At 37.1% G+C, this 72,089-nt stretch overlaps 1 pseudogene; it reads left to right on the top strand.

Moving 5' to 3' along the window:
- Positions 1-14,397: 14,397 nt before the first annotated feature.
- On the top strand, positions 14,398-25,594 carry LOC111825789 (annotated as a pseudogene).
- Positions 25,595-72,089: the final 46,495 nt, after the last annotated feature.

Raw genomic sequence — 72,089 nt, forward strand, 5'->3', positions numbered from 1 at the left:
CTAGAACTAATCCAAAGATAACAAAATATTTCCTAGAAAAAAAAAGGATGAGAAGAAAAAATTGAAGGAAAGGAAACAGAATCCCTAGCAGGGGTCTAACCCAGAACTCAAACAGCAAAGAATTCTCAGGAGAACAAGGCGGACAGGGAGCGACTTGGAGAATTTATCTCCAATTGAAGACATTTTTCTTTCATTGCACTCTCCTTAGTTTCCAAGGCAGTGTATCTTTGTTAAACACACACACACACACACACACACACACACACACACAGTGACAACCTAAGAGCAGTTGTGATTATGACTTTTTAGCTAAGAAGTTACTCCCAGCCCATAGCCTGTGCTGAGCTCATTAGGGGGTGACCACCTCTTGGGAATTAGTGGTTAGAGATCTAAAGAAAGAAAGTCAGATATGAGGGTCATCCTCTGCTCCTCCATTAATTCACTCAGTGATCTTGGACACAACTTCCTTTCTGGACTTTAGTTTCCTCATTTTTAAATGATGGGAATTGGACTAGATGATCTCTAAGGACTATTTCAGCTTAAAAATATTATAAAGCTATAAAATAGTTCCTTCAAAGTTGAGATAAACAAGCTTGGTGCATGCGTTGTTTGAGAGAAAACAGAAGAAAAGAGATATTTAGGGTGTGATATTTAATGAACTGGATTAGGACACATGAAATGGTTTTAGAAATTTGGTTTATAGCCACATTTTTTTCCAGTATAAATGAGATAAAGAGCTAATCGACAAAAACTTTAATGAGAAAATACTATGTGAATTATAAATAATTTTTTAGCTATAATTAAGTAGATGGGAAAAAATCACTCATTAACTCTACTAATTTTGCTAGTGCAGGGCAATAGCAAAAATCTCCAAAATAAAGTTCATTTCTGGGAGCACAAACCGAAAATCACATTCTCCATTTATCTAGTTAGTCAACATATTCTGAGTGTTTCTTTTATAAAGACAAATGAATACTCAAGCTATTCACATTCTCTAGAGCATTACTAATGCAGAATGCTGAGTTCAGGAGAGTTTTAGATATTATGAAGAGTAACTACTTGGTATTCTGTTTATGTATTGTGTACAGTATAAAATAAAAGAGTAAAGCATGTATTTAGTTTCAAAATATTATGGACTCTTAAAAATTGGAATCCAAAACAGTACTTAACTTACAAAAACACTTTTATGTTCTATAATCAAATACAAAATTTTTAAGGCTTTCCATTTCAATACATATTCAGCAATTAAAATTTATATTAACATGACATTGTATTATCTACACCTTTAAATAATTTTTTCTCAAATCTAATGTATTTTATACCTTTTTCTATCATGTTGAATATGCCTTTTGTCTCATTTAACTAATTTTCCTGATTAATATTAATGACAATAATATTTAACAAATGTATTCTAGTCTGCCAAGTGTTCTAAATGCAGTAACATTTAAATTTAACAATAAACTTGGAAAGTGGGTACTATTGTATTATTTTACTGATGAGGAAAACAAGTTTAAAGAGGTTTAAGTAACTTGCCCTGGTTAGCACAGTAACTTTCAACTGACCATAACTTACTAGTTCCTATTTTCTGCAATAAGCACCATTACTACTGCAATGAATGTAATTTATTCATTCATTCTACAAACATTCATTGTGGCCTACTAGATGGCAATTATTATTCTAGGCACAGAGGACAGCAGTTAATTTACATTCCAGGAAGGGAGATCAGATAATAAATCTCTATATATAAAAGGCTAAGTGACCCTCCAACTGGTAGCTATGATGTGCACTGACCACCAGGGGCAGACACTCAATGCAGGAGTTGCCGAGTTGCAGTGACTTGGCAGCAGCGGTTCTCGGGTGACACACCCTGGAACCAGAGAGGAGGGAGCCCAATTCCAGGGTGCATCACCTGAGAACTGCCCTCTCGTAATCCGAGACCCCTTGGAGGATGTCAGAAGAGCTGGTTTCAGCCTGATCACCACAGGCCAGGCCAAGGGACACCACCTGCCAGAGGGACCCCACTCACTCCAAAGACGCCCTTCGAGCCCTGGCGCCGCCCCAGGTGCTGCCTGCCAGGGAGGGACCACGGGAGGTTGGCTCCAGGGCGTGTCCGGCCTGTCTCACCCAGTACTTCCCTGCCAGCCACCTTCTAATTAATTTTCTTTCAATGTGCATGAATCTGTGCACTGGGGCACTAGTAAGTAAATAACTAAGCAAGCAAGTCAAATAAATAAATAAATAAATAAATAAATAATTTCAGTCAGAGGGTAAGTGCTCTGAGGGCCACCATGCCTAGCCATGCAAATTGTGACTAACTCTCAGTATTGAGAAGAAAAATAAGAATGATGCAACAGAGAGTAATTGGGGAATGAGTTTAGATTAAGGAGTCAGAGAAGACTTCTCAGAGGAGGTGGCATTTAAACTGAGATTTAAATGACAAAAGCATCCAGCCTTGGGAAGATCTTGGGCAGGGGCACCAGGCAGAGCAAATAACTCCTACAAAATCTTAGAGGCAGAGCCCAGTTTTCTGAAAACAAAAAACAGGAAGAACGCCAATGGGGCTAGAGCTCAGGGAGGAGAGTAGGCAAGATGAGCACAGGGAGGAGGGAACTGGTCTTTGTGTGGCCTTCCTGGCCACGGTAAGGACCATATTAGTAAAATATTAATGTAAACCTACCTGTTAAACTATTGTTATTAGCATCTGTTTTATTAACTTAAAGTAGAAGTTTATGAACTTTCTGACTCTTAGGATATTTGGAGACTTTAAGGAGGAAAAAAAAAGCTATGGATCATCTCCCTGGAAAAATGCACCCATACACAGAAGTGTGCATACTATTTCAGGGGTTAACTGAGTTCATATTTCCGCAGGAGCTTATATATGGGCCCATGGATTTGGGGTTAAGGAAAATCACAAAAACTATTTAATAGTGAGCTAAATGAATTGTGATCCTTAAATCATAATTATAATCTCCACCTAAGTAGACAGCCCCCTACAAAAAAATTAAATAGTCCAGACCATAAGACCTATATACAAGACTAAGTTTGCAGTTTCAACCTCTGAGTTGGTTTGTGTTTTTGTTTTTTTTTTAACAAATCTATAATTCTGGTATGCAAAAGCCAAATTTATTTTATTTTATTCTATTTTATTTTTCAATTACAGTTTGTATTCAATATTATTTTGTATTAGTTTCAGGTATATATAGCATAGCATTTAGACTTTAGACAATCACATACTTTAAAAAGTGTTCCCCCTGATATTTCCTATACCCACCTGGCACCATACATAGTTATCATGATATTATTCCCTAGGCTGTACTTTACATCCCCGTAACTATTTTGTAACTGCCAATTTGTACTTCTTAATCCCTTCACCTTTTTCACCCAGACCCCAACTCCTTTCCCCTCTGGCAACCATCAGTCTGTTCTCTTTATCTATGAGTCTGTTTCTGGCAAAAGGCAAATTTCTAATGCCGATTAAAACTGTTTAATAAATAATTACCAGCAAAATTGGACCAAACTGATGTGAGGTTATGTGTGACTTATGTTTACTTGCGCCAATCAGATGTTTTGTGGCACAGACAGTAATGTATTGGATTATAGAATGATGACTTAGTCTCCACTGGTTATGTTAATAGATAGACGGATGATAGATAGACAGATGATAGACTGATGATAGATGATAGATAGATGATAGATAGATAGATAGATAGAGTCCTATATCCAAAAAAAAATCAAAATTCTAAACACATAAGCCTTGAGATATTGGGGTAAGGAAACAGGGATCTGTATAACTTCTCTTTCTTCTGAAAATTTTCTTGAGTATTACATACGTCTTCACTATATATTCGAAATACCAACCGCAAGTTAGCACACAGGGCTCTACCCTCCTCCATCCAGCTGGCAATCCCACAGGTTTTAGATGGCAGCCTAGTGTTTCCTCAGTGCAAACCACCTCAGGCTATAGGACACTATGAATGTTCTCCCTCAGCACATACAAGCAATACCTGGACCAAACTAACTGATGCTCACCTAGTGGGAAGTACACAGCGTCCCTCGGGCTCGCTTCCTGTGAAGAGGGGTCTATTGACTCAGCTGCTATGTAAAAAAGCCCAGGCAGGACACCCTGGCCTCTGAGGGGCTTTTCCAGGAATTACTCCTAACAGATTCCCAAGCTTGTTTTTCCCTTTGTTTTCTCCATTCTTACTTAACCTTTATTTATATAGCGTAGCCTTGTATCTTCAAGGCATTTTGGCATCATTAAATTGCTAATACATCCCACATTGTCTTAAAGGAGGCCTTACTCTCCTTGTGCTGTGGAGAGCCAGAGATGGGTTAATTAATTTGCTCAAAGAACCTGAATGTGAGTCAGTGATTAGGCTTCAATTAGAACTCTGAGTTTCATACATGCTGTTCTTTTCTCAGGTCTCTGGGGCACCATGTGATTATCTGGGAAATGTTCCCAAAGACCAAACTAATTATCCCTCGCTCTGATGCTTCTGCTTCACATATAAACACTTCTGAGGCAGAAAGAGGAGGCAAGAACTGTAAAAAAAATAAATTTCCTAACTTTCCATAATGTACTAATGTACTGACTATAATGAATGTATGAACTCTTATTCAGGCTTTGTAAAAATAATTTTCTCATTATTTGAATCTATTTTCATATGACCACTTAAAACCTAAAACAATTATACTTTAAGAAATAAAATATTAGATTAAAGTAATTAGAGTTGAACTTTTGCTGCAGTACACTCATTTATTTATTTTACTTTATGTGCTCGATTGCAAAGCTAAGATTCATTTTTGCAGGTAGTGAAAAAACAGAAAAGAATGTATATTTTATAAAAGTTTGAGTGGAGAGCTGCCAAAATTAAATTATTTTTAATCCAATCCATATGAAAATTTGACATACGACTCAATAAGGAAAATTCGGAAGAATTCTTCTTCACTAGCTTTCCCTAATCCTTTCTCCCTCCTACAGCGCCTGTGGACATGACTTAGTTTTCCTCTTTCTCTGCTCTTCTCTGGATCACTGTAACTGACCTCTTCCCATTTACATGAAGTTGCATCCAGGTTTTTTTCAAATATACCTCAGCCCCTTATTGTAGAATCTGCTATTGTGCACATAAATTTCCATCTGTATATACTCCATGGCTCCAGAAGTCTCTTTTGATGACTCAGTTCTGTATTTTATATTTACACTGCCGCACTTCTCCATCAATGGCAGGGATAACTCTCCTGAGTCTTTGGACCACCCCCTTCTTTTTTATATATCTCTTTTACAGAAAAGTAACACATTTGTACTTATAAAATGTTACTTTGCTCACATTTCCCACTCCCTGAGAAGCCCAATAATAGCTCCCTCTCTCTGTGGGATTCCCCACAGCACCACCAACCTAATTGCCCAGTGTTCATCTTTCAGGCCCCATCACTGCCATTCTGGAAAACCTTTCAAACGGCTCTCAGGCTGATGAATTGTGGTCCTTAAATCATAATTATCAGAGCTCTCAAAATAGGCTACATAAACTATCCTGGTCATTCCTCAAACACCACACTTAGGTGTTCCCTGAAACAATTTAGGGTATTTCTGTGTTGTTGTTTTTTCTAATCATGACCCAATTTGTTGGACTCTAAGGGCTTGGTAGAATTCCATCCTGAACATTCCCTAGATTTTCCCTTATATATGTAATAACTTCTGTTCCATTCTACATGTTGTGATTTTCTTCATTTAATCTGAAGCTCTTCTCCTCTCATCAAGAATTCTTTTCTTATTAACAATTCATGCCCCAGATCTCTTCATTTACCAATTGTTTATTACTGCTATCTTCATACTTTGTTGTTTCTTTTAAAATTCCCATTTTGTAAATTCATCTTGTTATTCTCACATCTGTCTCCTTGCCTTTGTCTCACAGGACATAGTCTTTGTAGATTTGATACCTATTCAATATGAAGCAAGCAATGCCAATTCTATGCTATGGCCTTAATTATCTGTTGTCTATTCAGTCTTTTAAAAAAAAAGACTAAAATTAATGTACCTTTTTTCTACCAGAAAAAACAAAACAAAACTCAGTGGAGTTTTTAAATTTATGTTTGCGAATTTGTGTCACTCATTTGTTTTTTTGCGGAGATAATAATATGTTGGATTATAGGGTAATGCCTCATTCTCCACTGTTTATGTTAATATCCATATAGTAGAGGTGAGTATGGTGTAGTATTTCAAAAGGTAGGTGTCAGAACCAGATTGTCTTGGACTGTATTCCAGTTCAAACTTTAATAATTTTGTGCTTCTCTATGCCTCAGTTTCTTCATTGATTACACAGAAATAAGCACAGTACCTAACTCAAGATAGTTGTGAGGTTTTAATAAGAAAAATATACTTAAAGAACTTAATAAAGTCTGGCACATAGTATGTGCTCAATAAAATATAACTATCAATACATTTAAAATTAGATTGAGTTTATTATATAACTTTCAGTATGTTGGCTATTGGGGTGGGGGAGGCTGTGGAAAACAGAGTATAAAAGAACATACTACCAGATTCAAAATAACTTATAAAATATTTAGTGTGGTTAGGCATTAAAGTTATACCTTGTTGGGGTCCAGCCCCAGCAGGTCCAGGGGTTCCCAAAGGTGTGGATGGAGTTGGCGAAGAATGAAGGACACGGAGGCAGCGTTCAGTTGATCAGCAGCCTAGCCAGGTTCTCCAATCGGGTTCTCTAGCCAGGTTCGGTTTTTATTGTCTTGTTACATCTGTATTTATACCAGTTGATTTTAATCCTATCCATTCTATTCCAAAGGTTAGGGCATTTGTTAATCTAGTTCTGTTGAGTTTAATCCTATCAATTCTATTCCAAAGGTTAGGGCTTTTGTTAATCTAGTTCTGTAGAGTTTAATCCTGTCTAGGTTAATCTCTGTGTTCCATTATAAGGGCTATTCCAAGGTCACTGCTCTACTGATAAGCTACAAGGAAGTGACTGAAGGAGATTATCCTACCCAGTAAAGGTTATGTCCTCCCAGCCCCGCTGCTTGCCTTCCCTGGGACTGCCCTGTGTTGGTGGGTCTCCAGGGGTATAGGCTTTGGTGCTTTCCCTGGTGGGCAGACCCCTGGGGATGTGGGCCCAACAAGTCCCAAATTTATTGCCAACAGTCTTAGTCCAAGTTCTTCATAAGTAGTACATGGTATTTCTGTAACACTAGTGGGTTTCACTGATTTAATCTCTTCCTTAGTCTTGTTAATTCCTAACTCCAGGGAAAAAATTCCCACCTGGGGAAACAACCTTTCTCAGAGAGGTGACCTTGGTTAAAACACATAGCACTAAGAAGGGGAGCAGACATATTAAGAACAGTATGCCATATACACCAGGTCCCTTGAAACATATGCTGTGCAGATGTTTCTTCCCTGCAGCGACTGTGTCAAACAGCAAGGATGGACCGGCTTCCGGCAATACCTTCAACTAATAGTGTAAGCTACTGAGAAATTTCATATTTTAAATCATCCAGGTAGGATGGCATGCATTTATCTAAAGAACATACATACACACAGATATAGGAATTTCCCTATATGTTCTCAGTATTGCTAAATGTAAGTATAAATGTTCTCTCTGGTCTAGTTCTCTTTACCAATCCAAATAGAAAGTCTTATAATATAGTGTTTTCACCCTACTTAATTGTTAGCCCCCGAAATTCATTCACGGTAGTATCTGTATCCATTTTTCTAATGGCCATATATATGTCTAAATTTTCCCAACATTTATAATCAGTGGAATGATAAGAAATGACCCCAGTAATATAACTCCCCCATTCTTGCACATAGCAAATCATCAAGTAAAACAGAGGCAAAGCTATGAGTCATGCTGAGGCCTGGGCTAGACACAGGCAATGGTAGCTGGGAGGGGACAGAGTCTAAAATGTGCTTGAAAATTGGGTTTTGGTGTAACTTCCATATTTTTGAATAGATTCATAAATGCACAAAATGCCAAAACTCACACAACAAAGAGTAGAAATAGGCCTATATCTATTAAAAAATTGAATCAATAAATAATAATCTTCCCAAAACACAAAGTATCAGGCTCAGATGGGTTCACTTTTTAATTCTTCAACCATTTATGGAAGAAATTAGATCAATTATCAACAATCTCTTTCAGAGGACAGGAGCAGAGAGAATGCTTCATAACTCATTCTATGAAACCAGCATTACTCTAATACCAAAACCAAAGACTTTAAAAAAAAAAAGGGTATTACAGAATAATATTTCTCATGAACATAAATGCAAAAATCCTCAACAAAATATTAGCAAATCAAACCCAACAAGTGGGATTTATCCCATGTATGCAAAGCTGGTTCAATATTTGAAAATCAACTAATATAATCTCTCACATCAATAGGCTAAAAAAGAAAAATCACGGGATCATATGAATAGGTGCAGGAAAAATATTTGACAAAATCCAGTACCCACTCATGATTTAAAAAAATAAAAATAAAACTCTCAGTGAACTAGTAATAGAGAGGAACTTCTTCAACTTGATAAAGACTATCTATAAAACCTACAGCTAACATCATAGTTAATGGTAAGAAACTCAAAAGCTTTCCCATTAAGATGAGGAACAAGACAAGGATGTCTCCTTCACCACTCCTTTTCAATATTACTGGAAGTCCTAGTTCATACAATAGGACAAGAAAAGAAATCAAAGGTATGCAGTTTGGGAAGTAGGAAATAAAACTGTTTTTGTTCAAAGATGATATGACTGAATCAACAATAACAACAAACTCCTGTTACTAATAAGCATTTATAGCAAGATTGCACAATTCAAGCTTAATATGCAAAGTCAATCACCTTTCTATATTCCAACAATGAACAAGAGGAATTTACAATTAAAATCATAATATCATTTATATTAGCATTTCAAACAATGAAATACCTAGATAGAAACTAACAATATATACAATACCTATATGAGGGGGGAAAAACTACTAAACTGTTAAACAAAATCAAAGACTTAAGTAGAGAGATATTTCATGTTCGTAGATAGAAAGACTCAATATTGGCAAAATGTCAGTTCTTCCCAACTTTATCTATAGTTCAATACAAAATCCCAGCAAGTTATTTTGTGGATATTGACAAATTAATCCTAATGTTTATATGGAGAGTCAAGAGACCCAGAATAGCTAACTCAATACTGAAGGAGAAGAACAAAGGTGGAGAACTGAGACTATCCACCGTTAAGTTGCAGTAATCAAAACAGTGTGGCTCTTGTAAAAGAATAGACAGATCAGTGGAACAAAATATACCTACATAAAGAGAGTCAATTGATCTTTGACAAAGGAGCAAAAGCAATACAATGCAGCAGAGATAGTAATTTTTTTAATGACTGGAACAACTGGACATTCACATGCAAAAAAATGAATTTAGACAAAGACTTTAGACCTTTCACATACAAAACAAACAAAAAACTCATGGATCACAAGCTTAAACGTAAAGCACAAAACTATAAATTAGAAGGTAACATATGAGAAAATCTTGATGACCATGAGTATGGAAATGACTTTTCAGATACAACACTAAAGTTACAACCTATGAAAGAAATAATTGATAAGCTGGACTTCATTAAAGTTAAAAACTTCTACTCTGTGAAAGACAATGCCAGGAGAATGAGAAGACAAATCTCAGACTGTGGGAAAATATTTTCAAAAAACACATCTGACAGGCAACTGTTAACCAAAACAGACAAAGAACTCTTAAAATTCAACAATAAGAAAACAACTCAATTAAAATGGACCAAAGATCTTAATAGATACCTTACCAAAAAAGATGGCAAATAAGCATATAAAAAATTCTCCACATTAAATGTAATCAGGGAAATGCAAACTAAAACAACAGTAAGATACTACTACCTTCCTCTTTGAAATGTCCAAATCTGGAACACTAACAATACCACATACTGGTGAGAATGTAGAGCAACAAGAACTCATTCATTGCTGGTGGAATTCAAATGATTTTGAAGGATAATTGGCTATTGCTTACAAAACTAAACATACTCATCATAAGATTCAAGCAATCCCAAAGTATTTTCCCAAAGGAGCTGAAAAGTTATATTCACAAAGGGACTTCTGTATGGATATTTTATAGCAGCTTTATTCATAACTGCCAAAACTTGAAAGCAACCAAGATGACCTCCAGTAGGTGAATGGATAAACAAACTGGTACACCCAGAAAGTGGATTATTATTCAGCAAAAAATTGAGCTATCCAGCCTTCAAAAGACATGGAGGAGCTTTAAATGCATATTACTAAGTGAAAGAAGCCAATTGAAAAGCCTACATACTGTCTGATTTCAACTATATGACATTCTGGAAAAAGTAAAAGAATGTAGACAGTAAAACATATCAGTGGTTTCCAGGAGTTGTGGGTGGGGTAAGGGTGGGGCAGGGGTGAACAGGTAGAGTACAGAGATTTTTAAGGCAATGAAGACACTTTGTATAGTCCCATAATGATGGATACATGTAATTATATACTTTTCCAAACCCAAGGAATATACAACACTAAGATGAACCCTAAGCTAAACTCTGGACTTTGAGTGATTATGGTATGTCAGTGCAGATTTATCAATTGTAACAAATGTACCATTCTGGTGGGAATGTTGATAATGGGAGGACTGGGAACAGGGACTATACGGGAAATCTCTGTACCTTCTTTTTAAATTTTCTGTGAATCTAAAACTTTTTTAAAAAATAAGGACTTTAAATATTAAATAACATAGGATACAGAGGAAAATTTTGAAGGAATATAAAGAATAGCAGTATTAATCAACCAGATATCAAGTTTTATAAGAAAGCTATTGTTATTAAGATAACATGGAATTTGTACAGGATAGATAGGCAAGTGTTACAGAATAGAGAGCTCATATACAGTATCATGCTATATAAAAAGTGTAATATTACAAATAGTCTGGAAAAGACCAAAGAAGAAACTGTTAGATAATTTCTTGCCTGTATAGTAAAATAAAACTTGGTCTTTACATCATACCTTAAATAATTTCCAGATGGATTAAAGGTCTAACTATGGAAAGCAAAGCAATAATACCTTGAGAATTTCTTAAAATATAGAAAAAGAATCATGAAGAAAAAGTGATGAATTTTAATATACTATAGAAGTTATTTTGATGAACATACAGTAGGAATAAAAATAAAGAATAATATCTTTATGATTTTGCAATAGAGAGTGTGATATTGTCATTTTTTGGTCTTTGTCCCCAGCTCCTGGCAAGAGCTCCTGAAACCCCTTGCAATGTCCTAAATATGATAAGAAATATAGGAGCACCTTTTGTTATAATAATTGTTTTTTGTTGCCAGTTCCTGAAATAGCTCAAGAGTGATAACCAGGAAGACAGGCCTTCTGTAATTCATACCAAGCTCCTTCAATGAACCCTCAGTTTATGTTAATGAAGTGACTTTGGGATGTGATCCAAAGATTGGGGGGGAGGGAAAGGGTGGTTGCTAGAATACCAACAAAATGATTAGAGGGTTAGAACTTTCCATCTCACTCCCACCCTCTGGAAAGAGAGGCTGGAGGGTGAAAATGGCACAGATGCTTTACTTGTGGAGTCAGACCAGACCTTGGTTCAAAACCTTGTTACTTGAGTTCAGGCTAGGAAAGAATTCAGAGCCTAGACTCAAACTGTGAGAGAAAGTTTATTGAGAAAGTCACAGAAGTAGAAGAAATGAGTGGTAGAAGAAACTGGCTCAGAAAACAAGTTATAGAGGCAAAAGAAGGGGGCTCTTGGAGCTTAGGTGAGAGAAGGGTAAAGGTAACTCACCTGAGAGGAAAAGGTGGGGGACAGGAAAGGCAAGGACAGGTTCCCAAGAGAGAGAGAGAGGCACTGGGTCCTTTGTCCATGGGCTTGTAAGGGTGGAGGTCCTAGGAAAGAGTCTCAATAGAATATTCATCAGCTTTCCAAGTGTATCCTTTCGGAGTTGTGGTCTCCACTGATTGGTCAGCACCAGAGCAACGGGTCATTAGTCAATGCACTGGTCCTGAGGTCAGCCATAGAGTCCCTTGCCTGGTTTTGCTGCTTTTCTGGGCCTGGAGCTCAAAAACAACTGAGGCCTAGATGTATTTGATGTGGGTCAGAACCTCACTGTCCTGGGTGCTTAATGCCTAAGAGCTAAAGGCCAGGGGAGTATCCCAACCACATTATCAGTGATATGAAAGGTCAAAGGTCTAAACTGCACGACCAGCGATATGCTAGGGGAGGAAAGGTTACTCTGAAGGTGAGCCCCTTGTTTTCCCAGTTTTGTCCATTGCGAGGCGCCCAGGGTTTTCCCCCTGCTGACCTCCTTGCTCTGCTCAGACCTGTGTAACTGTCTACCACAGATGTAATGACCATGGGCAATGATATAACCCATGATGCCTATGGAAGGAGGCCTCCATAACCCTAACCAAAGGGGTTCAAGAGGCTGTGAACACATAGAAGATCTGAGAGGTGGCATGCCTGGAAAGAGCAAGCTCCATGCCCCTTCCCACATACTATGCACCTCTTCCATTTGGCTGTTCCTGAATTGTATCCTTTATAATAAACTGGTAATAGTAGAGTGCTTTCCTGAATGCTGTGAGCCATTCAAGCAAGTTATCAAACCTGAGGAAGGGGTCATGGAACCCTGATATATAGCCTCCTGATCAGAAGGATGGGAGTCCAGGACTTGGGATTGCTGTCTGAAAGCTCTTAACCCTTGGGGTCTGAGCTAACTCCAGGCAGTCAGAATTGAACTGTATACCTAGTTGGTGTTGGGAGAGTTTGGGAATTGGTTGGTGTGGGGAACCCCCACCTCCCAAAACACGTGTCATGTCAGAAGTACTGTGTGAGTTGAGAAACTATGTTTTGTTTTGTTTTCCCTTTAGGGAAAATTTCTTAACACAACAGATACCCTCATAAACAACCCCCCCCCAAAAAAAGAGAGAAAAAAAATAAAATGGATTATATCTGTCTTCATTGAAAGAACTCTTTTTAACCAGATACCCTATAAATAAATTAAATGAAAAGCCACAATGAAATGCATATGCATAACAAAGAAAGAATTCCTTATTAAAACATTTAATGATTTTCCAAGATAAAAAGACATAGATCCCAGTAGAAAAATACAGAAATGTTATGAACAAACAATACAGGCAGAAGCCCAAAGAGTTAATATTAACACATTAAACCTCTGTAGTAATAAGGGAAATACAAATAACAACTGCAGTGACATATTTCACACCCCATCAAATTTGCAAAAACTTGGAAAGTCTAACCAAAGCAAGTATTGGCCAGAATGTAGAGAAAATGACTCTCATTTGGAAAAATATTTAGTGATATCTAGCAGAATTAAAGGTGGTATATCTTATGACCCAGTAGTTCAATTTCTAGAAATGTATACAACACAGAGAAACATATATATATATATATATATAACAAAACACATCCAAATTGTTTATTGCAGAGCTGTTTCTGATGGCAGCTTTTAGATACTTCCTAAATGTCCATCAATATAGGCAGGTGGATAAATAAATGTTGGTACATTTGCATAAGGAAAAATAATACACTAGATAAAACTCACACTCCAAGTATCAACATGACTAAACCCCAAAATCATAATATTAAGGAGAAAATGATAAATCAATATACCATTCATAAAAATACATAAAACGCTAATTGAGGTCATTTGTAAATATGCACAATAAAATTATAAAATATGGTGGGAATAATATACATCAACCTCTAGGTAGTGTTTAGTGCTGGGTGGCGGAGGAAGAGGGACGGGACTGTCACTGAAATTCAGAGTAGTGAATAGCTCTACATTTTATTTACCTGAAACATTTTTAAAGTAAATTTTGCAAAATGTTATTGTTGGAGAGTAAATTCATTGTATTCGTTATATTATCCTCTATAATTGTCTTCATTTTTGAGGTATTTATTATAAAGATATTTAACCCCTAGAGTGCCGGGGAGCGCGATGGCGCTCCTCCTGTCTTTCGCCAAAAGTGCCGGGAGCGCTATTCAAATTTTTTCTTCTACTAGAATTTTATAATACAATCAGAAAACAATATACGCCAAAGATGAAAACAAATGTAGTAAAGGTTTCCTTAAGTTTTTGAATATGTCACTTCATTGACTTGCGATTCATAATTTTTTTCCTAAACTGTTGTAAAATCAGCAAAAATGCCTTGGCAATTTTAGCATAGTTCCTAGGATACTGGTTGGCACTCAAAGGGTTAAAATGAAATTCTCTTAGAAAACACAGTGAGAGAAGCTATGTGCAATATTGTATAGTGGAAAGAGAATGGACTTTGAGGTCAGAAGCATGAGCTGTGTGTCCCTGAAAAATTCTTTTAACCTCTCTAAACATCGAAGTCTTTTTTTGTAAAATGACAGATAATTTTGCCTGCCGGTATAGCTCTGAAGATAAATTAGTTGACTTAAGAACAGGTACCTGATATCTAATAAGTGCACAATAAATATTAAATATCTTATGCCGGGAGCAGATTTATTACTTCAATATAAACATATTGTAATTGGGTTTTCTATCCATGAAAAGCCACAATAAAATGCATATGCATATGAAAAGATAGAATTAGTATATAAAACACTTAAAGATTTGGTAAAAAAAAAATCACTTGTACGACTCTACCAGTCTGGAATAGGTTTGCCTGCACCAAGAGCTTTAGGGTGTTGACTCTACAGTACCTTCAGGGACCTGAATCTCTTCTGCCTTTCTGTCCAGCCATCTTTAGCATGTGGGTCTATCTCCCACATCCCTCACTCCCAGTCACAACATGACTACTTCGCCGCTCGCATTATATATTTTGTCCAGGTATGAAAATAAGAAAGAGCAAAGTTAGCTGCCTCTTTTAAAATAATTTTCCAAGCCCTGGCCGGTTTGGGTCAGTGGATAGAGCGTCGGCCTGTGGACTGAGGGGTCCCAGGTTCGATTCCGGTCAAGGGCATGTACCTTGGTTGTAGGCACATCCCCAGTGGGAGATGTGCAGGAGGCAGCTGGTCAATGTTTCTCTCTCATCGATGTTTCTAACTCTCTATCCCTCTCCCTTCCTCTCTGTAAAGAAATAAATGGAATATATTTTTAAAAAATAAAATAAAATAATTTTCCAAGAAGCCCAACTTAAAGTTTATATTTACTTCTCATTGGCTAAAACTCTCACATGACATCTGTAACAGTAAAACAGGCCTGGGAAGGGGATCTTGTGGCTGAGCATGTCCCCTAGAACAGAAGTGGAGTCAGTATGAAAATGGGGACAATGAACAGAAGTTGGGAACAGCAAGGGCTGTTACTGAGATTGTTGCTCTATGCATCCCATGAGGATCTCCAGTTGAACCTAGGTTTGCTTTTCTAGTGTGTGATGGCTTCAGAATTCCTACCGAGAAATGATTTTGGCATGTACATTTGGGGTGCAAATGTGGGGTAGGAAAGTGGCTGATGGGGCTGATGAATGAGGAGAATTCTGAAGTCCTCTAGAGTCCTCGGCTGAACCACAGCCTCTAGTACAGTGATGGCGAACCTATGACACGCGTGTCAGAGGTGACACGTGAACTCATTTTCTTGGTTGATTTGTCTTTGTTAAATGGCATTTAAATATATAAAATAAATATCAAAAATACAAGTTTTTGTTTTACTATGGTTGCAAATATCAAAAAATTTCTATATGTGACACGGTACCAGAGTTAAGTTAGGGTTTTTCAAAATGCTGACATGCCGAGCTCAAAAGGTTCGCCATCACTGCAGTCTAGTACTTATGCTATTCACATCTCCAGACACAAACACTTAAAACTCAGGTTTTCTTTGCCTGTGGAGTAAATCAGTCAAGTACAAAGATTACAACTCTTACTAATAATGGTTTTTTTTTTTTTCATGAAAGGGATTAACTGGATTTTGGCAGAATTGTGCTTTTCTCCTTTAAGCTTTTCTCTTCCCATGATCTTATAGGAAGAAACTATTAGAACTAATATTTTTTAAAGAGAAAACAATATTCCTCCCAAGAGGGATCTTGCCTGAAGCAACCTCTTTTATATGGTCCTCCCTAAGGCAGTAAGCCCAGTCTTTTATAGACATGGTGTGGCACAGGTGTGTGGAGCTGCACTAATGAGCAGCATAAGCTCTTAGTTACACTCCCATTTACGGTGTCATCAGGGTCCAAGAAAGCAAGAGTATTTCAAATTTAGGTTAAAAAAAAAGAAGGGAAGACGCTGAGGCTCTTTTCAAAGTTAATTATTCTGGGAACGCTGATTAAAATAAAAACTTTGAACTGGTACAGTGCACCCATTTATGCAAATCATTCACCAGTGAAAATTACCTGGAGAAAGAATATTTTAAAGTCCATGGGAAAGGGGGGGGGGGCGGGGGCGGGATAAAACAAGTTTTTCTATAATGTCAATCTGGGCCAAATTTAACCAACCTCCATTCTAGATCCAAAATTTGGGCCAAAATTTGGATCAATACAGTGATCTTTGTATAAGTTCTGTTAGCTGGCTTTTAAACAGGGTAAAAATGAAACCAGATTAATGACTTAACTGGGAGACTAAGCTGCACTGGACACTGCAAACCAAGCCTTGGGCTCCTTAAAACTCGAATTGGCTCATCTACAAAAGTCAACCTCAAATTTTATCTTGGTTTCATTTGGAAAAATCCTCCTATTATTATCAAAAAAGTTACAAGTGGCTTTCCTTTGGGGAGTGGTTTGAATCTTCAGTCTCTCCCTATAACTACCACAGCATCTAGGTTAATATGAACTATCTTGAATAAGGTTATGTGTTTGAGCTCCTTATTATACTCACATGGGATAAGGAAGACATACAGTTCACAATCACATCCTTTTCTCTTGCACAAAGCTTGAAATCGTCACAGATGCTAATATGTGCAAAAAGTACAAATATGCTGCTACTTTGATTTTTAGTTCCATGCCATCTGGCAGTGAGGATGAAGTGAGTAAAAGTAGAGTGACAAGCAAAAGTATCAGCCTTTCATGTCTAATGTTGTAGTGGTTGAGGTGTGAAAGAAGTGAAAGAGTATATATATGTATATATATATATATACACACATATATATATACTAGAGGCCCGGTGCATGAAAATTCATGCACTCGGGGTGGGGAGTCCCTCAGCCCAGCCTGCGCCCTCTCACAGTCCGGGAACCCTCAGGGGATGTCCTACTGATGGCTTAGGCCCGCTCCCACAGTCTGGCCTCCCTCTGTGGGAGGCGACCAGGCTGCCCATCGCTCCTCCTCCCGCTGGTCGCTGCCACCTCCCCCCCCTCCCCCGCCACCATCCCCTCCCTCTGCCCGCTGGCATGCACCTTGGCTGGCCTGGCGCCACCTGCTTGCCGGCCCCACCCCCCGCCAACTGGTCATTCCACCGGTCAGTCAATTTGCATATTATGCTTTTATTATATACGATATATATATTATCCTAAACTGTTTAGTCCCTTCCAATGGACAGTGATGACTCAGCAATTGCAAAGCCAATCACTAGTGAATGGGATGAGGTTAGACACTGGACCCCAAAGCCTAGTATTTAGAGCAAAAGCACAGTAGGAGACAAGCCAGTTACATACCAGTCAACTGGCAGAAGACACCAAACCCAAGTAGGTCAGGTCCAAGAACCAGGATCCTAGAGCCCGGTTAATGTTAGAGCTGACTAGAGTCAATGAAGAGGAAAGGAAGCTAAGAAACCAACCTCCATTTGTAGGCAGAGTTCTTTGTGGTAGCTTCTTATGAAGGTAATATGTGTCTCCTCTACCCACCCCCTTGTCCCCATACCCAAACATCATGCTGCCTCTGGTATTTAAGGGGTAGCATTTGATACTATTTCATCAGGTTGTCTACCCCCACACACACCTTTCTAGTTTTGACACATTTCACACAGTTGTCATACCCACTGTCCTCAGACAAGTCTGTGGGCTTCAGGCAAACCAAGTTGTACTAATACAAATGTCTATAACTGATAAATAATGAGACATCTGAAAGACTTGTGGCAGCTGAGACCAGAAAAGAACTCGGTCTCTTCTCCTTCTCTCCTTGGAAACTGGTGCTCTGTCATCTTTTCATCTAAACATTTGCTCTTCCAAATTTTTGATTCTTGCTAAAGCAAAGAAAATTCTTCTAGGTGCCAAATCTGTCCTTTTTGACTCAACTTTCCTCTTTATCTTCTATGTGAAACCTCATCATATCTGCCGATTTCTGTTTCTGAATGGACTTTGACTTCATGTTTTCCTTTTCTCCCTCACAATCATCACCTACACCCTGAACTCATAAAACATGCATTATTTTAATTGATGTGTTGGTTCCAGCCTTTCCTCTCCTGGGTCTGTTTCCCACACATCAGTCCCTAGTTCTGGGATCCCTGAGAGGTCTTGTAACTGGATAATCAATGGGTCCATGCTGCCTGTCACTACTTGAGCCGATTAAGCAGAGACAGGGTTGAATCATATATGAGCATTTATTCCAATACTGCTGGTAGTATAGGAGAGCAGTGGGTCATTCACAAAAATCTGCTCTGCACCCCACCATAAGCCAGCTGCTTATATTGGGTAGAAGAACAAAGATTACATGGGGAAGCAGGCAAAAGGGTATGCCAAATGGGCAGTTATTAGGTAATGCAGGCTAGATATTTGCAAAGGCCTGTGGATATGAAAAGGTCTGGGGTCTTCCAAGGGCTGGTGATATGCAAAGGGTTGGGGGTCTTCAAAGGGCTGGCGGCTCTGGTTTCTGCAACAAGATTGTTAATCTTTCCATAATAGGCAGCTCCCTGGTGGGGAGGATGGGCTGCATTTCCAGATGAGCTCCCAGTTCCCACATGCAACTCCCAAACAGGTTAGATTAGAATGTGCCCTCTTGAATCAAAACAAAATAATCATGTTTAACAGAGCATGATTAATATTTCTTACAATTATAAACTGGTCCCCAATATTCTATTTCTGCCCCTATTATTCTCACCACCTATAACACTAAGTTCAAACCCTTCCCCTAACACTCAGTACCTGGCAATCTTCTCTATCCAACCATATTTCCCACCTAACCCTTTGTACCACTCATTTCCTTATTTCCAGTCTTGCCATGCTTTTTCCCCATTTCTAATCAATTTTCTTTGCTTAAAAGTTTCCTCTTTCCTCTCCAGCTATCCAAATGCTACTTATCCTTCCAAGTTCATGTCAAATTATCACCATGAAGTCTTCTCTGAAAAATTTGGTCCCTTTAAATTCCATAGCCCTATTTGTCAATATCACTCATTTAGTTATCTAGAATATCACATTATGGTTTGTGTTATATAATGCTTGTTTTATAAGTTCAAGTTTGCTTCCCTCAACTGCTTTGGAGAGCAATGAGTTGGGATACATTTCTCCTATATTAAACTTTCTCCCCTGAAGGGACATGAAATGGCCCAATAGGCACACCATGAATATTTAATATATATTTATAACATTTTGTCTGAAAACATGGATAAAATAAAAAATTACATTAAGAATGACTCTTGAAGAGTCAATTTGGGATTTGGAGTGGTTTAAGCACTTGATACACAAGAATTCATTTAAACACACTAGAAGTGAAATATTCTACTGCCTCTGACCTCTGGGCCTGCAGCAATACTGGCACATTATACTCTGGTTTTCGGCCCTTCTACCATAGTTTCTGGGCTGCTTAATTGGCCTGCATTCCAACCTCATCATTGGCATGTAAGACATCACCTACACATTTAAAGAAATAGTTAACTCTGACCATTTGCTTTACCAAGTAGAACAGAGATTTCCAAAGAAGGGGAACCCCACAGCTCTGTGACCTGGGAAGGTTCTGCCAGGATGTCCTCACATCTCTTTGTTGAGTTCATGTTCTCCTCCCCTAAAGATGACACGGAAAGAACCCACTAGAAATGGAAGAACAAAGTAAATTTGATCTTGAACTGAGAAACAGTTCTCTTTCTAAAGACCTTATGTACATGGTACCTTCAGATTAAACAGAGTAATTTGATTTTTATTAAGCACCAAAGAAGCAGAGCGCCTGGGTGAAGTGGTCACTAGCGCTGATCTGTCCAGCAGTTAGATCATCTAATTAGTAAACACTACAACAAAAGCAGAAAATATAACGACAATACGGAAAATTAAGTAACAATGGAGTGAAAATTCTCTTCAGTTAGATATTCCATATTCCATCTTAAGAGACTGTAGCAAAATTGTTTAAAGCATGGAGACCATGTAAATTTTGTAAAATCATAAAGGAAAGGAAAATTGTTTTTACAAACAACACCAGAACTGGGATCATGGGAAAATGAATTGAACATGCATTGTCTACATGAACAAATAGAATCTGGGAGGAATCAAACAATTAATTTTGAACAAGAGCATCTCATTTTTAACATTCTTTCTTCGCATACATGCTTCAGAATTTCAGGAATCAAACCACAATGGGTTGAAAAATACCAAGTTAGCTCACCAAATCTATGTGTGAACAAGATTAGCATTCAATAATGTGCTGACTAATCTCACCCTTAAACATATTATTTTCAGATTTGACTTAAATAGCTAAGTTACCCCTTTATCTCTTTCTTTGTTCAAGCCAATCTCTTCCCTCCCTCTCTTATACAGTACCATCTTTTCTTCTTGCTCAATATTATCAAACCAAGCCACAAATCTAATTAAGCTGTCTTGATGCCAAAATCTCTGCTCCTGGAGAAATGCATCATGCAGCTCATCTAGGTAAATGAATTAAAAGAGCATCCAGGCAGGTATCTGGTGAATGTCTCAGTTCATCCTTGCATAATAAACTATCTTCTCCTGCTCATTCATTTGTCAGTCACAGTAACTAAGGATTATTATTTGCTGAATGTACGTGACACCAGCAATTTGCAAAGTCTGTTGGCAAGAAAATCAGGTTAGAATGACAGAGTGAGAAATTAAGCAGAAGCCTGATGTAATTAGCTACAACAATCAGTGCTCTAATTTCTGATTTATTGTTTCCTGTTTTCCTGCTGCACTCCACTCTGTGTATACTGTATGTGCTTCGTATAGGCCAAACAATTGCCTTATCAGTCCTGGCAAAGCGAGAGGTCACAGTTAACAATATTTATTTAAACATGCAGGATGCTTCCCGCTGCAATTAGGAAATAACTATTACTAATAGGTCCTTGGCACTACTTCCTCACTTATACAATTTTTGGGGGGAAAAACAGAAACAAGAAAGGCTTGGATTCATTTCTTACAAATGCATAAGAGTTGATTTAGCTCTCCCTCTAGGAGAATTTTTCTTCTCTCAAAAGGTTTGTGATTCTAAATTAACCAAAAAAATCATTATTGTTACAGCTAAATATCCATAAAAATATGGAAAAAATATTCTTCCTGATAAATAGTGGAGTTTATTTTCAAAGCCACATGGAAAGATACCCCGACACACACCTTGGAAACTCTAGTCTATAGAGAATGTCCTTGCTTTCCATCATTCAATCACAAACATAATGAAGTTAGACAGGGGTGGGGGGGAGGGTTCATATGTGAAGAAAGCATTTTTAAAAATTGCATGTAGGATATATTTCGAAGAGGTTAATTATGAGCATTTTGAAATTCTAAATAGTTTTTTAAGCTCTGAAATAACAAACTCTTCATAAGATAAAAATACCACTATACTTAACCTAAAATAATGTTAATATTTCTGAAAAGCTGAATATAACTCAATTTGCATCACTAGCCATAAAAAGGAATATTTTATAGATCCTTTTGAAAAATAAAGAAAATGGATATGATGAAATAAATATTTTTATTCTTTTAATTTCAAAATATTAGATATGAAACTCTCCCAGAACACATGTCTAACATAAGATAAAGCAGAACATACTAACAAGGTCCTTGGGGAACCCTCAGAAGCTAGTCAGACTGCAGAGTCATATGGGAATTAGAAGACACATTAGATCTAGTGTCAGGAGACCTGGATTATTTTCCAGGACATTTCTCTCATTAACCAGTGGTCTTGAGCAATTCATTTGACCTCACTAGGTCTCATTTTTCTTATAAATAAAATGAGAAGTGTGGACTTGATCTTGAAATTGTTTTTATAGTAAAAATAAATATATATCAAGCACTTTGTTCTCTGTCAGGAGCTATGCTAAATATTTAAATGATCCAGTTTTTGCTATTAATAAAATTAAATTAAAAACAAAATTTAAATTTAAAACATTATAATGAAAAGAGGGACATTATATACAATTCACTGTTGACAGTTCTTTTCTTTCAAGTTGACATATACTTCACGTCTTTTAATTCTCCCAATAGTCTATGAAATAAGAACTTACTGTCTCTATTTTACAGATGAGGAACCTGAAGTTTTGAAATTCTGTAACTTGCTTGAGGTTATTCAGTTGGAAAGAGACCCAGAGATCATTCTAAACAGGCTAATCTGTGCCCATAACACAAGTACTTAATCTTTTTGTTCTACAGCCTTATATCTTAAAATCTTAACATATTAAGATTCTAATAAAAAATACATATAGATTCATGAAGATTAACACAAAAGAATATCTTAAACCAAAATGTAGAAATCCACAAAGTCCTATTGAAATAAGATGGAAGACTTAGTGTGTGAGCACCCAATTATATTTGTGTCTAATAATAGTTTCATGAAAATGACAATAGCAATTCTAAACAAATATCATTAAATCAATCACTAAGTAGTTTTCTGAGTAGTTTTTATGTTTTCAATTCAGAATTGTATTCTTTTTTTAAATTTTTATTTTATATTATATTTTTTGTTTAAAGTATTACAAATAGTAGTACATATTCAGGCTTGTATTCTGTAGGAGGGTAGAATGTACCCTCTTTTCCCAAGAGATTCGTAATCCAGTTGCGGTTATACTCCATGTTGTACATTCATTTATGGTAAAATCTGAGGTACACACAACAAATGCTGAAGGAAGTCAGCTGATAAATTTCAAATATCAGAGCTAGAGCAGTCAGGAAGCATTTTTTATGGATGAGATAAATAAATATACTCTGAATTAATGGAAGAGGGAAAGGAGAGCTTTTCTTGACCAACACCTTTAAGGAAATGGCTAGAAGGTGTTAGTCAAGAAAGCAAATAGGGATAGTAGTGTTAAATAAAGTCTAGTCTAATTGTGTTCAGGAACAGAAGTGTGTGTGTGTGTGTGTGTGTGTGTGTGTGTGTGTGTAAAAAGAGAAGAGACCTCATATTCAAAGGAGTTTTTTTAGGCATCATTACAAGGTCCATTTGTAATGGTTAAATCCTGAAATGAAGAAAGTGCCGGCAGGAAAAGAGAGGAAAGACACATGTAAAAAACTATTTTCAAAGTAAATTTTCATTTATTCACTCAATCATTTATTCATGTGATTAAGCTTGATTATAACCTTATATCCAGGAACTATACTAATATGATAAATGAAAAAATGAACATCACTAAGACTCCTTGAACATTAAACAGACAATCAAATAATACTATGAATAACTATGTGTCCACAAAGTTATAACCTAGATGAAATGGACCATTTCCTTGAAAGACACAAAAGGCCAAAACTCACACAAGAAAAAAAAATAGAAAATCTGAATAGGCTCTGATAATACCTGGTTCCCATGGCAATTGCCACACATAAGTCTCTGCTCCAGTAATCTGTGACTCCCTGTATTTTTCTGCCTGTCTTTCTAATCTTGAAGCCCTGGTTTTCCTTGAACCCTCATCTATCCTTTGGGTCCTAGAAGAGTTAATTTTTCAGTCTGTTGAGTTATTTACTCATTAGAATGGAGTGACAACCTCCAACTTCTTTACCTACAGAACCAGAAATAGGAAGTCCCTATTTTTGTGTGGGTGATTGTGTAAACATTGCTGTCATTTGTAGAAATAATATTTATTAGTAGTAAAGTATTGTTGAAATTATTTCAGCACAGTTGTGACTTAAACCTATACACGGTCCATACAAGCTGACTATGAAAGGCATGCATCCATTAATTCTTTCATTTATCCTACAAACATTTCCTGAGTGCAAAATAAGCACTGTGCTAGGTGTTAAGTGATGAACAAATAAGACACTGCAGTTCAAGATGTCTATCAGGAGGTAAAAGGCTCTCCATGAATGATGGTTAGCTGAGGTTGAGCCACTCGGGTATCATCTTCAAGAATAGCAAGATGGGAAAAGTAGACAATATCCAAGTATAGTGTTGAAGGAAGGCATCTAGCACAGTATACTTCTGGGTCACAGACAAACTTCTCACAGAAAACGACCATGTTTATAAGTATTATGGCTTATGAGAATCTGAATTGAGAAATTCTCTGATTTCTTTAAAACTCACTACTGCCTTGACCTGATGTAAAGGGCTGGAACTGGGGGCAGTAAAGTTTGTTGGATTGCTATTTTTCTTTGACATCGGTGACCCACCTATCTGAGATTCCCTTCAGCAACATGTCTCAGGTGCACCATAGACAAGAACAAAGTGACACTGGAATGCCATCAGAATGTTGATGCCAAGGTCTCTTTTATGTGCCTCCTAACCTACAGGATGGTGTGTACCTGGTTGAGAGGTTTGCCCAACGTGTGCTATCCACGGCCAATACAATCCAGGCCACTGGAGATGCATCTTCCAGGAACTGCACTGTGTGACTTCCCTTGGTTTTTAAAATGTTTGGATCTATCCTACCTGTCCGCACCTGCAAGGAACTCTGTATACCTTCAGCAGCAATGTGAGGGAGGAGTATGGGAAAATGACTTTGGCAATGCGACAAAACTCAACATTAAAAACAGTATTGAAGGAGAGGATGAACTCAAACTACAATAAATAGATCTCTAATTCTGATAAAGATTAGCATGGTGCCTACTTGGAGCTGAGAAAGAATACCAGTAAGAGAATGCATCAACAACAATGATGACCAATTAGTCATTCAACTCAGGTGTAGAAAAGGAAGAAATGGCAGAGAAGTTAGATAGCAATGTTCTGCCAGATCCTCCAGTAATGAGGATCACAGTGATTGGGATGAGAAGAATAGACAGCTATGACCAAGGATCACAAGGGTCACAGGTGTGTAGATACTGTGGCTCAATGCTAGCTGAAAGAAGATCAGGTCAGACCATCTTGGCATCAGCATCACAGATCTTTACGAGAGGCAGACAAGATCTGAAAGGAAATGTCCAAATAGAATGAAGAGAAGGTGGGTAAGACTAAGCATACCTGGAAGGAAAATGAGAAAGCCATAATATAATATAAAGGGGGCCAGGGTAAGTGTTCTAAGAAGGACAAGCCAAAGAAAAAGAAAATAAATGTAAAAATGAAAAAGATATCAATGCCCTCCAGGGGCTCATTAGCAGAATCATTCTCAGGGCAGCTAAGTGAGAGCTTCAAGAGACAGTTTGTGTCCTACGATGACAGGAAAGAATAAGACCAAGAGAGAAGGCATAGTAAGGAATTGGAAGAATAGGAACTAGCCATTACTCCCCCAGCTCAGAGGACTGGGTGTCAGAATCCAATGAATAGAAAAGAGGAAATCTTTCTCTCCTTACTCTTGCCCTATCACACCTTCTCTCTCCCCATTCATATTTTGGTACCAGTTTCTCCTCGTGTTAAAATGTAGTTTTTTGATTCTGTGCCATCTAATCAAGCTCTCCTGGTGGTATGCACTTACCGGTGGTAGCAGGAGAGCTATCTTACTCAGATACTTCCCATGGATGACTCTTTTTAACTTGGGAAAGGATTGGGTGGGAGACAAGGCAAGGCAGAACCCTCCTTGAGTTTCCCAATCTTAAGGATATAGCCTCTGCTTGTCCTGTTCAAGTTGCTGCAGCATGAGTTTTATAAGGCCAGGCCTATAGCTTCTAACTGGGGCTTATGTCTACTCATATTTTGTAGTTCTGGTCTGTAAAAATCAACATTTAATAAAGGGAAGTGACTTTTCATAGGGAGGAGAAGGAAGGAGTGATCAATTCTGCCAAATGCTACTGACAGAGAAAGATGAAGGAAGATAATGGCAAAATAAAGGTTAATAATGAGAAGTCCTAGGAGCTTTGACAAATGGAGGTCCTTGACAAAAGCAGATTCATCAGCTTTGAGGTGACACATGTATGGACTTAAAATCAGGCTCCACCACTTAATAGCTTATGACTTTGGGCAAGAAACTTTAATTTCTGAGCCTCAAATTTTTCATCTTGGCAATTAAGTTATAGTGCCTACAGCAGACTGGTTGGATAATTAACAAAATAACATATGGGAAAGATCTTGGCATAACTTAATAAATAAATGGGCTTTCTTGCTGTTTCCCAAGTCACAAAAAATGGAAAATATTGCTAATTAACCAGTTTTATTAAAGCCAAATAAAGCTTTACAGTATATCAAAATTTTTAAAATAGATGTCTAAATTTTTGAAACTACTCTTCCACTCACAAATTTTTTTAAGACAGCAAAGTTTAAACTTTATAATGGGAATAGTCATAAATTACTCAATAGCACATAATAGTTAATGATCTTAATAAATGCTTTAAATTCCTATCACAAAGGAAATAACTAAATCATGTTTCTTACACTAAGAATTAATATTTTTCCTGAAATAGGAGATCATGACAATGGGAATATTAATAAAGTTAAAGGCATATTAACTTAAATTAAAATGGTAATGATGTCCCAGTAGAAATAAATATATTATTCTTTTTAGACTAAGGGAACAAAATCATGCAAAATCTCAGGCAAAAGAAATGTCATCCTTGTAATGGAATCTATCATTTGCAATTAATTAAATGTTTTAGCTGGGTTGAGACTTAATTGCTGCACAGATCTTAAGGCAACATGAATTTCTACCAAGATATTGAAATAGCTAAAAGATTTTGTCACCTGGGTATTTCTGTGGTGCTCTCTTAATTGTATCTTTAGGTGAATGGAATTCCCTAATTTTAATTTACTCAGATCTGTCAATATTTTCCTGGTTAGTGCATTTTGTGTCCTATTACAACCTTCTTTTCCTTTTTTTTACCTAAGCATTTATTAATTGATTTAACAACGTTACCTCAGTAATTCTCTGAGTCAAAAACAGGATACAAAAATGAACTGGATAAATCAGTTTCTAAAGAACTTTTTGTACAATATGGGAGGGTGAGAAGGTGTAGAAAAGACACTTAGCATAGACAAGTAAATAAACATTAAATATAGTGTGATAAATGTTTTAATACAGACATATAAAATACTAGGGGAGCAAAAAAGAAAGGTTAATTCACACTGCTAGGGGGCAGGGCTCATTTTAAAATTTAAAAAATATATTTACAAGGCACCTAAAGGCTGTGGAAATAGTATATTCAGACTTATTATTGGTTAGACCTAAATTTATATCTGGCTTTACTAGCTATGTAAATTCAAGTAATTATTAACTAATCTGACTTTCACTTTCCCCAACAATGAAATAAGCATAATCATGCCTGCCTAATTAAAAATATTTTGTTAAGGAGTTTTGTACCTATGTTCATAAGAGATTGGCTTTGTAATTTTCTAGGGTGTGTGTATATGTCTGTGTGTGTGTGTGTGTGTGTGTGTGTGTGTGTGTGTGAGATGTCTTGTCAGGATTTTGGTATCAAAATTAGGCTGGCTTCATAAAACAGGTTGGACAATATTCTTTCAATATTTTTCTGTTTGAAGAATGTGCTAATATTGGTGTTATGTCTTTATTAAGTGTTTGGTAAAACTCACCAGTAAAGACATCTATTGTTGAAAATATTTTTGTAAAGAAGTTTTTAGTTATTGACTCAATTTCCATATTAAACTATTCAGATTTTTAAAAATTTGTTTCAGTTTTGGTAAGTATGTTCTTCTAGAAAGTATCCCATTTCATTCAAATTTTAAAATTTATTGCAATAGAAATGTTTGTAATGTTCTCTTACGATAATTATGTCCATAGAATCTATAATAATCATCCCTTTTCCATTCCAACTTTAGTAATTCTCTTTTTTCTTTTATCACTCCAGATATTTATCAATTTTATTATTCTTTTCAAACAAATTATTTCACAGACTACTGTTCTTTTTATTATTTCCTACTTTCAACATTCTTTGTGTTTAATTTGTAATTCTTTTCACAATTTCTTAAGATAGATACTTGAGAGGAAATTATTAGACTTTTTCCTTACTATATAAATTTAGAGCTATAAATTTCTATTTCCTCTTCCCACAAGGTATTTATATATTATATCCTTATTACTATGGAGCTTAAAATATTTTCCTAATATCTATTAGTTTACTTTTTCACTCATGTATTTTTTTCAGAATTATATTTGGGACTGTATTGAAGATTTTCTAGTTAATCTGTATGTATTTTTGTGGTCAATTTTGGTAAATGTTATAAATACACTTGAAAAAATATATATCCTTCAGTTATTATATGCAGTATTCTACATGTTTAACTAGATCAAGTTAATTGTGTTTATATCTTTATTGATTTTTTTTCTCCCCATTTCATCAGTTACTGAGAGATGTATATTAAATTTTCCAAATATGATTGTGAATATTCTGTTTGTCCTTTAGTCATGTCAAATTTTGCTTTATGAATTTCCAAGCTATGTATTAAGTGCATACAAATTTAAAATTCTTAAGTTATCATGCTGGATTAAACATTTTATCATTACAAAATGTCCTTCTTTATCTCTAGTAATGTTTCTTGCCTAAAATCAACTTTCATATTAGTTTGATATACCAGATTTCTTTTGATTAGTTTGCATTTTCTGTGATTTTCCATCCTTTTACTTTCAACACTTTTTTAATACTTATATTAAAGCTACATCCATTGTAAACAGCACATAGTTGGGGTTTTTTTAAGGAGTTTGATAAACTTTATCTTTTAATTAGTATTTATTATATTTATATTTCATGTAATTCCTCATATGTTGAGGGTTTTGTTGTTTGTTTGCTGGTTTCATTGTGGAATTTTTTTAATCCTTACCTGAGAATATGTTTCCCATTATTTTTTTGTTTGTTTGTTTGTTTTGGAGAGTGGAGGAAAGGGAGGAGTGGGGAGACAAAAAAGGAGGGGGTTGGGAAAGAAAGCCTGAGAGAGCGGTGGGTTAGTTGCCTCACACACACACCCTAACCAGGGCCTGTAATCAGCTTGCAACTGAGGTACCTGACCTGACATCAAACCCTTGATCCTTGTGTTCATGGGCCAACACTCTAACTACTGAGCAAAACTGGCCAGGGCTATATTGAGGTTTAAATCATGTCTTACTATTTGCTTTTTTCTCCATCCCACCTCATATTTCATTTTATATCTTACTTTTTATACGATTAATCAAAAATTTTATATCATCTTATATCTCACTCTGTTTCTTCTCGGTGGTACATTACTAACTTAAGTGATTAATCCAGAGATTACTGCATGCCTTCTTGGCTTATCAAAATGAATTAGTAACTTTATCACTTTCCAGATATTGCAAGGACCTAATAATAATCCATTTTCCTCCTGTAATTATTATGATATATCATATATACCTCAAATTCACAAGACAACTTATACAATCTATTTTAAGTTGATATGCTCAGATATTTACCCTTGTGGATTTTTATTTTTCTTTAATGCATCTACATGCTTCTATCTGGATCATTATATCTGAAGAAATCCCCTCAAATCTTTACAACTTTGGTAGTTTTCCAACACCTCCAAACAATTGTTTTCATTATTTTAGCTATTCCTGGTAAGAGTATTGGTCTGAGATAAGCAAGTCTGCTATTCTGGAAGCAAAAGTTCCACTGGATATCTCCATCTTAGACATCTTTCCTAACTCAAATACCTGCTTGACATCTAGATGGCTAATAGCTCAAACGATATTGAAACCCTGGCCTGTCCTTAACAACACCTCTCCTTCAGCAAAACCTCACTTCATTACAGCATTCTCATGTTATTTGATAACACTGTCAACCTTTTAGTTGGTCAACCTCAAATCCTGGAGTCATCACCTTTCATTCCTTTTTCCCCGTTAGATGTCATATTCAATCTGTCAGAAATCCTGTTGACTCTATCTTTAAGATTTATCCAGAAATCAACCAATACCCTCCATCTGTACTGTTACAACTCTAATCTGAACCACTTTTATATCTCGCTTGGATTACTACAATAATTCCCTAATAGGTCTCTCTGAGCCTACCCTGCCCCCTGCAATCTATCCTCAACAGTGGAGCTAGAATGATCCTTTTAATCGTTAAATCCTGTCACTCCTCAGCTGATACCTCCCAATTGCTGCACATTTACATAAACAAAGACCTTACTATAACTTGCAAGGTCTTACTTGACTGTCTCCTCCTTGCCTCTCTGACCTCATCTACAATTTGCACTGGACTCTCCTTCACCACACAGGCCTCTTTGCTGTTCCCCAAACAAATAGGGCTCTGTCACATCTCAAAGTGCACGCTCTGGCCATTTCTTCCGTACAGAGAGCTCTTCCTCATCTGTTCTATTGGCTAACTTTCACCCTCACAAGGAATTGCTCAAATCCCACCTTTTTAATGAAGCAAGCTTTACCATTACCAATTGATTTAAAACTGCAACTTGCTTGGCTTCTGAATAGCCCTTTCAATCCCTCTTACTCTGCTGTAAGTTTTCTTTTTTTCCATCGATTTTTCATCTTCTAACATATGATTCACTTATTTTATGTTTTATCTTTATTTGTCTTCACCAGCTAGAATACATGTTCCCAGGAGAAAAAAAAAAGGAGTCTTCGGTGTATTTTTAGTGGTATATTACAAAGATTTCGAACAATGTCAGGCATATAACAGACTCTCCATACATATTTGTTGGATGAATCTGTGAGTAAATGAATGTATAACTTTCTCTTTCTACACATTCTTGCTTAGAAGTTGAATGAGATATTTTCCTCTCTTGAACCATAAGCATATATACCATATCCCAGTGAATTGGTATTCTATGTCAATTGTAACAATACCACAAACTTGGTAACTTAAAACAACAAAAATTTATTTTCTCATAGTTCTGTTGTCCAGAAGTCCAAAATCAATATCATGGGGCCCAAATCAAGGGGTCTAGAGCCAGGCTCCTTCCAGAGACTCTAGAAGAGATCCATTCCTTGAATTCAAAATCTAGAATGAAATTCCTAAGCTTATGGCCACATTACTCCCTCTCCGATCCTTTCACATCACCTTCTCCTCTATACGTGTTTCAGAACTCCCACTGCCTCCATCTATTAGGATACATGTGACAGCATTTATGACCCACTTGAAAAATCCAACATACTATGCCCATCTCTAAATCTTTAACTCAATCACATCTGCAGAAACTTTTTTTCCCAAGTAAGGTAACACTTCATGTTCCAGCTATTAGGACATGATATTTTGGAGGACGATTATCAGCCTACCACACCAAGGAATGATGGTGTAGTGAGTGTAGTTTCCTTAGAACTTTATGAAGCAGAGCTGTCATACCAGCCCTAGAATCCTTATTTTGGGATATAGAAATAAACCTATTTTAAAGCACTGTACTTTTGGGCCTTGTTAAGTTCAACCACATTGAATTCTAACCAATAAAAACTGTTGAATTATCATTAATATATTTTTGTTGTTGTTAATCCTCACCAAAGGGTATTTTTCTACTGATTTTTAGAGAGAGTGGATGGGAGGGGAGAGAGGGGGAGAGAAAAATATCAATGTGTGAGAGACACATCGATTGGATGCTTCCTACATGCTCCCCAATCAGGGCCAGGATCGAACCTGCAACCCAGGTATGTGCCTTTCACCAGGAATCGAACTGGTGACCCTTCGGAGTGTGAGGCGGCACTCTCACCACTGAGTATAACAGCCAGGGCCATCACTAATATTTTAAACTGAAATATTACATTTACCTAAAATGAAGTTTCACAAACTAACCCAAAGGTCATGTTTCTTTAATTTAGAGTGGAATTTTATTGACTCATTGGGGAACATTGGTTATTTCACATTTATCAGAAACTCTGATATAAAAAAAATGCTCAAACTTGGTAATGAAGTTTGGTAGACATTTTTTAAAACCTGAAATGCCTAGAAAATATAAAAGCAATGTAAAGAAATCTTATTACAGAACTATTTAGAATCACTGTTCTTTACAAAAGCACATTTAATACCTGAACAGTTATCTTCTTTACCTATTACATTTTCTCAAGAAGCCTAATAAGGACAAAATTACAAGTCTAGACTGAGTCTCAAAGACATGAATGTTCACAAGAAAGCTATGTTCTAAACAAATGCCATATTTGACAAATGCTGGTGAATAATGACTAAAAGTGCCTAGCTTTTTAAATAGAAAACTGCCTCTTTAGTTCAGTTATTTAGCCTAATTGTAAAAGCTGATATTTATTTTGACATTTATTAAATAATATATTAACAAAATAGTGGGCAATTCTAATTCTGCAAAAATAATCCCCAACAAAGTTTCAAGATATCCTCCAAGGAAAAGTATTATTAGGGATTATAAACTAAAAAAGCTTTCGATTAGAGCTGTGAAAGACAGCTCAGCAGGCTGTGAAATTCTAGTGGACATCTATGTTTGGCCATTGTCCATATGTCCCATTATTAAGTAACACTGTTGGGTCAAACCTCTCAGGCCCAAATAAGCTATTACCTAATAGAGTTATGTACTAAATGTTATCATGTTATAATTAAGCTACATTGGTTCCCAATTGATGCCCAAATGATCATACAGACCATACATTTTATCAAAATACCAAAAATTAAGTTCTGGCTTTTTTCTATAAATGATCAACAGTTGACTTATTCAATAATTACTGTACCATCATCTAGTCAGCTGCTCAAGGCAATATCCTTTTTTTCACATCCAAGTGGGGAAGTAAGTCCTACCTGTTTAATAACTCATCTCTGTGTGTCCCTATTAAAACCACTTAGATCAACTCCAGAACTACCATTTACCACCCAGGTTCCATTAAGCTCCTAAATGATCTCCATGCATCTGTTGATGCCTCTCTAATACATCCCCCTCCTTGCAAAGGGAAGAGTGAATACATCACTCTTTTGCTGAAAACCATTTGGTGATCCACCAGATTCTTCAAGGCCATTTATAATCCGGCCATACAATGGAGCCATTGAGAACTTGGGCTGTGGAGCCAGACCATGTGGGCTCAAACCCTGGCTCTCCCACCGCCTAGCTCTGTGATTCTAAGAAGTTACTTCATGTCTCTGGTTCTTGATTTCCCTTTCTGTAAAAGAATGAATGTAAGAGTACTGTCATATCACTATGATTGTAGGGATTAAAAGAAACCGTGCTTATAAAGCCCTTATTCCAGTGGCTGGTATGCCGTGAACATTCCAGAAAAATGAGTTGCTATTATGTCTCAAGTCCTGTGTTCTCTACGGTTTTAAGAAACTGCTGGCGGTTCTCTGTAGGTACATTTATGGAAAGAAACCTAAGTGAAAGTCACCACTTTGCTTCTTTATGTGTACCAAGACCCACACATTGTTGCCAAAAGAGGCACGTGCTGACTTTTGCAGAGGTGGCTTAAGAGGGCAGGGCAACTGCAGGACATTACCGCTCATTTGCCGGCAGTGAGTGTGTGGTACAAACCAGAATTTCAGCCTGACCCTTGATTTCATAATTTAATACCAATATTACTTACATTATTAGTTTTACTGGTAAATCAGGAGCACGTTGTTGGAGTCCAGCTGTGACCTCAGGGCAAGAACTTTTGCCTGCTGTCACCTTCTGACAGTTTGGGCTGTTAATTACCTCAATCAACTAGAGCACAAGCACCTCTCTGTCTGCCAGCTGGCAGGCTCCGCTTCAGAAACTGGCAGGTTGGGAAGATTTAAAACCTGTAAAAAGGGCTGCTATGTAAACAGTTTATTGTATAATATTCGATGACCACAGTAGACCGGCATCAGTAATCAAAGGGAGGTGCTGCTATTGTGCCTTGGTGGGTTAGCAAAGAAGAGAGTTAAAGCCAGATTTTGTTTATATCCTTTTTTTTTTTTATCCAGAAGAATGAACTAGGAATTTCAGTTCTGTTGATGTCTTGGAGGAAAGTTGGTCGTGTAGTTCTACTGAAATAAACGCGGATTCCAACAAAAAGAAAGATAAGTAAGCAGTTGTGTTTACTTTCCAGAGATCACAAAATAGGTGGAAAAGCTTGAAGCTCTCTACTGGTGAAGGAGGCTGTATGGGCGGGCATTCACTCTCAAAGGGAATCTATACCCTTTATACGTGTGGAAACTGTGTGTGCGCTGTATCATGCTTGCTGACTGCTACTATATTCTGACCAAAACAGCTTTCCTGTCAGTCACACTTAAAATACAATTTTTGAAATCATGCTCAAACTTTTGAGATTGTATCTGGTATGTCACAACCTCCCTTCCAAACTCCATAGAGAGAATTTTAATGTTAATGTGAGTAGACTATCAAATGATAAATTGAAATGCTAAATGGTCATTCTTCAGATTCTACTTGAACATTAAAATTCAGACATCTGGCCTTTCTTGATTTAATGGCTTGTTTCATAAGCCAAGTGGCTTAAGTTCAAAACATGATCAAAATCTAAATTATTTATTTGTTTTGGAGGAATAAAAAAAAGCATAGTATACTATGATTAAATAACACTGAGTAATTTTCAGCAAAGAAATGAAACCAAATTAGCTTGTATCTGCCTTGGATTCATTTCTTTGAGGCATTTCTTCATAAACCTTTCTAGAAGAAATCGTTGCCTTCTTGATATTTTCCTTGGAATCTCTTTTCATATAAATTATCAGACCTATTTATAATTAACTATTTCTATTCAAGTGGGTGCACACATGCATACACCCTGCCTAATAGTAGTTACTACAGGTTTGTAATCTTTGTCTTGCCTTTCAAAGAAACAAAACTTACATCCACTTCTCCCTTATCCTTTGAAATTAAAACTTCCTTTTCCACTGTTGATAGTAGCAGATAATATTATTTGCTTAGTATATGCCACATAAAGTGAGAAGCACTTTAAGGGTATTGTTTCTCATCTATTCTTTGCCTTATGAGATAGGTATATGATTGCCTTCACTCTACTTATACAACTTGCTCAAAACCATGCAGCCTACAAATGTTAAAGCAGAGATCCAACAGGAAATGTTTGGCTCCTCTCTCTGACTCAGTCACCCCAATACACTATCTCCCAGTCAGCACTTTCTTGAAACTCTTTCTTGAAAGACAATCAAATCTCTGTGCTTTCTTGGATCTCTCCCTTCCCTCAGCCAGAACTTCATTTGCTTTTTATTTTTCCTCCACAAATATGGAGGGTTCCCCCACCTCACCCCACCCCCACCCCCTGTTTCTAGGGCTTCTTCCCATCCACTTTTCTCATTTATTTCAGTGGCTTTGACTTTTACGACTACTCATGTGGGCTCCAAAATCATCAACTTTCCTGAGTCCCAGAACCCTTTATTTGATTGTGGTTAAGCTCCCCTCTGTAGCAAACCTGCCCTTTCACTTGTAATTGCATCCTAGTTATTGGCATTACCGTCCACCCAAACACAGGATTATCTTTCATCTCTTCATTTCACCACCCATTCAGATGAAAAAAATCTTAAGAATCTTACTTTCAAAAAAAATCATTTTTCCTTATGCCCAGAGCATGGCTAATTTGAGTCCCCATTATTACTCACTAAAGGAGTACTGCAGCAGCCTCTTAAATGCTTTCATTGCCTCTTGTCTCTGTCCTCTCTAATCAGTTCCACATTGTACCACCAGAAACATCCTTTTAAACACAGAACAATTCTTAGTACTCCCCTTCTCTAAAACCTCCAATGGCTTTCCGAAGTACACAGACCAATATCCAAACTCTTCAGTTCAGTAAACCCCTGGGCTTATTTCTGGTTTATCTTAATCCAGCTTAACTTCTGCTTCCATACTCTAAGATGCATGCTCTACCATTTTCTGATTGTGCCCTGCCCTTGTCTTCTCTTCACTATGCTGGTGTTCTTTCTTTGTGAGCTTATTTCTCTTTCATCTTAATCCCACTTGATGTACCTCTGGTTTTCTATGAAATTCCGTATGGTCCCCCCCAAAATTCATCCACCTCTTCATTTATTTCAGAAATATTTATTGAATATTTATTATGTGCCTGACACTATACCAAGATCTGAAGTCTTAAAAATAAAAGGCAGGGTCCTTTCCCTCAAAGAGTCTATAAAAATCTAATAAAGAAGACAAACAAGTAAATAAGTAAATAAAATGACATATGGTTTTCATGAAAGATATAAATTACCAAAGCTCTCTAAAAAAATGTGCTATGAGGAGAAGGAGGCAGAGGAGATTGCTTCACTAGTGAATTCTACTTAGCATTTAAGGGAAAAACAATAACTATACACAAGCTCTCACAAAAATTAAAGATTCCACCATTATATTGATATTAAAACCAGACAAAAACTGTACAAAAAAGAAAATTAAAGACCAACATCTCTCACCAATATAGGCGCAAAATTCTATGTAACATTTTAGCAAATCAGTTCAAGAAATACATTAAAAAATATGACAAGTAGGGCTCATCTCAGAAATATGAGGTTTGTTTCAACATTAAAAAATCAATAACTGTAAGTTATATTAACAGACTACGAAAAAATTTTTATTATCTTAGTAAATGGAGAAAAGTCATTTGACAAAATTCAAAGTCAATGCATAATAGAAATTCCCAGGAGAGTGTAAATAAAAGGAAACTTCCCCAATTTGTTAAAGAGCGTCACAAAATTCTACATCAAATACTATATTTATATTAAGAGCAAATTCTTCCCAGTTATTACTGGGATCAGACATCTAATAAATATTGTACTGAGGAAGTTAGCCAGTGCAATAAGGTAAAATAAATAACTAAGCTACAAGTGGAAATAATTGCATCCTTACTTCCAGCCATGATTGTCAAGGTAGAAAATCCTAAGGAATCTACAAAAAACACAACTAGCAACAAGTAACACCAGCAAATATATAAGGATAACATATAAAAATCTACTGCATTTCTATATATTAGCATCTAACAACTGAACATTTCAATTATAAAATCACAGTCAGCATCAAGACCATAAAATATTTAGGGATAAATTTAAATAAGTGCAAAATCTGTACACTGATAATTTCAAAACATTGTTGAGAGAAATTAAGTAAGTTAAATAAATGGAGAAATATTTACAAATTAGAAAATTCAATATGTGAAGAAATCAATCCTCTATAAATTAATCAATAGATTCATCATGACATCATTAAAATTCCAACAGGCTTTGTATATAAATTAATTAAGTTGACTCAAAAATATATATGGACATGCAAAGAAAATGAAATGGACAAAACAATTTTTGAAAGGACAACAAAACTGCATGACTTGCATTACCGAATTCCAAGAACTATCACAAAGCTACCGTGTGGTATTAATGAGGATATAAACATAATAAACTTAAGGTAATTCAATGAGGAGTAAACAGTCTTTTCAACAAATGATGCTGAAACAACCTTTGCTACACACCACTTATAAAAATAAATGCAAAATGGATCACTGACCTAAACATAAAATATAAATCTATGACACTTCCAAAAGAAAGCATGAGAGAAAATCTTTACTACTTAAGATTAGGTAAAGATTTCTTGGAGGGCACAAAAATAAAAATAAAAAACCCAACCAAACAAACAAAAAAACATAAAAGAATAAATTGATAGATTGGGTATAATCAATACAAAAAAAAATTGCTCTTTGAAGACATTATAAAGAAATGAAAATACAAGCCACAGATTATAGGAGAAAATATTTGCATGACACATATCTGAGGAGCTTGTATCCAGAATATATTTTAAAAACTCATAGTAAAATAAAAAGACAAATAAGATTTAAACCAACAACTCACCCAAGAAGATTATGTGAATCACTAATACACACATGAAAAGATGTTCAACATCATTATTTATCAGAGCGATGAAAATGAAAATCACAACGAGATACTACTAAACACCAACCAGAATGGCTAAAATTAAAAATGGTGATGATAAAAATGCTGGCAAGAAGAATACTGAACAAATGATACACTCCTCTGTTTCTGGTATGAATGCGAAATGGTACGGTCACTTTGAAAAACTGGCATTTTCAAACTTTAAAAGCATAAAGTAAAACATTTGCTTACCAGTGTCTCCTACATGGTCTCCATCCTCTTCCCATTCCAAACATGTACGTCAACTTCAGATCGATTTTTCAATACCATACATTCATTACTTTGTTCATTTATTCACTCACAGAGAATTTCAGACAAGATTTTTCACAGAAGATAAGTTTTACCAAGTACAAAATTTTTCATGAAAATTATTTGAGGTTTAAGCAATTATTTCTCAATCCAAAAACACCCAAAGCAAATAATTCCTCTGTGCCTACATAGGTTACGTTAATCAGGTTATACAAACTAACAACCTAATATCATAAAACAACAGAAGTTTGTCCCTTACCGTTGTTGCAGTCATTTGCAGTTAGAGGGGCGTGTGGGGATGGGTTTTCTCTATGCAGTCCTTCGAAGATTCCTTGTTTTCCATTTCAGTGGTTTTACCACCTTTATGTTCACTCCTCTGCATCCTCCTCATCTATCTGGAAACAAGGAGAGGCAGTGTGGGGATCACAAGATTGGTCTTAGATGCTAGGTCTGAAAGGGTATATTGCTTCCACCTGCAGTCTATTGACCAGCGGTCAGAACCCTGGCCCCATCTCCAGGCGGGGGAGGCTGGGAGATGCGCCTCAGCTGTGCGCCCAGGAGTTAAAGGAAACAGGTGAGCACACAGCACTGTCTCTGCCACAGTGACCATGAGAAAAGCACACCTAATCCTCTTCCTTTGGTACTTACACAGACAGTTCACCGTCCAGCAACATGGGTTTGATCTGAGGAGCCCACTTATAGGTGGATTTTTTTCAATACCGCCAGCCCTTGGTATCTGCGGGTTCACAATCCCATAGACTCAAAACAACCCCGGATGGAGAACGGTATTTCTGCTTTCCAGAAGGGCAGTTTCCTAACCACGGTTTCCCAGCTGCAGATTCCCAACTGCAGATCCTGTTTTCATCTGTGGTTGGTTGAATCTGCTGATGAGAATTGCTAACCATAGCGTCTAAGTTTTCAACTGTGAGGTGGTCAGTGGGCGCTCTTCAAGGGTCTACTGCAGTTTAGTTGCTTCAAAATTTTTGGAGCAAAATGAGATATAAATGAATGATTAAACTTTCCTTATTAGGAAATCATAACCCAACTTAATAACAGATATTTTCTAGGCTGAACATTTTTCATAGTACCAGTTACAATTATGGGAGGACCTCATTAAGCTTTTACTGTGATCATCAAAAAATGCTATGTAAATGGCTCAGTGAATGAAATGAAAGTCAAAACTTTTCCATATTTGCATCCATGTGTATACATGAACTCAGATTTCTGCATCCATGTTTCTTAATGAATTCAAACAAGAATGCCAAGAGTATGCACCAGTCATCATTTGTTTTCTTTATTTCTACTTCTTACCTAGGACAGAAGAAGTACATGTTAACTACCTTTTTATAGCATGAAGTAGTGGAACGAGAAGTGGATTATGAGGTAGGAATCCCAGTTCTAGCCCTGGCTCTACCATTATCTGTGGTCTTGATAAGCCAGTTCATCTCTCTGGATCTTAGTAAGTGAAAGATAGAGGCAAGATTATCTCCAAGGTATTTTCCTAATATTCTCAGAGTCTTTATGAGGCCATCAGCTCCAATGGGCTTATCATTCAGGGACTGAATGTTTTGATAGCTGAATGTTTTATTCCTCAACTGGAATAAAAAGAAAAAGAGGAAGGGAGACAGAGAGAAACTGAATTGAAACAAAATTCCTCTTTACTTTAGGAATTTGTAATGTACAAATTGAATTCAACCCAGGGAAAATTACAATCATTTCTGTTCTTCCCACCAGAGGTTAATTTGGGCTCAGAAAGTCAGTAATCAGTGCCACAAATTATAATCTACCCTGCACTTTTTGATTACAGAACAGGTTCTAATAATCCAATAGCTGAGACAATCAAATAAATATTAAAAATACTGAAATTTCCTGATTTGCATTTAATTTGTAAGGAGTAACCATAAACAAGATGATTTAAGCCTCAAAAGAGGCCATATAGAGCAGAGAAATAGCAGAGGAATAGAAGCTTGAAAATCTGTATTCTATTCTCTGCCCTGCCCCAAGTTATTTGTATGATGATGTTGGCAAATCACTTACGATCTTTAGATCCCAGTTCCTTTATTAAGGAAAGATTGTGTTGGTCTGTAAGATGTCTTATAATCCTAGGATTCTTTTGAGTCCATGAAAAAATGAGATCTACATTGAGAAATACAGATAATCATATAACATTCAAAACCTATCCCAGATAAATTCCATAGAAAGACGCAGAAAAAACGTTTCCCTACAAGGGAAGCATTCTGGCTTATCTTGGACCTACCACCATTGTTATAAGAGAAAACAAACAGGTAAGTTTCATATTTTGCTTAGAAAATAAAAGGATGAGTTCAGTTCATATGTCACAGATCTCAGCAGTTTAAGGGAGAATAACTGAAAAATATGTAACTTAGATCAATGGAAAAGAGAGAAATTTGTCACTTTTTTAAACCCAATCAATGAAAGGAAGATGCAAATGCTCCTTGGAAGAAATACATTTTAGTTTCAAATCTCAGTATCAAACTGGCCAGGTTGCAGATAAGAGACTTCCTCCAAAGAAAGCAGGAAAAGAATATATACTGAATAATGATTCAAAATAAAGTGAAATCTATTTTCTAGCAAACATTAATACTGCTTTTGGAACTTAAGGTGAAAGAGAATTTTTAAAAACAGATTTTATTCACAGAAATATTCTCATAGCAGGAAACTTTTCTAGAACTACATTGAAATATCTCCTGAATATTATAGTAGCACATAACTTAATTTTTCTTTAAATGTATTTTGCTGATGGATCTCTCATACCAAACAGCTATAGCCAAAATGGTTCAATTTTATAATTACAGTGCTTTTCATTCTTTTGATTATTACTTTAGATTATCTCTTTAGAACAGTTGGATAATTTAAACTTTAAACTTGAGAGAACAATTCTGTCAGGAAAAACAAAGACTTGCTAACTACTCAGGTCTTGGGACAATCATAAGAACTGAGATTCATAAAACCAAATAAATAGAGGTGGGTTTGCCTTACTGACCACATGATGAGCACCAAGCTTCTTTTTCTTTAAACAAATAGAGACTGTCATTTTAAATTTCTTCCCATATGCAACAAATACAGTAAGATACTTCGCAAGTAGCCAGAAAGGAAATCAGACTCTTGTGAGGATTCTCAAGACGCTTGTGGGTGCTTGTACACACACACACACAGCCTGTCTTGGAAATAAGGAAAAATGTGGTCTAACAGTTTCTACAGAATATACTTTATTTTTTAAAAAAATATATTTTTATTGATTTCAGAGATGAAGGGAAAGGGGGAGAGAGAGAGAAACATCAATGATGAGCCCTGACCGGTTTGGCTCAGTGGACAGAGCATCGGCCTGCGGACTGAGGGGTCCTGGGTTTGATTCTGGTCAAGGGCATGTACCTTGGTTGTAGGCACATCCCCAGTAGGGGGTGTGCAGGAGGCAGCTGATCGATGTTTCTCTCTCATCGATGTTTCTAATTCTCTATCCCTCTCCCTTCCTCTCTGTAAAAAATCAATAAAAAATATTTTTAAAAAATTTTAAAAAAAAGAAACATCAATGATGAGAGAGAATCATTGATTGGCTGCTTCCGGCATGCCCCCTACTGGGCATTGAGCCTGCAACCCAGACATGTGCCCTGACCAGAAATCCAATCAGCAACTTCCTGGTTCACAGGTAGATCTTCAACCACTGACCCACACCAGCTGGGCAAGAAAATATCTTATTAATCCTTGGGCAAATCATCATACGAACCTGTGGAAGTTGAAATCTTGAACAGTTTGGGCACTTTAAACCATCCGTCATTAGAAACTTACAGTGTTTAAAATAGCAGAGGCTCTGAGTACATAAACAAGTTAGAAATATTTCAAAAATAATGACTCAGATGTCATTTTACAATTCCCCTTCACAGTAAATATCTAAAATAATAATTTTTTAAAATATGCTTTGCTTTCTCTCTGTTCTGTTGTAACTTTAATTGAAAGGGTCAAAGGACAGTCTTCAACCTTGTAAAGGCAGATGATAATATTACCATTCACAGAGAATAAATTGGAATCTAAATAAGGCTTATATGTGAGTGGTATGCTGGTACATATTTAACAACAGGCTCCCTAGAAGAAAAAATGTGCATGTGTTTATTGTTTATTATAAGTTTTACTGATATAAAGAATGTGTGGCATAGAGATTAGAACTAGTAATGATATCTAAAATTATTTTTTTCAATTTTATATAGTCAATTTATTCTCACAGAAGGCTTTTGTTGACTTTTTGCCAACTCTTAAATCCATAATCAATCTCTGGTTACAACTGATGAATAAATATAGTTCCAACATGAACTTTGGTTAATATTTTCATTTATTTTAACAAATGAGATGAAAGGAAAAACACTGAAGAAATATGTTGGGATTTCACTCATTTCCCTTATTGAATCTCATAACAGTTTGCAAATACTAGAAGGATAGGTCATTCAATTTTGCACTAGTCATGATGTAACAGCTACAGATTATAACACACTTTTAAATTTGACCTGCAGGATCAACATCATCTCCATCATTTTTTAAAGTCCTGACATCAGTAAATAAATAAATAAATAAATAAATAAAGCCTCAATTCTTAGCATTTGCCAATTTCTGTGGTTGTGCTTCCACTATGACAGAAGTCAAACTACTAACATCTATCCCTGAAGGTGGGTGGAGTTGGGAAGAAATACACAAAGGCACACTCACATGGTATTCTCACAGTACCGTATACAATGCAATACTATATAATATAGTAGACACAAATTGTCTTCAGCATAGATGATAGTATAATGCAGTAACTTAATCAGGAAGCGATGAATGTTGAGTATGTATTACCTTTGTTGTTAATATTTTATTTAATTGTAAGTTGATATAATCCAATTTGTTATAATAGCTATGGTTAACCAGCTCACAAAATTCCTCAATATTTAGCAACCAGCTCTCGTAAGCCAGTGTGAACCAGCTCCAGCACACGACTACCTCCTGTTCACAGTCCACCAGGGGCTTGAATCCTTGGCATTCTGTCATAGCTTCATGAACATAAATTTTTGCCTACGGAAAAGATTACTGAATTCCCAGAAGAGAACTTCTTTTAACTTCATCTAAGAATATACTGCTTAGCAAATAAGTTCTGAACTTGGCAAATGCTTTTAAAGCCAACTAATAAACCTTATAAACAGAAGAACAATAGTTTACGTAGGTTTACATTTTATAAAGGTTTAAAGATTTTCTGTTTCTTTGTTTCTGTAACAGGTTATAATGGTCAAATTAAAGTAGCAGGCAAATAGTCTGCTTATTCTCCTTGAAACCATTCAGAACAAAATTTATCCTATATAATAAAAGCCTAGGTGGCACGATACCCCCGCGCGACGTCGTCACAAGATGGCCTCCACAAGATGGCTGTGCACACAACAGAGGCAGGGCCCGGTGGCCACTCTGTGCAGTGAGGCCTGGGGGGTCCCACGGCTCTGCGCGGCACAGAGGAGGCAGGTCCCGGTGGAGGAAGTGGGTCATGGCAGGGAAGGGCAGTTGTGGGTGATCAGGCTAGTAGGGGAGCAGTTAGGCGTCAATCAGGCTGGCAGGGGAGCGGTTAGGGGGTGATCAGGCAGGCAGGCAGGCAGGCAGGCAAGTGGTTAGGAGCCAGCAGTCCCAGATTGTGAGAGGGATGTCTGACTGTCGGACCAGCAGTCGCACATCCCCCGAGGGGGTCCCAGATTGGAGAAGGTGCAGGCCAGGTTGAGGGATACCCCCCTCCAATGCACGAATTTCATGCACCAGGCCTCTAGTTTATAGTATAAAACATCCAGGCCTATAAAATTACCAACACCCCATCCTCAAGAATGTAAGCAAGATACTTGAATTTGTAGATCAGAGTTTGGCCAAAATTTTAAAAAGTGATCTTGAACACTGTTAGAAAGCTAAGTTAAAAGATGATGACAAATGAGTTATGTATTTAGCTGTGAATCTAACTATACAGCGGAAAAACAGAGAGACAATGTGACATAATGGAGAAAGAGCAAGAGGGTCAAAGAGTTGGAGGAAATGTCTTTGGATCTAAATTCCGGTCAAGCCTCTTAAGTAACTATGTTACCTTTGGGAAATTATTTTGCCAGTCTAATCCTCAGCTTCAGAGGATAAAATGCTTAGTGGACAATGCTATCAGGGTTACTTGAGAATATATGTGAATTACCCGGCAAATAGTAGCAAATCAGCTACTATTATGAAAACATATTCCTTTCTGCCTAAGCAGACTGGTGGAGTCTAAGGCAGGGACCCATTAGAGAATCAATACTCATAATTCTCTCAAGATTCTTTTTCTGGGTAGCTTTATTCAAAACAAAGTAAGCAGAGATTTGCATCAGCTCCAGAGGCTACCTCAGACCCCAGATATCTAAAATCAACAACAAAAAACAATTTAAAAAAATCATCGGACTTATCCTTTGGGTTGAGGCAATGCAAATTACATCGGAGACTTTGAAGCTATATCTGATCGCCATCATGTACAAATGTACTGCAAATTCTCTGCTGTCTGTTACACACAGTCCTCTAATCAAGGAAATGAGATGTTTAAGGTCTGCTACTTGCTACTGAGTCACACTGCATTCAAAAGGCACCGTTCCAGAATGCTGACATTAGAAAATTCTAGTTCAAATTCATATTTTACGTAAAATGCATTTCCTTAGCCCTCAGCACCCACTAATTCATTAGAATGCATTCATTTTTCATTTAGTTTTCCTGAGAGAAGATGAGGCCAAGAACAGGTAACTTACTTGGGATTTGGGGGAAGCTACTATTACCTGAGCAGCTACTACCTGGGAGAGCAGTCATAGCTTCTCAAGGCAACAGCTCAAGGCCACAATGCCCTTGGGTGTATCGCAGCGGGGGATGAAAAAAAAAAAGGGTGCTGCCTAAACAAAATTATTTTATTTTGCAGCTTCATGTTGAGTCAGGTTGTTTTTCCTGAGCAGGATGCAAGGGTGATTTCTTTCCCAGGTTCTTGTCCAGATGGATTCGAAGAATGAAGCCATGGACAAAGGGTGGTAGATGAAAAGGGTGGAAATTTATTGGAAGCAAGTACAGAGTCCTACGTAGAAAGAGGGCCCCAAGGGGGTAACCCACTAAGCTCCTTTTTTCTAGGATTTATAAAGGCTGCAGTTCTTTGTTTCTTGTTGCTCCCTTCTTATTGGTCACTGTATCAGCTTCAAAGCCCAAATCCCACATGGTGCTCCCCAAAACCCCCACCCCTCCCCCACCCCGCTTTCTCTCCCCCTTCAGTAGTAGAAAATATCCTGTGAAAATCTGTTTTCCTCTTTCTCCTATTTATTAGCATTTCTCTATCCTCTGTGAAAGTTTGTTTCCTCTTTCTCCCCATACCCTGCAGCTTTTCCCTATCTTATGTGAATGGATGTCTTCCTTTCTCCTTATCCTGTGGCACCTTCCCCTCCCCCGCACCTCCCATGAATGTATGCCTTCTGGGAGCTCCAAGCCCTCACCTATGCCTTCCTCCCCCATGGACCCTCTTTATTCCTAAACCTGCCTATTTTATCTCTAAAACTCCTTTCATTGTGAAAACAGTACTGGTCATAGTCATAAAACCACTATTTCTCTTGAGCCACGAAGAATATTTTCTTGGCTAGTCTCATTAATGTAGAAATAGCAACAACTTTGTAAATATTTTAGACTCTTCTGTAACAGCAGAAAGTCATCTTCAGAGGTGGCCAGTGACCACAAAGAAGTGCTGCAACTGAGTTAAAAGTATTTCTTCTTCGTACTAGCATGTCTCTAGAAAAAATGTTGGAACCAGAATCCCTGAAATAGCAAATAAACAGCATCCAGATGGAAAGTTAAAGTCCAAAAGCAAAGCTGTAGCAGCTCCGAATGTCTACATAGGAGAAGCTAAAGGATTTTCCTTGACACAGTATTTGCTTAGCAAGCACACAGTTTTCACTTAGAGAATATATTTTTTTTAGAGCAACTTGGCACCAGGATTTAGAAGAAGCCCTGGTGGAGATTATGAGGGAACTATATACAAAGACCAAAAAGAAAAAAAAAAAAGAAGAAGAAGAATCACACACTTTTTCCCATATGCCTGAAATTACTAAAGTGAGAACAGAATAAAAATCTAAAATTATACACTTAGCTGAAAATCTTTACCCAATTTATTTTAAGAAGCGTATTTAATCAATAATCAATATTTATGGATTGCCTAAAATGTGTCTGGCGCTGGGTAAGAATAAAATATGTTCTCTGCCTTCTTACTGTATGGAAGTAGGAGGGACGATGGTCACTGGACAAGAAAGTGATGTGATTGGTCTTAGAAACATGGGAGCATGGAAGTTTCCCTCTGGAAATGACATTTCAAAGGGAAATTACCTGGGCAAGAACTGAGATGTGAGGCATGAGGGAAGGACAGAGGGAGAACAGGTACTGAAAAAAATTTCTAACAGAGAAAACTGCACTGGGAAATCAAGAATAAAACCATAAGTAGTTTGAGAAACTTAAGAAATCTAATCTGAGCAAAGAGGATGTATCAGACCTGGCCCATAAGGAAATGGAAACTATCCTATATAATAAAAGGGTAATATGCAAATTGACCCTAACAGCAGAATGACTGGAAATGACTGGTCACTATGACACACACTGACCACCAGGGAGCAGACGCTCACTGCAGGAGCTGCCCCCTGGTGGTCAGTGCGCTCCCACAGGGGGAGCTCTACTCAGCCACAAGCCAGGCTGACAGCTGACAGCACAGTGGTGGTGGCGGGAGCTTCTCCTGCATCCTCAGCAGTTCTAAGGATGTCCAACTGCAGCTTAGGCCTTTTCCCTGCTGGCAAGTGGACATCCCCCGAGGGCTCCCGGGCTGCCAGAGGGATGTCTGACTGCCAACTTAGGCCCAATCCCCCAGGGAGCAGGCCTAAGCCAGCAGGTGGACATCCTCTGAGGGTCCCAGACTGTGAGAGGGCACAGGCTCGGCTGAGGGACGCCTCTGAGTGCACAAATTTTTGTGCACCGGGCCTCTAGTACTGATTATAATTACAAAGAGTTTTGGGATTTGCTTCATATGCATTAGGCAATAAGTAATTGTAACTGCAAGAAACAGTGACCCCAAAACTGGAAGAACCAAGGGAAAGGTTGGGATAACTAGAATCTAGAAACTTTGAGGGGGGCCAGAGCTGGAATCCAGACCTCAGAGGAAGGGACTTGGGCCAGCAGATGCTGATTATATCTGAAGGGATATAATGAGAGTGGTTCTGGGAGTGGAAGGGGGAATGCTAGAGGCTGGAACACACTGCTTCAACAGTGCAGAGCTATTGGTCCATGATTGGAGAACACTGAAGGAGCAGGTCTTTTCTCCAACTCTTATTAGCCAGAGTTGACTAAGAATCTGATGTTCCCCATAAGAAAGTCTCCGTGTGCCAACCCAACTGTATTTTGATATGGAATTTGTCCCCCTCTTTTATTAATACTTAATTTAAATCCATATTATCACATTCAAAAACTAATTCATTAAAATATTATTGAGTTATTTTAGTCTCCATTAATTTACCTTTCACCTAACCCTTCAGTTTCCAATTTAAATGAGAAATATTTTACTCTGACCAAAGCCTATTGTAAATATTGTTAAAGGGGCACCACTCAGAGCACCTCGCTCTTCACAGCTACTTAGGGGAGAAAAAGACAAACTCCCCTCTGAATGAAAGCAACAAAAGAAGATATAAATGTTTTTGCTCCTCTGCTATTCGAGTATGTGGATACTAAGAAGAGCTTTAATCTCTGCCTTTGATCTAAAAGCAATTGAAGTTGGGAGAATAAATAATGAATGGGATTTACCCATTTCTCTTAATTTTGATTGACGAACATTTCTCACTACTCCTACAGGAGGATGAGAAGGTCAAATTTCTGCCAATAGCTATACACATACAGTTTTATAACACTTTTTAAGTATGGAAGTCTTTATACTAGAATGAAATTACAAACTTCAGGTAATTTGCAAGAAGTTTAGCTTGACTTTTGTATTTTTTTCTCTCCCAAATCACCTAACAAAGTGTGAATTCCAACAATTTGTTAAGTAGTGACAACCTCCAGAATCTTTTGTTTTGTTTTCCTTGGATTCCTTTCATAGATACTACAGCAAAAGTTAGAAAAGGCGAGGTGGGGTGGGGTAGGAGGGGGGGGGGGAGGCTTGTTTCATCATTTTAAAACATCAGAGTTCAAATATATTATGTATATAAATACAAACCCAGAGTTTCCAAAATGGTTATAATTTGCCCAGCTCAATGGTTGATATCTAGATATATTTGTAACATCTCACAGCCCTCTGCGCTGATTTTTTAAGACAGATTTTACAGAACCCAGCTCAAGTTAACAGAAGTTGTAAATTATGTCTAAGTGGACTTTATAAACAAAAGTTAAAGTTGAGCATGCAAGGGAATATTGAAAAGTTTGCATAATGCTGTCAACATCCACAGTGCCAATGTTCATCCTTTCTTTTATTATTAGCTGAACTTTTTTCTAGAGACATGGATATCTGTCTAACTAAGTATGTGTGTACAGATTTATGTTTTCAAATGAAACAAAGCTGTGCAGTTATGATTGCCGGGGTCGACTAGGCTCCTCGAGCACGTGCTTCCTCAAGCCTATTAAAGTACAGTACCAACATTTCCCTCTCGGAGCTCTGTGAGTGTGATCCAACCTGAGCTTGTGTTTCTGGGAAAGCGCCTGGAGAATACCAATTTAATTTAGAAACTGCTCAGCTTAAGTGTTGGGTAGGGTTTGACAGCGTGGCATCAGGTGATCAGATAACTTTTCAGAGATACCACAAAGAAAGTTTGAAACGTCACCAAAAAGTTTACATGAAGTGTACTTTGCCTACAAAGGAATGGCAACATCATTTAAATTTAGAACATGTGCCAGATTCCAGTGTTTTGTTACATTACAGAATTGTGATGCTAGTTCTCTACTTTCAAATTATTTTAGTGCCTGGTATGGGCTTTTGCTTGAATTGCAAACGTTGTTATTCTGTTGCACACTATTAACCTAATAGCCAAACTGGAAATTCTGAGGTAATAGAGTTAAACAGCTATTTCTCCTGCTGCTTGAAAGACTGTAATGTTGTTAAAAGCGTATTTTTGGACAGTTCTTTCTCTTCTATATAGGCTTTTTCATTCCTAGTACATGGAGCTTTTAAAAAATGTACAAAATGTTGTAGTTGAATTTGCTCTGTGTGGGGTGTGTGTGTATTTATATATAAAAAAAAAGAAAAAAAGGGGGGGTATAATATGCACAATCTATCTTAAATAGTATTATATATTGTCCCTCAAATTAATGGGGGTGGGGGGAAGGTTGTGTTCCAGTCTAGGTGAAAGCTATGCATCAGCAACAAATATAAAGAGAGTGTATTTCCAAGTATAATCAACTCTTTTTAAAATGATACTTTAAGAAGAAAAAAGATAGGTTAAATAAAATCTTGAACCTCTCCTTCTAAACTGGCCCATCACCTTACTTCTCTGCCCACCTTTTTATTGAATCCAACTTTTTATTTCAGGGCCCCAATAAATTCCTCCCCCTTTTTAGAGTTTCTTTGAAAATATCTTGTGAATATCGAAGGAGAAAAATTGTACTAACAGTCTTGCAAATCTCCTGTATTCTCTAAGCAAGAACAAAGATGTCCTCAGGTTTTATTTTGTTTTGTTTGTTTTGTTTGTAAAGGGAGGGTAGAACATTAACACACGACAACAGTGAGATTACACAGATAAATTTTTGAGCTCTTTTATCTAGTAAACATTCTAATGATCGACTTCAAAGGCAGGGCGGGGAGGGGGTGGGGGGAGGCTTCCCCCGTCCTCTGTGCCAGAGTGAGAAGTGAAGCTCTTTACCACTCATATGGGAGATATGAGGAGCCTTTGAATGGATCATTGCTTTTTATGGGTAGTAATGAGGTGAGAAGTATTCTAGTGTGTGGCACAGGCCTTCATTAAAAAGCGTGAAACAGAAAGGCTTACAGTAAAAGGGGATAATTTGTTCTAACATACTTGCTAAATTGTGCTGTAACAATGCCAGTTAACAGCACTATATTTTCCATAGGATTTCTGAATGCATTTGTGTGCAATTATTCTGCCCATACAAAGTTAAGGGTGTTTTCCAATAGTTTATGTTAACTACTTGAGGATACTCCTTCAGCAGAAAGTATATTGAGCCGCACAGTTGAAGAGGGTAAAAGGATCCAGAGATGTTCTCACTCCCCTTCTGAAGCCAAAAGATTCTTGTAAAATCAGAAATTCACAGAACCCAAATTTAAATGAATTCCATTTGCCTAAAAGGTAATATCAGAAGTCATCGTAAGCCAGTTCAATAAATACAAAGTTTAAAAACATGTATTCCAATAAATACAGTTCATAAGAAAGAAAGTCTGACTTGGTAGTTTCAAGTCCATTATTTAAAAAAGAAAGAAAAGCTGAAAAATAAGAGCAAAGATATTGCTACATTTGTGAGAAAATTATAATGTAAGGGAACTGTATGTTCTACAACATACCAAGATCACTTGTTCAGTCTCTTACTGAGAACATTGGACTAAGATTTTATTCACTGGAAAAATCGTTCTACTTAGAGAAACATAACATGTTTTTGTTTTTTGTTTTTTCACATGACGAGCTATCAAAAGAGAAAATGTCATAAGAAACATTAAATTTTGGACAAAACCTAGAATTTGGGTACATCATCTGGGAAAACTGTTTTAAAAGTGGCAATTTTTGAAGATGGGTCTACTATTACACTAAAAATGTCCTAACATTAGATTTTGAGGGGGGGGGGGGAATATCCGTTGAATATTCTTAAAAGGCAATAATACAAATATTAATTGTTTCATGAAATATGTCCCAGTTTATAACTGATGACACAATGTTATTGGAACGGCAATATTTTAATTAAATACAATTGATATGCCACCATGGACTAAAATTGGAGACAAATTTAAGCACCAAAAGTTTTTATGGTGAGACAGGAAGTATCAGTGTCTGTCCACTCAGTGGAATTTCTGAGGCGTAGCAGTGGAAAGAACTTCAGTTGTGTCACTTTCCACCCTTTTCATTATTATTCAGTTTTTGCATATTAGATATTTGATATTTTGGGGAAAATATTTACAACCACAGTTAGGTACATAATTCTAGCTTCAAAAATAAATACTGTCAAACTTAATAGAAAACAGACAGCGTGCCTACAATAAATGTAATAGGCTCAGCCTCGCCTTTCTATTTCTTTTTATTGGGTTTTTGAGAAAGTCTATGAAGGAAATTCTAATTGCAATTGCTTTTAGCATATGCTCAGTCAGTTTCTTTAAGCCTTTGAGAGAGAAGTGGTAGCCCTGGGCTATGGGATAGAAACAATGGTATTTTTCCAAGCTAAACTGAATATATGAGCATTGTGAGTGGTGAAAATTATATTTCAAAATGCTTATCATTGTACCACAAGAAGTCAAAACAGATAAGCTTTTTTATTGAATACAAAATAACATCTTATTCTATGCTAGATTCATTAACCCCTAGCACATTGCCCAAAGAAAAGGGCCAATCTTTTTAACACTGTCAGAAATTACTCTCAGTAATCAGAACTTCACTTTTTCTTAATTGAACACAAATGTGGACACTGAGTTAATTAGTACAAATAAGGTAGGAAACCTAGAAACTAATGTAGTAGGAATGAGCTTTAAAGGAACATTTGCTATTTTTTAAGATTTCCTTTGCATTGTGTCTCATTTATAACTAACTGGAGAAACTAAAGCTTTTCAGATGAGTGAAAAGAAGCAATACAAGAGTTAGGCGAATACAGTGTGAAATGAATATATTTCATTGAAACTGTTCTGAGCTAAGCTTGTCTGATTCCCTATGACATCATAGTTCTCCATGATTGGGAATTGAAATGGCTTCATGATGTAGAATGTCTTCATTTGCTTGAATCTATTCTCAAAGTTCCTCTGAAATAAAAATAAAAAAAATTGAGACAAAACCAAGTATAAGGAGACTAAAAAGATAATAAATATTGGACAGAAAATGCTTATCCAAATACTATGTTAAGATGAAATCTATATAACAAAAACATGTGTCTGGGGAGGAAAAATAGTTACTATATTCTAAACAAAATGTGTACATTCCTACACTTGCAAAAAGTTTTATTGGAAGACTACTAGTAGTTGCATTTTTATAAGAAAGTTGGAGCCATTTAACAAAACTGCCATGTACTCTAAACCTCTGGCAGGTGTGGAGACTGACAGGTCCAGCTCAAGTCACTTCCACACATAAATTAGACTCATAAGCTCCCACCCTATCCATAAGAGCCCCCTTGTCCTATCTGTATCACACACATTTGAAATAATTATGCTTAATTTCTCAATTTTTTTTTCTTGAACTGTTCATAGATTGTTTCAGGTACATTAACTATTTTATGATAATCTCCTTTAGGATACAAATAAAGTATATTATAGTATTTTCATTTCATCAAGAGCAATATATGAATAAAAATAATAAAAGTAAAAAGACTAGAGGAGCAAACCAGATTGCATATATTGTATATTTTAAGGTAATTATTCTGGCCTATTGCCTAATTTCTGATAAATCTAATAGTGGAAATTATTGTTCAAATAAGAAGAAAAGACATCAAATTGGCAAACAGCAGGAGTCCTTATTTTATTTTTATTTTTATTTTTTCCATCACCATTTATCCCCTCTATGCAGTAGAGGAGTCTTTAGATGAGCATTGTTTGTGGTACTCCTTCAAAAGTCTCCCTATCTGCCCTCATCGGTTTGGCTTAGTGGATAGAGTGTCGACCTGTGGACTGAAGGGTCGCTGGTTGATTCTGGTCAGGGGCACATGCCTGGGTTGTGGGCTCGATCCCCAGTAGGGGGCAGACAGGAGGCAGCCAATCAGTGATTCTCTCTCATCATTGATGTTTCTGTTTCTCTCTCCCTCTCCCTTCCTCTCTAAAATCAATAAAAAAATATATATTTTTTAAAAGTCCCCCTTTGCTTAGGATTACCTTCTTTGCTTAGGATTATCTAGGGGGGAAAAAGAACAAAGAATGAAAGTAAAATAACCAAAATTTAGAATATTTGGAAAAGAATGGAGACTAGTTCGAGGGAATAAAGGAAGGCAAAGACATGCTTGCATTTTTGAAAGCCATTTTTCATGCTTTTCAAATGCTGAATATGCTAATGTAGTACACTGAACCAGTGATTTGGTTTATTCTGTTCAGATTTCTGTAATGTAAAGAAATTATGACTACAGTGAGTGCCTAAACATGACAAAGTATAACCAATCATGTTTCTTATAATTTGAAAAATACTAAATGAATATATCATGTGTTTGTCCTATTCATGATATTGAACTAGGTAGAGGTATAATAACTTTATACCTCACTGAACAGAAAACCTTTTATTCGTTTAACCAGAACAGCACCTTTCCAAATTATTTTGCAAGTCATGAAATTATCTCTTATACTACGATTTGCCATGTTTTGGGTCACTTGTCAAAATCTTTAAATTACTAGTCATATATAGGAACCCCAAATATTTATAATTAGGATCTCTGTGGTAAGACTAATTCATTTAATCTTCTTATTTATGCTACCCATAACTGGAGGAATTTTAATAAATATTTACCTCAATATTCTCTTTGCTCAATTTCTCTGTAGAAATGATTGAGGGTCCATTTCAGTTTACAGAGAAGTGCCATATTTCGGGACATTTAGCAAGACATTCCAGAGCTATAAATAAAATTCCAACTTAATTCCAAACACCATTCTGTACCTCAATAAGTAGAACCATAGAAAATAGCTGGCTGGCTGCCAAAAATTGAGGAGTGGGACAAAAAGGCTTTTTCAGATCCAAGTTAGTGAAATGAGAAAATTAAAATGAATGCTCCTTGTGATGTGTAGAAATCTTCATTATCCTTAGGCTAGCTCAAATCATTCCAGTTCTAAAGTTAATTTTTCTAGTTAAAATAGATAACTGTGAAATGACTTAACATTTTTGTCTAAATACTTTCTGGCAGTAGAGAGAGAAGATCATGCAAAAGAGTTCCCCTGCTCTACTCTCCCCACAGCCTAGAATTAGAGTGAAAGTGTTAATTTCCCTTGAAATGTTTCTTTCTCAATAACAACATGCTAAAGCCCAAGAATTTCTCATTATATTATTGCAATTTTTTTAAATGTTGGCTTATCCAATTCTGATCTGAAATACCTTTCTCTAATTAGTGTCTTTGAAAAATTGAACACAGACAGATTTTAATCCTTCATTTACTAATTTTATTTTAATGCTATTACTCAGCATATGTTGGCTACATTAAACCATTACAGTAAAAATTAAAATGAAAGTCATATGATTTATCCCCCTTTTAAAGTGCTCAATCAGTCTAATAAAAGTTGAGTACCAAATACCAGATGTCTGATTTAAAAGAAATTCTGAACCAAAAGAAAAACCCTCCCATTATTCTCTTTCAATATTTAGTTGAGATTAATGCTATCCAAGAAAAAAATAACATTTATATATAAATACAGTTGTTTGGATGTATTGAACTTAAGTAAGAAAACACAGGGACTATGTTAATTCTTATATGTATTGTTTTAAACCCCCTTTCAATAAAAACATTTGTATGGCTTTTATACACAATCAAACCAGCTTAATATTTTAAAAAGAAAACGAGGGTGGTTGTTTCAGTTTAGAATGCAAAAAGGCAGAATGAGAGTACAAGATATAATCAAGATAGATATTTAAAATCAAGTGTTGGTCATTACTTTTCCTTTAAACTTTAGTTCTTACTCATTATTTAATTGTCAGCATAATTTCTTACCAAAATCATTGTCTGGGAAAATAAGTGCATGTTCTAAGGTGTGTAGAAAGACATTTTCAAAAGAAAGAGACAAATAAAGGCATCTATCCTTAACATTTTTATTACACTTTAACTCAATTACTCCCCATATTCAGCACTCCCAAACACAATTATTTTCCCCAACTCCAAGTTTTTGCCCATATTACTTTTGTTCTTCCAAGAACAGCTTTTCTTTTTCCAAGAGTTAAGAGCTATGCCTCAAAGATGATCTCACATAACATTCTTTTCATACTTTTTATATTATTCCTCCCTTCCACTGCCATGACTACAACACTGCTGTGGTGGTCCCTGGCTAGCAGTTCCCAAAACATATTTGCCTTTTCTCCTGGGCCCAGTGAGAATACATTTCCCAGACTTCTTTTCAGTGAGATATGGACATAGGATGGTAGACTAACCAATGGGCTGACAGCAGAAGGAGTGATAGACTATAGTCCCAGGAAACAATCATGCCCTCCTCCCCTAATCAGTACCTGCTACCTGCGAGGGTACCTGTGGGAGGAGCCACATGATGGAAGTGGCAGAGCTGGAGTTCCTGAAGACTCTGCATTAGAGCGCACTTTCTGCTGATGATTGAACATTGCATGGCAAGAAAGAACTTCTATTGTGCTTACCCACTGAGATTTCTGGACTTCTTGCAGGTGATGTTATCTTAACTAACAAGACCAAACTTATGATCTCTTCATTGGCTAAATATCCATAATACTCTGTGTTTTTCTTATCGGTGTCTGTATTCTCCTTGTATAAGAACTACTGGCCCGGTGCACGAAATTTGTGCATGGGGGGTGGGGGGTTGTCCCTCAGTCTGGCCTGCACCCTCACCAATTTGGGACTCCTCGGGGGATGTCCCCCCTGCCAGCCTGCTCGCCCCCAACTGCCCCCCCTGCCGAACTAGAACTGCCCCCCCGCCGACCTAGTTGCCCCCAACTGTCCCCCTCCCCCACTGGCCTGATTGCCCCCAATTGCCCCCCCTGCCAGCCTGCTTGCCCCCAACTGCCCACAGGTACCCTCGCAGGTAGCAGGTACTGATTAGGGGAGGAGGGCATGATTGTTTCCTGGGACTATAGTTATGGAAGCTTTGCAGAGGGTTCTGCAGGCCTCAGAGGGGCAGGCTCTGGACAGCAGCCCTGTAATGCTGGTCATCCCTGGAGGCACTGGCAGGGGGCAGGGAGTTAGGGGGGTGCTGGGGGGCAGCGAGGCCAAAGGGGGAGTAACTGTCAAACCTTCCTGCTTGGCTTCATTCTTTAAATTGTACATGGCTGTTTCACAGCTGTACCTGCTCAGGGTGGGGCTCCAATCTCCTGTAGTGGGGTGGGGGCCGGGCCAGGGCGGAGTCAGGTGGGCTAGGAGGGCGGGTTTAGCCGTGCCCCCAGCGAGGATCAGCGCACTTCAGCTTCGGATGGATGCGGCAGACGGCACTGCTGCCCTGGGGGTGGGGAGAAGGGTCTGACCCTGGGGGTGGGCCGCTCAGGCCTGCCTCCACCCAGGTCTGGAGTTGTAGGGAGGAGAGGCATGCCCAGCCCCAGCGGAGGAGGCCTGGCAGCGGCGGCCCTGGCCCCGGGGTGCCTCAGGGGCTCTGACAGGTGGTCGCCGGCGTGCTATTGTTGTGGGCGCCCCTGGCGGGGGTGGCGGGGGAAGAGATCAGGAGTTGGAGTTGTGGGCAGCAGCTACCCCCAAGGCTGGATCTTCTCCCTGTCCGGTCAGCCTCCTCGTCCCCCCGGGGGTACAGGGCTGGGGTAGGGTGTCCGTGCAGGGCGATTGGAAGAGCTCCCCGTGGCCGCTTCCTCTTCCTTCTGTGCAGTCTGGGCTTGCCAGGCGCGCTATCCTCAGAACCCAGGGAACTTGGCTCTGGCCACCCGCCCCCTGCTGTGTGCGCATCAATATGCAAATAGGTCATTATGGGACACCATCACAAATTAGCATATTCCCTCTTTATTATATAGGATGATACTTTTTACCTTTCTCCTTAAGGTCAGAAATTCCTTTCTTTTTCACGTTTATTGCTGGCAGTATTAAGCACAGTCTCAGGCACAAAGTAGATCCTTAAAAAATTGCCATGTACCCATCGATCTGAGTTTATTGAGCAACCCCAAATTAACAGTTTCTTGGTTGACTCATTCATTCATTAATTTACCTATGCAAAATATTTATTTCATCCCTATCACTTTTGAGGCATCTACCCAGCTTCCATTGATTTTCCTTTTTTGAGAACCTACATCCTACAGATAGTCACCCTGCATAAGATTTTGGCTGACTTGACTAGAGTTTATGGATGTCACTTAAGCTGGACCAATTAGATTCTGTCCTCAAGAAGGTTGCTAGAAATAGCCAGCTAATCTTTTATTGTGACTAGAATTGTATCATATATACTTGGGAGCAGAGAGCAACTATGCTATATTACATTGGCCTGAGAAGCCCAAAAAGCTAGTCAGTGGAGCAAAGAAGAAAAATAAAGTAATCACCCAGAAAGAAACATTGCATTTTGAAGGCTCTCCAAGGCTTATGTAATTCTTTCCTGAAGCCAGGCCAAATTCTACCACTGTTCTCTGTAGCTTTTAATACCTTACCTGTTTTTTACAAGCTATCTCAGGATGGGTCTTGTTACTCAAAACTAATATAGCTGTAATTACCAAAACTAGACATTTTGCTTCCCCCTAGGGATACAATGAAAACAAGAGGTACATGGGCATTCCCCTCATGGTAAGAAGAGTAGGTGGTAATTCAGTAATATTGCTAAGGGGTAAACTTATCTTTGTAATGCTGATTTTCTATCTCTTAAAGAAGGAGATTTGGAAGTGATTTTATTTTATGTTCCACATTTAACAAGAGTATTTTTTAACACCCATGGATTATTATTTGTTTCTATCCTGATTTTTTTTCCTCTTGTTATTTTGCCATCCAAAGAATGCTACAAAAACTGTAAATCAAACATCAGCAAAAGCAGCTAAAATGAGTGTTGGAAAAAGAGAATGGTGGGACACTTGGATTTGGATAGTGAGATTGGTGGTGAGACAGTAGAAAGATATAATATGTAAGTGAGATGGAAGATGCAGGATTTAGGGACTAATTTAGTGAAGACTCAAGGCTGACCGAGTTTTTCGCATGAGTCACTACCATGATGTTTGTTTAAAGGAAAGATGATATATGCATATTGTTGCATTTGAGAGTCTCAACCCTCAATGTGTATAGGATATTCTGGAAAGTTTTAAAAGATACAAATACCCCACCTTCGGTTCCAGAGTTTATGACTTAGTTGGGCAGAAGTGAATTCGGTCATTATGATACGGAATTTTTGGACTGGAACAGGCGGGTGTTCCCCTGGGCAGACTGGTTCCCGGGCTCTTTGTCTGCCGGAATTGAAGAATGAATCCACGGATGGAAGTTGGTATAGCAAAGGTGGAAATTTATTGAAAAACAAGTACAGATTCCCACGTGGAGAAGGGGAAAGAATCTCACAGCGCAGACTCCCAAGTGGGGAGGGGGAAAGAGTCCCACTGATTTCCTGTTTCCATGGTTTATAAAGGCTGTAGTTCCTGTGCCCTGATATCCCCTCTGATTGGTCAATATTCACTTTTGAATTGGTTACTGTAGTAACTCCTGAGCTCAAAGGTCAAACATCACTTGGGACATGTGATACCATCCTCCCTCATTGTCCTATTCCCTTTGGGCTTTCTTCCTCCTTTATTTTGTAAATATAGACCTCTTGGCTACTCCCAGTTCTCTTGTGTTATGTAAATGTCATTGTTGCGGCTTCCTTGTGTTATGGAAATGTACCTTCTCCCAGCTCTCTAGTCTTATGAAAACGTAACTTCTCCCAGTCTGTAGCCCTGTGTTTTTTCCATGGACCCCAATTCTAAAAATTCCCTAAACCTGCCTATATCCCCCTAAAATTCCTGTTTCAATTAGTGTGTTTTTTAAACCTCCTGCCCCTAATGAGTTTACTGTATTGATGGGGTTAATAACAAACATCATTTTAAGTGTCTCGACTTTCCACAAAAATGTTTGTTTATTTTTAAAAGATCTTTGTATTTAAAATAGTAAGACATGGTACAGAAAACTTGAAATTTATGACATTTAATAATACGGGGTTGAAAATGAGGGCAGAGGATGAGGGGAGGAATAAAAATTAAAAAGATGAAGCAAAAATCTATTCAGTAATACATGAGGTGGAAAGCTAAACTTTAATGAGAGACTCTATAAATTCTGCTCTTGCAGATTCTTTTCTTTACCTCACATATCGAAGCTCCTGACGACTCAGAAAATCCAACAGATGGCAAGGCTGACTCAGGAACGTAGCTGAAGACTCACTTCAATGCCTTCTTCCTGCTGAACCCTTAGTCTCTCCAGCGCCATTCAGAGCCCGCTCCGTGATCACCTGTTCCTTTCTCTCAAACAGGTAGCTGCTCTTCATGGCTCAGATCTCAGCTTTTCAATGCTCTCTGCAATGCTTGAAATATCTATCTATCATGAGCTAGGTAATTAACCAAAGCATTATTAATAGATAACTACCTACTTAATAATTAGCTGCTCATCGATATTGAATGAAGTGGCCACTTAAGAATTAGCTAGAACTCTGTCTCTTCCTTCTCTCCAAAAGGCAAAAAGAGAAGACTTTGTCCACCATTTATTAAATGGAACATCAACAAGAACTGAAAGCAAACTTAGTTTCTCCTCCGATACAGAATAGGCCAAACAGGCAAGTATCATTAAAGCAGAAACCATGTAATGGAAAAAGTGGAATGTAATGGGTTTGATTTTGATGGTATTTTGCAAACAGATACTCCAAGTCAAATTTCATAGCAGTCAAAATGACAGAAATCTGCAGAGTGGATGAAGTGGTGTGTGTGTGTGTGTGTGTGTGTGTGTATAGAAAGGGACAAATTCCCTTTCAAAGGGAAGTTCAGAGAAAAAAATACATATCATGCCACCTAGTGGCAGAAAACAAGCCGATTTTCTTCTAATCCTATAATATAAAGCAACTTTGTCTTTCCATCAGAAAATCAAACTAATTTATTAACAGAGTGGAATCTTGATTTTTTCAAATTACACCGTAGTTAAAATTTAAATGTCATGGCTGTGTTTTAGTTTTTTGCCCACCAATGGTATTAAGAAATATGGTGAAGTTTAAAGAGCCCTGGAGTCAGAGTCAGGATCATTCCCATTTCCCTTTCCAACCAGGTTACTTAACTATCTGGAGATCAGTTTTTCCCATAGAGGGGCAGGATACTCTAAGCTGCTATCATGCTCTTAAATTCCATGTTTCAAAGTAAGCAATAGACTACTTCATAAGGGTACTCGTATCTAATGCAGTCCCTTGTGACAAAGTCAAGCCCCCATCTTTACTAACCAAATACTTGATTACAGAACATCTTTCCACACTCTTAGACCCATTCTGGGCACATTTTACAGACTCCACCCTTCATTGCAAGCCCTTCTTTACAGCTACTTTGCATTATTGGATACCTACTGCAAATAGCCCCTTGATTACTATTCTTAACTTCTATGAACCTCAGTGGTATATATTTGTAATATATTTTTCTAACTTACATAAGTGTCCACATAGTCCCCTTTTTTCCTTTGAAATCATATGAAGTATTCCCCAAAGAGGAAAATAAGTAAAGTTTGCTATTATGTAGCAATGTTCCTCAGACATTGTAAAGTATAAATTTCCCTTTCCCCCACCCTCACTAATAATATCTATCCAAGGGTAACCTTGCTGATAAGAATTAGGAAAGACATTAAAAACCAACAATTGATCTGAGCTGCTTGGAGCATCTCCTAATAAGCTGCCTATTCTTGCAACCAAGAAACGAGAATGTTAAGCTTTATTGTATTATTCCAAAAGAAGTAAAATTTTCTTAAAATACAATATTTTAACTCTTCTAAATGTGACAGAAAGCCAGCAACATTTCTCTGAAGCAACTGTTTAAAAAGTGTCAGTCATCTGCAGAAAGAGTTTTCCATTGCAAATCTGACTTTCTCTAGACCGGAGTCTTGCTCCACAGCCCAGCCCCAACCAATAGCATGGATAGTAAATGGGTTTCGAAAGAGCATGAGCAGTTAATGCAAGAATCTGTTTCTTTGCTCTAAGAAGCCAGTCTTAAGATTACACATTACCTGATTGTGTCATCGCTGTTCACAACACAGCGTGTCACAGATGAAACTGTGTAAGGAGGAAAATCAGAATTTTTTTCTCCAAACTGGAGAATAGAAAATAAATGAGACAAACAGAGGAGGGCATAGTCTATACATTAGCCCTCAGTAAGCACACAGAGGGACGGGCAGTTAGATTCATGGTGAATTGCTGACATTCCCCTGATGCACTCAGAAGTATAAGATAGACACAATGTTCTTGAACTTGCTAATTACTGTATTTATTTATTTACTCAACTCCCTTTATCTTTTCCAGACATCCTTCAAGCCTCCAGCCTCCTCAACAGACAGGCACACAAATGCATTCAAGCACTTCACTTTCCGCTCCCCGCCCCCCAACCCTTTATAATACCTCTATTTAAATCTTCAGCCCCTTATATTATATGTTTACTTATATATATAGTAAACTAGACTGTTAATTATAGGAGGCAGAGACCTTATCTTTGTTAAACTTTGGACCTACTGCTATGACTGGCATATAATAGCCACTTAAAACCCCTTTATTGAATTGAATAGACTGTGTTCATTTAAACAGAGTGTTGTTCATACTGGGACCAGAGGATTCAATCTTACTCCCTGCTTTTCATTGCAAAAGGCATGCGTATTCTCAAGAGCAGAGTTTCATAAATGGAATACTCTTCTGTTTGTTTGGAACTACAAGAAAAGAATGCTTTCCTTGGTGCTCTTTTCAGAGCATAGACAGCAAAATACTCTACTGACTGTTATTAAACACTTCTGATCGCTGGGAAGGACTAGGACATCTCCTTCAATGAGGTCGGAGACAAGAATCAGAGGAAGTTCTTCCCTCAATTTCCAGAATACTATGAGGTAGGATCAAATTTTCATTTTTCTTCAAACACTTTATTTTTTCCTATTTTCACCCATAGTAAGATCTTTGGGCATAACAATATATTACAGTTAAACCACTAAACATGGCAAAATTTAGCCTGAGGAAAATGGTGTATCATTGTTGTTGATGTTTTGCTGTGCAAATAGTTCACTCTGGGAAAATCTCAAAGAACAACCTAAGTTTGTTCCAGGGAAGGATCTATAAATCTTATAAATGGAGCCAAGAAGGAAAGTTGCAGAGGCTTTGGTCTTGGCATGCCACTAAAGGGAAGCCAGGGGCTGGAGCAAGGGATGGGGTCAGGGCAGATAGTAGAAAAATAGAAAAGATGATCCACAGACTTCTACTTGGAGCTAACTCTGTCTGAACTAAAAGGTGCCATGGTGGAGAAACACTTGGCAGCAGCCTCCAGATTTCATGCATCTTTACAATAGGCTGATGTTAAGATTATTTTCCCATAAAATCATCTTTCTGGTACTGGTCTATACCCACATACGCCCAGACATTGGAGGAAATAATGGAGTAGCTGCAGTCACCATGTTCCTGGGTGTCTAGATGTGAATGACGAAACAGTAATCTGGTGTGTGCTTATTAAGGCATAAACACGTTTATATCAAAGGGTGGGGGCAGGAAGAGATGCCACCTCACTCTTTTCTCTCCAGCTAATTTGTCTGATATTAATTTTCTCTCATGGATGCCTTGCTTTGTTGTTTGATAGTAAGAGTACTTTTTGACTCTTCAACTGGATTGCCCCTACCTTAAAGGCAATGGTGCTATTTGCTGTTTCCTTCTATCTCCCCTCCTTTATCTTATCCATCTCCCTGTCACTCAAAACAAATTATACATGTGACAAAATCTTGAGCTTATTTTGCATGGAATGATGCTAATATTAGGAGGAGTTTAAAGTTCTAGGTAAGAGGGAAAGTGGATGTTATGAAATTTGAAAGTAATTAAAGCAAATGTGAGGAATTAAATTTTTTTATGTCTGATACTTTTAAATAATTATAATAATCACTATTTATAGGGCTTTGATTAGATGCAAATTACCATATTGGATTATTTTCATGTCATCTATTTCATTCTCACAAACATCCTACAATATTGAATATTACTAGCCCAGTTTTACAACGAAAAAAATATAAGATTGGAGAGTTGAGACTTGCCCAAGGTCACACTGTAAGGAATGGGAGAGCCAATTATCAAACCTAGATCTGTTAGATCCTAAATTCTTGATTTCAACTCTGTAAGCAAAAGCACACAGGGGTGTTTTGCTTGTTTGTTTGCATTATTTTTTTGTGTGTGTGGGAAAAGGATTATAATTTCACTCAAGATAATTTAAGAAATCTTATAATAGAAAATGTTACAGTATTCCAGGCAATGTAAAGAATGTTATAATAAGGTCCCACCAAAATGTTTTGAAGTCAAGAACATATTTTGCCATATTTTTCACTTCAGGACCAAGATTCTTTTTCTCTGATGATCCAACTATCCAATGGCTCCCTACATAACTGAACCTGGATGTCTTACAAACCTCAAGCCAATTGGTCCACAACAAAGCACTAATTTTCTCCATCCCAACCAAAGGTCCTCTTTTCCCCTCCTTCACTCCTCATTTTATTTGAAGGAACCAATGTGCAATCTGGCAAGTCAACCCTTGAGAAACATTTTTAACTTCGCCTCTGTTTTATGAACACCTCACAAATCTGATTTCTTTTCCTCCTATTTCTCTGGTCCCCCTTTCTCAGCTGTATTTTAGGCTTCTTAGTTTTCAGATCCTCTGCTCTCTTTTCTACTCTGTATACTCTCCTCAAGTGATTCCATTGCTGCTTAATGCCTTATGTACCATCTGAAGATGTGAATAAATTCTACATCTCTTTCTCTTTCTCATTATCCACAACAGATACCTAAAACTTAACAGAAATATTATCTTTCTTCCCAGAACCTGCCCTTTCTTTAATGTTTAAGTGGCACTACCATTCACAGGGTTGATCAAGCCTGAGATATGGTGTCATTTTTAACTCTTTGCTCCTCCCATCACCTCCTTAACATCAACATCAAACCATTCACAAGTCCTGTTTACTCCATCTCCTAAACACTTTCTAAGTCATTCCACTTAACATCCCCTGTGCCACTTCCTTGGTTCAACATCCCCCCAACTTCTTTTGAACATGTTACTGCTCAGTACCTTAGATGGCTTTCCTGTAGGATTGCACTCTTTTAGTCTGTTCTCCATGCTGCCTCTAGAGCAGGGGTCCTCAAACTTTTTAAACAGGGGGCCAGTTCACTGTCCCTCAGACCGTTGGAGGGCCGGAATATAGTTTTAAAAAAAACTATGAACAAATTCCTATGCACACTGCACATATCTTATTTTGAAGTAAAAAAACAAAATGGGAACAAATACAATATTTGTATTTGCATGTGGCCCGCGGCCCGAAGTTTGAGGACCCCTGCTCTAGAGTGATTTTTTTGAAAAAACAATTCAATCTTTATTTATTCACTTTAAACATTCGATGTTTTGCCTTTGTTTTCAGAATAAAGGCTAAATTCTATAATGTGACTTTTAAGACCCTTTGTAATCTTGATTTTTATCTATCTCTTTATCTTCATTTCTACCCACTCATTCCTAGAACTCTGAACTTCAGCTGTCTGGTTTTTGGAAGACCCCATGCTTCCTGTCACCTCTGGGCCTATTTATGTGTCTTATCAGGGACAGCTTTCTTTCCCAGAAAGGACAGCTTTCTTTCACCTTGAAAACTTTACTTCATCTTTAAATGTAACCACTGCCCTCTAAGAAGCTTTCTTGAAAGTCCTCTCCACCAAGTCCAGGATGATTGTCCTTTTCATTCATTTCCCTGTACACAGTACTCCCCTTAATACAAATGTTTTCATACTCCATTATATTCTTCAAATGTGTATACTTAGCATTTAGCAAATTGTTAGTCATATAGAAGAGTCTCAGTAAATATGTTCTGAATAAATGGGAATGAAAAAAACAAAAGAATGAAGACCAAAACTAAATTCTGTTCAGAACTTTCAAATCTGTCCTCTCCTCTCCATTCCCACAATGGATCTTCATTATCTCTTGCCTCAATGAATGAAATACTCTCCTAATTGCTCTTCCTAATGAAGACCTCATTGTCCATGTGGTGGGCCATGGTGCAAGCAATCAGAAAACATGCATGTAAGACTGGTCACACAATGACAGGGAGTGAAGGCCAAATCAGTAACACAATGACAGGGAGTGAAGGCCAAATCAGTAAGAAAACATGCACAAAAAAAGAGGTGCTAATAAGGTGGCATCAGTGTAGGGTTTCTTGAGTTTACCAGATGGCAAGACCAGATGAGTATGGGACATTTCTAGCTACCATGATGACTTAACAATTTCTCAAAGACCCCCCACCTTCAAATGCCATCACAATGGGAATTGGGTTTTAATATATTACTTTTAGGGAAACACAAGCATTCAGTATATAGCATCCATCATGAGTTTTGAGGGATGTGGGAGAGTTCTCCATTCTGTGCATAGCTGGTAGAGGTGGAGAGAAGAGTGTATCTGTATGGATGAGCCTCCTGGAGCTATCCTCTGATGGGCTAGCAGTGTCATGATCCACCACCTCAGATATCCATTTGAATGAACTGTCCTGCTTTCATGTGATTCTCAGCCTAGGAAAATTTTCTCAGTTAATAAGCTTAATTTTCCGATTTTCTTCAGATGAAATACATCTTCACAAAGAATGTGATTTTTGAGGTGATTCTGGAAGGAATGGGTAGGATGGTATTAAGAAGTTCAGGTGGCATGGGAAGGTAGGGAGAATAGAGCACGAAGGTGGAAGAATGTGGGGTTCCAAAATAACTACAGATATTTCTGTGGGTCTGATATGTGGGGTATATTGATGATTTATCATAAGCCATTATGTGCAATAAGTTCAGTTCAAGAGATACAAAGATTGATCAACTAAGTCATTTACACATTAATGAGACACTGTATTAAATGTGTACTGTGTGTCAGACACTACAATAGAGGATGAATAAGATGTGGTCCTCTTACTTGCTGTTGGAAAACTGAGGTGCATTGTTCATTAGACTGCTGCTTGGAGACAGAGAGTCCAAGCTAAGTGCTATGATCTCACCATAGTATTGACAACAGAGTTACTTTTGTATCTCTTGCCACACCTTTTGTAATACCTAGAAATGTGAATATAAGAAGTGTTCCAAGCCCTGGCTACTGTGGCTCAGTTGCTTGAAGTATCATCCTATGCACCCAAAGGATGAGTCTTTGATTCCCCATCAGGGCCCATACCCAGGTTGTGGGTTCAATCCCGTTAGGGTGCATATGGGAGGTGACCAATGGATGCTTCTTTCTCATCTCTCTCTCTCTCTCTCTCTCTCTCTCTCTCTCTCTCTCTCTCTCTTCCTCCTCCTCTTCCTCCTCTTCCTCCTCCTCTTCCTCCTCCTCCTCCTCCTCCTCCTCCTCCTCCTCCTCAGAAAAATAAAACATCACGTGTTTAATCAAAGAGTATATTTTTAATACATATGAACTTTGTATGAGAGGTAATTGGTATTCAAAAATGAAAGAAAGGCCCAGCCAGTGTGGCTCAGTGGTTGAGCATCAGCCTTTGAACCAGGAGGTCATGCTTTGATTCCCAGTCAGGGCACATGCCCTGGTTGCAGGCTTGATTCCCAGTGTGGCGGGTACAGGAGGCAGTTGATCAATGATTCGCTCTCATTATTGGTATTTCTATCTCTCCCTCTCCGTTCCTCCCTGAAATAAAAGTAAAATAAAATAAAAAAAAGAAAGGTTGTTCCTGATAGGACATGTAAATGGAAACAGAAATTAACTCAAAGTATATTTTCTAAGTCTATTTTGATAGAATTAAATGCATAGATTATTGTAGCTCAACACACACAAAAAATTGTCCTAACCGGTTTGGCTCAGTGAATAGAACGTCGTCCTGTGGACTCAAGGGTCCCAGGTTCGATTCCAGCCAAGGGCATGTACCTTGGTTGCGGTCACATACCCAGTAGGGAGTGTGCAGGAGGCAGCTGATCGATGTTTCTAACTCTCTATCCCTCTCCCTTCCTCTCTGTAAAAAATCAAGAAAATATATTTTTTTAAAAATTAGCTAGAATTAATACCTTGGAAGGTGCAAATAGTGAGTCGTTTCTATCATTTAAATTTGCATTTTGACATCAGGATGCAGGTAATTTGTGGATAATTTCTCTATTATAGAATTATTCCCACTTCAATTGAACCTAAATTATACTTGCAATACACTCGAAAGTGGCACCATAATTATTAGAATTTTCTTTTTCTTCCTATTGCTTCTCAAATCACAAAGACTACTACTTCAGGAATCAGGGTCAGGAACTGGATAAACTAAGGAGTGTTATAGTAAATGTAAACAGTGGCTATTAAATGGTCATGAAAAAGGGGGTTGGGGAGTAGTAAAATAAATATTTGCAGGTTGGAGCAAAAAAAAAAAATCAAAACTCCCACAAATCCTCTTGATCTTAATGTCACTGGAGTGGCGTATGTTTCCTTTATGAATGTAGGGCACTAATGCCTTTAATTTCACAGGGAAACTTTCCGATGGACTATTAGTAAATATGCTATTATAGTGAAATTCTGAATAAATGGTGGGTGGGAACAGAGTTGTTAATGTAAAAGCAGGAGATCTCTGTGGCCTCTGGTACTAGAAAATTGCCTTTGGTTAAAAATAGCACAAAGACATGATAAAAAATATGTTTAAAAATACTTCCAAGAATATGACAGCCAGAATGTGTGGGCCATACTTCCAACTTAAAGACATCAAAAAGTTTTTAACTCAATCTGTTGGAAATTGCTTTTCCAAAAGGTAATATCCTTAATGGAAACCAAATAGAAAATGGATTCACATTTCCAATATTTGCTTTAGAGTCATCTTTGCTCAAACACATAATACATGTGTTTGAGCAAAGATGAATGTAAAGAAGCCAGGGCTACCCCACTTCTTACAATTGTGATTATTTCAATCAAATTTTTTTAAGATACCATGAAAACAATTAAATTTTTTATTCAATTTTGTTTTTATTTTCTTAAAAATAAAATAAGTCTTAATTAAAGTCCAAGATAAAAAAAGAGGTAAGTGAGCATTTGACTACTTTAAATATATTTAAATCCCAAGATTGAGAGGCTGGGTGAAAAAAGTGAAGGGATTAAGCAAAGAAAAAAATATTCACAGATACAGACAACAGTATGATAGTTACCAGAGGGAAAGGGGGTTTGGGGAGAAGTAGAAGAGAGTAAATAGGGGATAAATGGTGATGGAAAGAGACTTGACTTGGGGTGGTGAACACACAATACAATATACAGATGATGCATTATAGATGTGCACCTGAAACCTGTATAATTTTATTAACTAATGTCACCTCAATAAATTCAATAAAAATGTTTATTAAAAATAAATACATATTTTATTAATATGTGACAGAAAGTAATGGAAGTCCTTTAATTACATGACTGTGGTTGAAATGTCTTAATTTTTAAAACTAAGAATTAGAATGCTGTATTTATTTGGTGGATGTAATGAAAATCCAATACTCAAAGCCTATTCTGCAGATATCATCTTACTAACTAAATGATACCTTAAGGATAGCTACTCAAAATAACTATAAGAACTTTTTTTATTATTAAATAGGTTATATGATGCATCAGATAATTGATCAATTCGTTTTTTAAAAAGTCAATCCAATTAAAGAAGATAATCCAAACCAAGTGTTTTACTGTGGGAAAAACTTATTGCTTATACATTCCCCTGAGCCATGTACGCACAGCTCTATTTCAACAATAGGAAAAGCTTAACAGTTCTCTAAAGAGATATGCAAATTATGCCAATTATTTATTTTCCTCTTTTGGATAAAATTCTTACATGAATATCTAACATTACTTATTTTTTATTTACTTACTTATAGAATTTCCCTATCAGAAATAAAACTAAGAAAATAATAATTATGACAAGTAAAATAACCACATTCAATCTAAAAATCAAAGGTTCAGAGATATCCTTTTGTGCAGCTACTAATGATATATGGATCTTTAATGCTTACTAAAAAGTGTTTCTTCATTACTTCAATTAATCACTTTTGAGATGGCAAGTGATCTAAATAATTATTTTTAAAACATTTTAAAATGAGATTTTCCCCCTAAATGTTTCAATTATAAGTGAGAAAAAAAATAAACAAGAGGGAGCTTTATATATACAATAAAAGATGAATATATTCTGTATTAGTGTGTTTCTGAAAAATCAAATGTTTAAGGGAAATGTCAAAAATGTATTTTATTTTCAAATCCTATGAGAGTTTGTTTTTAAATATTCAAACATCCCACTATAACTAATTCGAGTAATATATTTTTGGATTTTTTTGTTGTTGTTGTTATTCAGTTTTAGAAACAGCTCGTATCTTTAAAGCTCTGGAATGGTGTAAATCATTACAGTGGTTTCACATTTTCATGGGATCAAGGAAACAACAGTAAGCTCATAAAACAGATACCACTAATTATGCAGAGGAGAAGTCATAAAGTTACTGGGAAAAGCATGTTTTATATTCATGGACACATCATTAAAAGTTTAAGACATGCTATCAAATTCTACATTTTAATACTATACCCAACAGCATTAAACCCTCCCAACAAGAAAATCAGATTGTTTAATGATCCTGTTTTGTCACACTGGTTTTATATGTCTGCAGTTGAAGCAGATGTGGAATTTGCATTGCGGAACATTTTTTTAATCACTGGACAATTAAAAAATCATTTTATTTTTTATATCTTAAAAAAAACACACCTGAATCATCTTCCAACATCCATCTCTTGAATAAAGTGTACTTACTGAGGTAATAGGCCTGATTCCAGATCAGATCTGTGGATTTTTAAAATAATGACGAGTTTTCTTCAGAATGTATAAAAACATAAGGGGGGTTCAATAGTGATAAATAGCTTCCATTTTAAATTAATTTCTAAAGTGTAAATGAAAACTAAGAAATAAGGTAAAATAAAATTCCATGGGGCACATATGAAAATACAAAATTATATCCTATCACTAAGAGAAATCCAAGAATTGTACAAAATGTTAATATTACAGACAGCAATTTAAATAGATGTTTATAGCCAGAACATCACAAACTTTTACCAAAAAGCCCAGATTTATTCTGCGGCCTTTTTTAAACTTGCCTACAAAAGGATTGAAGATGCTCTAATATCTCAGTTTGTGCACAATTCTAACATGTCTCCATTTGTACATAAGTAAATGCTTTGCATTCCACAATTTAAGCATGTGTTACAGTCAGCTCTCGAATATACACTTTCTTGAGTATTTTAATGGGAATTTTTCCATGCTGATAGCTGCAAGCTTAATCTCAAAGTGAAAGTAAAATATAGTCATGGCAAATTCCAAAATGAGACCAAAAAGGCTGCAAATGGAAGGAAATAGAATGATTAGCTGTTGGGGATAAGAAAGAAACCATGGGAAAAACAAAGTCATTGAAAATACTTGAAATCTGCAGGAGAGATTTATGCACCAGATCAGAGACTGAACTAAAGGAACCAATCAGTTCAAGGAATTTAGTGAGGGTTTATTACTGGAACTTGAAGTCAGCAGTCAATGGATGTCCATGGGAAGAAGAGAGCCTGGGCTGCTCCCCCGCTGTCCCGTCCTGGTGTCTTACTTTGCTATATTTTCACCTTCATTCAATAATATTTTTAAATTTTTTTATGCATCATAGTGGACTTCAAATGGTGAGAATGTATGTTTAAAATACTAAAAAAAAAAATTATCTGGCTTTGATTTCTGGACTCACCAGATTAGGACAGATGCGGGTTTCCAGTTTAAAAGCTACAGTATGTATACTGTTCATCCAAATGCACAGTAGCATGTAGCATACCCACAAATAGATCGACATTATGAACTACAACACGAACAAAATTTCCTCCAAACTAATTGTACTAAAGTGAAATATAGAGGAAAATGCAAATAGGTAGATAGGTATAGATAGATCATTATTATAGGCCAATTTACCTTTTAATAAAACTGTATTCTATTTATACACGCACAAACAACAGCAATTACTAAGTGTCTGTCATTGTTTATTTAATGTAATTTATTAAATTTAGTTAATCCTCTTGACAACTTAAGAGGTAAATACTATTCTTGTCCCTATTTTATAATGAGGTCCCAGATCTTGTAAATGGAGGAGCTGTGATTAAACACCCAGCAATTTATAAAAATTTCTCAGAATATGATGTAATTTGGTCAACTTCATAAGCTAGGTAATATATATATGTGTATATATATACAAATTAGAGAGCCTTTTCATTGTCTATAGATATTAATACAATACATTCATTTATTTTGTTAACACATAAAAGCTTGTATGTTTCATTCTCTCGGAATCTCCACCTCTGAGCAAATCTTCCCTCTTTGGCATCAAGGACATGATGATTTGGGCTCTAAATCCATTTAACTGGTAAACATGAAGAAATGCAGATTTGGGCCTTTTGAGGTTCACTGATATGTAAATATTTTTAGTAAAACTATTGATATCGGGACAAGCACGGTACTTTTCTAAGCTTTCCGGAATCAGCTTTTACAAATTTGGAGCTGGTTTTAATTCAAGCACTGCAAGTGAAATACAACAAACTCAGAAGAAAATAGGGTTACTCATTTGCATCTCCAATTTAATAACGCCTCTAATTGTTCAGTTACCAAAGTTAGATCCAAATGCTTCTCCTCTGTCAAAGGCAGCTGCTCGACCAGGGAACAGTGATTTGATTTTTCCGCGGGTACATGTGCACTCGCTGTTCTCCTGATGAATAAATAATGCCATGATGCCGTGGAGTTGCGGACCTTGCCCTTCTTGTGAAAAGGGCTGCATCTGCTTATTCTCAGACATTCATGATCCTAAAGGAATAAGACACCAGAGGCCTGCGAATGAGAAGGCCTTTTCAGACGTACAAAGCCTTCGCTTCTGAATCCACCTTAACCAGTTTGGAGAAAAGGGCT

This window comes from Myotis lucifugus, unplaced genomic scaffold (genome assembly GCF_000147115.1).
Source record: "Myotis lucifugus unplaced genomic scaffold, Myoluc2.0 scaffold_1, whole genome shotgun sequence".
In the NCBI taxonomy this organism is placed as follows: Eukaryota; Metazoa; Chordata; class Mammalia; order Chiroptera; family Vespertilionidae; genus Myotis; species Myotis lucifugus.